Here is a 71636-nt window from a genome sequence, read left to right as displayed (position 1 = left end):
TAAAGCATGGCCTTTTTTTTTTTTCTCCAAGAATTTGAATAAGAATTGGTGAGACGTTACCCAGAAAATTTTAAGAAGATATGTTTGAGGGGCATCTGGGTGACTCAGATGGTTAAGCATCTGCCTTGGGCTCAGCTTATGATCTCTAGGTCCTAAGATCAAGCCCCACATCTGGGGTCCCAGCAGGGAGTTTGCATCTCCCTCTGCCACTCCCCTCTGCTCGTGCTCGCTCTCTCTTTCTTTCTCGCTCTCAAAAGAATAAAAGAAATCTTAAAAAAAAAAAAATGTTTGAGAGGTGTGTGTGCAGACTTCAAGTGCAATACAATATGGTTAGGCTTGTCCAAGTTCCAGTGGTTAGGACTCTCTAAGAAAATGACCATCACTTCTTTCAAGCCCTGACTCAGTACTGACTTAATTTTGGCCATTGTTTCCTGACTAAGCCAATGATCGTTTCCTTGCTTCGCTCCATCTCATGTATAAAAGTCACAGGACTTGGGCATGCCTTTGATCTCCAGTTTTTATTCTTCCCATAGCATCACCCTGTTCCTAATTAAGGATGCTGGACAGACACCTCACAACCAAGAGTTAGGGTCTTCCCTGGGTGTAAAAGCGATGTAGGGAAACCTAAGATTTTCATTGCTCTTAATAAGTGAACATTGCTATGAATGTCTATCAATCAATCAATGACTGAGGAAATTGCTGAGGGCTTGGGACATAGAGCAGTGATCACATTACAGCTCAGTGACTGACAAAGAGAAACTTCTCACCCCAGGACTATGGCACGTCACATGTTTCCTTGACTTTTGAATGCAAACTAAATTCCTGAGGATTTCTATGGATGCAAGAATGAGATAAATAGGAAGATTTATCTATTGCTACATATTATATATGATTTAAAAAATCTATTTTTAACATCTCTCAAGATCCCAGATTTTACCAGGAACTGAACAGTACCAACTAAGAAGCTTTAAAAGAAGTTTTATGAACTCTATGGCACACCCAACAGCCTCCGCACACTCTGGAGATCTTCAGTTCTTGTCAAGACCCTTGTATTGTCTTAACTTCCTCTGAACTTCCTAGATGACAGGAGCTGGGAGAAAGGCACAGCACCTGCAAATCCACGCTGTCACAGCTAGAAAGTCCACTGCAGTCAGCCCCTGGCTCTGGATGCAGAGAATATAGCTGTTCGCAGCCAAAGAAAACACTTCCCCATCTGGGAGGCCCACCGAGTGATGTAGACGTCACTGTCCCCCACCTCCCGAGAGCTATTTGCTTGGAGGCAGGGCTGGGAGAGGGAAGACGTTTGTCTGCTACGATGTCCTGCTATCCTATTTTTGCTTCCTGCAATGCGATCCCCAGGAGTTTGGGTAGAAGAGATTACCCTGGCACTTTAAAAAAGAAGTTGCTTCTGAAACCAGATTCTTCTTGGCAGCGTCCTGACATGATTTTATTAAGGCTGATGAAATAATCTGCTGAGCATTTAGCTCACTTTCACAGACCTTTCTGACCCAAATGGAGAAACCAGACAGAGGTCTGCACTCCACCCCATGGGGCCGTCAGGGACCCTGGGAGAGACTCAAGAAGTTTGTGGATGCTTTTATCCCAGGATAAAGATACATTACTTTGGAAAATTGAATTCCTGTCATAAAAACATAACACTTAGAAGCGGCTCAAAAACAAGGCACCCTTGTGCCATGGCTGAGAAAGTGTGACTTAAAGCTCATCCAAATCTGGGGAAACCCTGTATAATGGGTATATACAGGACCCTGTATAATGCAAATTTTCCCTCAACAACGTTTCTGTAAAGTCACTGACAAACATTTCAGTGATTTGTAAACTTCTGTACACTTAAGGATTTAGGTGGTTCTCAGAAAATTTCATCTGAATTTTTGCCTAAGCATTAAAGAAAAATGTACTTCCTATAGAGGGAATCCCATGTATAGGGACTTGTGGTGTAGGGAGTTCTCAACTGCAAGTCACTTAGTAAATGCGTTTCCTGTAGGCCTAAGATTACAGTGTATTCATCATTCCTTTCAGCACTGAGCCCCACTATCCAGAGTCCCATTAAGAGGTTCAATTGCTGGGATGCCTGGGTGGCTCAGTCGGTTAAGCCACTGCCTTTGGCTCAGGTCAGGATCCCAGGGTCCTGGGATCGAGTCCTGCATCAGGCTCCTTCCTCTGTAGGGAGCCTGCTTCTCTCTCTGCCTCTGCCTGCCACTCTGCCTGCTTGTGCACACACTCTCTCTCTCGTTCTCTGACAAATAAATAAATAAATAAAATCTTAAAAAAAAAAAAAAAAGAGGTTCAATTGCTGGGAACATTGGGACAGCCTCATCATAAACCAGAGATGTCCCACCCAGCTGGTATCATACTAATATTCAGACTTAGCCTTAAGAAAAAAACAAAACAAAACAAAACTCACAGTACAGAGTGTAAAATCAGCAGCTTGGGAAATTTGAAGATTCTTGTTCCTTTTCTGCCCGGTAGCCTCAGTTTGGTACAGAAAATGGAATCTAGTGTCTTACGATGGTCTGGCAAAAAAACAAAACAAAACCAAAAAATGACAAAAAAACAAAAACCAAACAAACAAAACAATTTGTACTACTTCCTTTGTCCAACTGTCCTGCTTGAGGTTGGCCACCAGGCTGACAACCCTGAGGGAGGGAGACCTCTCAGGAAGGTGACCATGGAGTCACAGCTATTTCAATGAAGACATGCTGCCTGGGTGCCCAGAAGCAGGTCCTGGGCAGAGCTCAACTGGGCAATCACCTTGGACATCCTCCGTATGCCCATCTGAGAGGCCCCACGAAGCCTTCGCAAAGCGGGGGCTGGTGGTTTGGCAGAGCCAGTGGCCTGGGGAAGAGCAGATGGTCCAAGAGAGAATGCGCTCCCTCAGAGGGTATGGCACAGGAGGCATCGTCACTCTGGGAGTGCATCTGAGGTAATTCCATGGAAAATTGTTCTAATAAAGCTTGTGTGCATCTGTTACTACCCACCTCATCACCACACATTTCAGAGAGATGACTGGTATTTGCATGACATGCCTAAAATACATAAAATGTTCCTTCGAATTTAACTTTTGAAATTAATAACGGAGGACCATGGAGTCATTATCACAGTGGAAACTGCCCAACAGAGCAGCTTTGGTGTGGAAGACAGAGACTGTGGGGGTCCCAGCACAAAGCAAGTGCACGGGGCAAGTGCACGGGGCAACCGCACAACCATGGGGTGGCTGGGTTGTGGTGGGGAGACACTGGGCTTATAGACAGATGACCTGGTTCCAGTCTGAGTCCTGTCATTCATCAGTCACAAGGACTCTCTGGCAAGTCACTTAGTCTCTCTGAAGCTCGTTGTCATGTTCCGCACTTGGGGATGTTCATGAGCCTAAAGGGGTGGTATAAGGTAAACTGTGGGGAAGTGCTTTCTCAGCCGTAGAGCCCTCTGTGATGTGTGAGGTGCCATCTTTCCAAAGTGGTGGTCATAGTCATCAACTGTAAACCATGCATCACCATAAATGTTATTGACACGGTTATCAAGCACCTAATGTATACAACATAAGGGGCTAAGGAACGGGGAAAGAAAGTGGTTTCAGACAAGGTCACTGCCCTCAAGGGGCTCATAGTCTACTCAGTGAGGAAGAATACTCTGCATTACCATTCTCATTATTACAAGATACATATACAATACCCATCTTCCCAAAAGTGATCAGTAGTGGGTCAAGAGTACTGGGTAGAGAATGACCTAGAAATGAGTGAGTGCGGAGGAGAAAGGGACACTAACTTTCATGGTCAGGGTAAGACTTGAGTTGAACACTGAAGGACAGCCAGAATGTTGACGGGTCCCCAGGGGACACCTGACCTCACGCATGGTAGAGTGATACTTGGCAGAGAATGGAAGGCATACAGCCTAGAGTCTTGTCCTGGGTTTACACTTCATCTATTGATTCATCTTTCCAGACTTCAATATTCTCTCAAAATGTATGTCACCTCTCTGGATTCCTACATATATCAGAGAAATGTTGTGAGAAGTTAAAGTAATATTTCAGATACCAAGGCTTTAAGTCTTTTGGAACAGATAAGTCAGGCAAACAGACTATTAGTATGTCATTGATTGTTTTCTGATATTTTCATTAGATGCCAAACCAAAAACTTCTGTTGAGGCAGTCCAGGGAGTCTATGAAAGAAGGTTTGCCCATTATGTCAAAAGAAAGCCAGAAGAGCAATACTTGTATCAGACAAACCAGATTTTAAACCAAAGACTGTAACAAGAAATGAAGAAGGGTACTCTATCGTTATAAGGGGAACTGTCCAACAAGAAGATCTAACAATCGTCAATATTTATGCCCCCTACTTGGGAGCACCCAAATATATAAAACAATTAATAACAGACATAAAGGAACTAATCAATAGTAATACAATAATAGTAAGGGACTTTAACACCCCACTCATATCCATAGACAAATCATCTAAGCAGAAAATACACAAGGAACCAATGGCTTTGAATGACACACTGGACCAGGACTTAACAGATACATTCAGAACATTCCATCCTAAAGGAGCAGAATACACAATCTTTTCAAGTGCACATGAGACAGTCTCCAGAACAGATCACACACTCTGTCACAAATCAGACCTCAACAAGTACAAAAAGACTGAGATCACACCATGCATCTTTTCTGACCACAATGCTGTGAAACTTAAAGTCAACCACAGGAAAAAATTTGGACAGATCACAAATACATGGAGGTTAAAGGACATCCTGCTAAAGAATGAATGGGTAAACCAGGAAATTAAAGAAGAGATTAAAAAAATACATGGAAGTACATGAAAATGAAAACACAAAGGTCCCAAACCTTTGGGATGCAGCAAAAGTGGTCCTAAGAGGGGAGTATATAGCAACCCAGGCCTACCTCAGGAAGCAAGAAAAATCTCAAATACAAAACTTAACCTTACACCTAAAGGAGTTAAAAAAAGAAAAACAAATAAAGCCTAAAGGCAGCTGAAAAAGGGAAATAATAAAGATTAGAGCAGAAATAAATGATGTAGAAACTGAAAGAACATAAAAACCCAGCAGAACAGATCAATGAAAGCAGAAGCTGGTTCTTTGAAAGAATTGGTGAAATTGCTAAACACTTTGCCAGACTTATCAAAAAGAAAAGAGAAAGAGTCCAAATAAATAAAATCACAAATGAGAGAGGAGAAATAACAACCAACACCATGGAAATACAATTATAAGAGAATATGATTAGAAATCATACGCCAACAAATCTGACAATCTGGAAGAAATGGATAAACTCCTAAAAATGTATAAACTACCAAAACTAAAACAGGAAGAAATAGAAAACTTGAACAGACCAATAACAAGCAAAGAAATTGAATCAGTAATTAAAAATCTCCCCAAACACAAAAGTCCGGGGCAAGATACTTCCCAGGGGAATTCTGCCAACCACTTAAAGAAGTGTTACTACCTATTCTCAAACTATTCCAAAAAATAGAAATGGAAGGTCAGTATCACCCTGATTCCAAAACCAGACAAAGACTTCACTTAAAAAAGAGAACTACAAGCCAATATCCCTGATGAACATGGACGCAAAAATTCTCAACAAGATACTGGCCAACAAATCCAATAACACATTCAAAGAATCATTCACTACAGTCAAGTGGGATTTATTCCTGGGCTGCAAGGGTGCTTTAGTAGTCACAAATCAATCAACATCATACATCACGTTAATAAAAGAAAAGATAAGAACCACATGATCCTCTCAATAGATGCAAAAAAAAGCTTTTGACCAAGTACAACATCCATTCTTGATGAAAACCCTCAACAAAGTAGGGATTGAGGTAACCTACCTGAACATCATAAAGGCTTTATATGAAAGACCACAGCTAATAAGATCCCCCATGGGGAAAAACAGAGCTTTCCTCTACAGTCAGGAACAAAATAGGAATATTACTCTCACCGCTATTCTTTAACACAGTACTAGAAGTCCTAGCCAGAGCAACCAGACAACAGAATGAAATAAAAGTCATCCAAATTGTCAAGAAGGAAGTCAAACTTCCACTCTTTGCAGACGACATGATAATCTATATAGAAAACGCAACAGACTCCACCACAAAATTACTGGAACTCATACATTAATTCAGTAAAGTCACAGGATACAAAATCAACATACAGAAATCTGTTGCACTTCTATATATCCATAATAAAGCAGCAGAAAGAGAAAATAGACCCCATTTACAACTGCACCAAAACCCGTAAGATACCTAGGAATAAACCTAACCAAAAATGCAAAAAATCTGTACTCTGAAAACTATAAAACACTGATGAAAGAAATTGAAGATGACACAAAGAAATGGAAGAACATTCCATGGTCATGGATTGGAAGAACAAATATTGTTAAGATGTCTGTACTACCCAAAGCAATCTATACATTTAAGGCAATCCCTATCAAAATACCACCAGCATATTTTACAGAGCTAGAACAAGCAATCTTAAAATTTGTTTGGAACCACAAAAGACCCCAAGTAGCCAGAGCAATCTTGAAAAAGCAAAGCAAAGCTGGAGGCATCACAAGTCCACACTTCAAGCTCTATTACAAAGCTGCAACAATCAAAACAGTATGGTACAGACGCAAAACCAGACAAATAGATTGAGGGGAACAGAATGGAAAACCTAGAAATGAACCCACAACCATATGGTCAACTAATCTTCAAGAAAGCTAGAAAAAATATCCAATGGAAAAAAATATCCAGTGGTGTTGGGAAAACTGGACAGGTAGGGAGTCAAAACTAGACAAAGTCCCTGGATTACAGGCCAGTTTTTGTTTGCTAAACAACACGGTGTCCATTTTCAGACACACAACAGAGCCAAGCCACAGGCGTTCCGAGGGCTTGGGGCATGCTCTTAATACCATCATTCCAGGACTATCAAGTGTCTCTCTCCTACCACCTTTCTTTCCCTTCACTGTAACTGTAGAGGTATCACCAAGGAGAAATTCTGGACCTGACAAAGCTTGTCCCGGGAAGGAGATAATCCCAGCCTTCCCGCAACCTGCTCTGGGAGAGCCGCTCCCAGACGCCGGTGTGCGCCCACGTGAAAGTCCTTTTCAGGAACCCTTGTGGGCTGTGTGTTGTTTAGAAATGGTTATCTTACCACAGCTGCAGTCCCCATGTAATAGCGCCCTTGGTTTTCTTCATTCCAGTGCTTTCTCCAGTGGGCCGCTGCCTTTTCAGAGTTGAAACAAAGGGGGCTGTCCAGTGAGGAGCCAGGGAGCAGCGGCTGGCGCACGCCGAGCCTGTATGCAGCATGAGGGCTGCACGGGGCTGGAGGAGGCTGCTGATCCCAGCTGCAGGGGTGCAGTGGGCCCTTGCCAAGGAGGGCGCTCTCTAGGCTGCACCCTTCCTCGCCCAGAGCGCGGCTCACAGGCCCCACGCCCCTCCCCCAACCCTTGCCATCACAAGAAACCTTTCCACGGGACAAAACACCCCGCAAGTTCCTTCATTCTACCCCTCTTTCATCAGGTCCTTAAAGCAGCACATGACTCAGGTCGGACTCTGCCAAGACCAACAGCATCAGGCTTCTTTTGTGTACGAGTTAACCCCAAGTTCCAGAACCGATTTCCATGAGTGGAGTCCTTGTTGTTTACATTGCAAGGCTCTGAAGTCAGGGAAAGAGAGGACCACACTGGGACCCCGGAAAAGCCAAGCCTCGGGGAGTCCCATCATCTGTTTCTACTTTGCAGACTTTCTGGGAGATTATCCCGGAGGTATTTTCCTTGAAGACCTGGCCATCGTCTCTGGGTTGGGTTTGGCCTAAGGGATCAACGCAGAATTTATCAAAGAAGCATTAGGTTCCAAGGGCAAGGACTAGCAGAGTCACTCCAGAGAGGAGTAAGAACGTGAGATGAATTTCATCATTGACCTCAGGGGTCTGTGGCTGCTGCTGACTGCAGTTTGGGACAAGTCTCAGGGTTTCCATCTGGGAGGAAAAGCAGTCCATACCTCCCAAAGACAATAAAATGGGTTGTTCTGAGAACCAAGGGGTAATACCAGTAAGGGATCATTAAAACGTTGGTGAATTCATGCTCCCCAAGCAGCGCAAATGTTGATTTTACCACCTTGGTGGGTGATGAAACTATGTTAATTCTCTGAGTTAAGCAAGAGATCAAGTGACCTCCTGGCTTTAAAGTTCTTGTTGAGGGGTGCCTGGGTGGCTCAGTGGGTAAAGTGGCCACCTCCTGATTTCGGCTCAGGTCATGATCTCAGAGTCCCAGAATCGAGCCCTGTGTTGGGCTCCACACTCAGTGGGGAGTCTGCTCGAGGATTCTCGGTATCTCTCTCCAGCTCCCTCTGCCTCCACCCCTACCCTCTAAAATAAATTAATAAATCTTTTTTTTTTTTAAAGATTGTATTTATTTATTTGACAGACAGAGATCACAAGTAGGCAGAGAGGCAGGCAGAGAGAGAGTGGGGGAAGCAGGCTCCCCGGTGAGCAGAAAGCCCGATGCGGGGCTCGATCCCAGGACCCTGAGATCATGACCTGCGCTGAAGGCAGAGGCTTAACCCACTGAGCTACCTAGGCACCCCATAAATTAATAAATCTTAAAAAAAGAAGTTTTAGTTGAGACACTGCTAAGAGAGAAAAGCAAAGTGCCCTTCTCTCTGGCATGCTAACATTTATGTAAGAAAGAAGAAATCGTCTTCTATCTACTCATTTGTGCAAAAGAAACACAAGAAAGGTAAAGAAGAAATGAGTGACTTTGGTAACTACTGTTGATAGGTGGAAGCCAGGGAAAAGGATGGAAGAAGGGCACAGGGTTTGGGGGAGAGATACTCCTCTGAGTATAACTTTTTGAGTAGTTTTGGCTTTTAGTGACATGTGATGTTTTTTATATACTCAAAAGATATGAAACAAGTAAAACTGAGGGGGTAGGGGAGAGGAAGTCTCTGTTATTTCTTTGGGAAAATAGAAAATTGTCCCCATCATCATGGTGATGGGAATGGTAAAGAAAGGACATAAATAAAAGGCAAATTCTTAAAGCCTTTCTGACTTTCTAAGGAATCTGTCACAAAGTGAAATTGAACTCTATACCACCTTGAGTTCCGGAGAGCCTCCACATCCCCGGCGATCTTTGAGAATAGAATAGGCATACACATGTCCAGATGATTCCAGGAAAGGGCTGATAAGAGTGCTACCCTAGACTGAATGTTCATTCCCCCAAAATTCATACATTGAAATCTAATTCTCAAGGGGATGGATTAGGTGGTGGGGCTTTTTGGGGGGTGCTTAGGTCATGAGGGTGAAAATCTCATCAGTGGGATTAGAGCCCTTAAAAAAGAGACCCCTGAGAGCTCCTTTGCTCTTTCCACCAAACCAGGACACAACAAGAATATGGCCACCTATGACTGGGAAGTGGATCCTCACCAGACCCAGATCTACTAGCATCTTGATCCTGGTCTTCCCAGCTTCCAGAAGCATGACAAATAAATTTCTGTTGTTTAAAAACACCCAGTCTATGCTTTTTTTTGTTGTTTGTTCTTTGTTTTTTGTAGCAGTTTGAACAGACTAAGACTCATGAATCCCTTCCTGGGGTTGTGGGAAGTTATCCGGGCTGGTTCCAGGCAAGTACTAAAGCAGGTGGTTTGTCTCTGAATCTTGCTTTCTCATTTCCTGTCTTCTCTTCCCTCCTTACACCTCCATGCTGCGTTCCGTCCATCTGTCTCCATGCCCGATTATCCCTGATAAGACAGTTAGTCAGAAGTCCAAAGAATAACTTTCAAGAAGTCCTAATACGGAACATCTAAGTTTTCATGGTCTAAGCGCAGCCAGGTTCAGGACAGTGGTTTTTGCTGTTGCTTTTTGTGTTTTGTTTGTTTTTGAAATAGCTGTACTCATTTCTAGGAAAGGATCTACAAATATGTGAACCCAGCATTTTATAACGTGTGCTAACACTGTATGTTCAACCACTGGTATAATTCAATACCGAGCTGGTTTGTGGGCCTGCAGAAAGCTTCCGAGTAAACTCGACTTTGCCTTCCCTACTCCACAGAGCTGGAACAGGTGTCATCGAGCTCTGGGAGGAAAAGATGTGGATCAGAGAAGACTGAGCAACCAGTTCTCAGGAAGGTTCCAAATGGATCATGGACGTTCTGGCCAGATCCCAGTTCTCCCTAAATAAATGATATCATTTTTAGGTTAATTTGGACTCCTTTCCTGAGGCCCCAGAACCCATCTGGCTACCTTCTAAATAACCTTCCAGAGCGCGAGTCCTTCCAGAACATCTTTAGTCTGCAGTGGGTCTCCTTGGCTGTCCCTTAACCCGCATCAGTCAGCACTGGAGAAGAGAAGAGTCATTGTTCTTAACAAATATTCGCCCCATGGAACTTTCCCCAGTCATTTTATTCTTGTCTTCTATTTTTAGCAATGACATCAGCCGGGTTAAATTTTGGTTTCTAATGAATCAATTCTATTCACATCGCCCTCTATTAAGTATGCCAAGCAGGTTTTATATGACAAATCTACTACTTTTAATGAGATTAATAAGCTTATCCTGAGATCTTCAAAGATTTATAGATAGTCAGCAGAGTGGGAAAGGCCTGTCTCATTTATTAGCTGTATATTTAAAGAAGGGATTTCAGAGAAGTCATCAAAGTAACATATGTCTTCCCTCTTTGAGATCATTTTAATTGTTTGTGTGCAAGTGCATATTACAAAAGAGATCTCTCCAGCCCCGAGCTCTTGAAAACCGGGAAGTATTACACAGACTGGTAACTGCAGCTCCCCAGAGCCCTGCCTTATTAGATCTGAGCCACGTGTTATGATAAATAAGTAATCACCTGAACTGCGTATCTTGCTTCTGGCAAAGATAGAATAATTCAGATGTACGGCTTCATAACGCCTACGGGAAAGAACGGAGGAGAAGAAAAAAGATTCCACATCTTGGCATGAAAATGGGAAAGGCCCCATTAACAACCAAGATTACAAATGAGAACAGGATATGGGGGCGACCTGACTCAGAGCTGGAGAGAAAAAACAAAAATCTGGAGATTTAAATACCAGTAGCTGGGTCTCAAGCCAAGCAAAAAGGAGGCGATGAGTGTACAGATGCCAGGAGCATGGAGGAGCCAAGGGTTAGGAGCCCGGCCTCATACCAAAGTCCCTGTTTGTTTCTGAACCTCAGCCCTAGGGAACAAAATATTGTTTCTGGAATTCATCTACTTAGCGCTCGAGCTTTCTGGGAGATAAAGTTGTGCATTGCAGGTGTATTTTGAGGCAAAAAAGAAAAAGAAAAAGCAAAACTCCAAACCCCAATTATGTTGAGCCCTGAATTTAGAGTGGCTAACGCTATTTGCCCAACTGAAAATATGCAGTCTTTATGGAAAAGGCCAACAACCCATGGAGATGAAGGGTGGCAAGTATCCTGTATAGTCCCCCCGATGGAAATAGGGGGGGGACTATGTTACCCACTTGGATTTTGCCAATAGTGAATATAAGAAATTGCCCTGTCTAAGAAAATGTCTTTTAAAAAAACCAAAACCAAAAAACAAATCCTGCTATCGGGGACATTATCCAATGTCTTTAAACAAGGAAATCCTTGACAAATTCCCTTCGGAACCACACACTGGGAAAAGGCCTGTTCCTCAAGACGAACTAAACTGCCCCCTACCATCCCACGAAGAATTCTGCAAGCAGGTGTTTTCTGCTTTTTCTGGGTTGGCTGACAGCTCAGAAGTAGGTTTGATCTGTTACCACTCTTCTCAATTGGACTTCATCGCGATAATTACTTCTCACCTTTACTTTTGGATTCATTTTGGTTTTAAAACCTTTTCCACAATGTCAAATTTTATTCCTGAAGTGGGTGGCATATCCAAAAGGTGTCATTCATTCAGAGATTCAAAATGTGCCTCCTGAGACATGCGTTTCCAAGAGGCACTGCATTCCCTTGGCAGAATGTTTGCCTCTTCCCTCGCCATTGTTTATTTCCTTGAAGTGAGAAAAGACGAGAAAGCAAAGACAGCAAATCAAGGGCGGAGGGTGTGCTTGGAAAATTCCCAGGAATAAACCACTGACAAAATATTGCCCCCGAAACAGATAAGTCCTGTGAAGAATAATGATTTCCACATCCGAAGGCTCTTTTCTCTTGTCTAAATACAGTTGGAAGCTGGCCTATTCAGTTCCTTCCTCAATGCTCAGGCGACAATCGACAAGTGTGCCCCACACAGGCGCTGTCTTCACGGCTGTCACAGGGAAATGGGGGCATATTTACCTGTAGTCCAAAAGGAGTGAAATTAACATGCAGAAGAGGACCTGTGAGATGTCCCCGTCCTGGTTGCTAACCACATTCCCAGATTTCTAGGACATCCATTAAGATCTTTGCATTTGTTTTACAATTGTCCATAGTTATTAACAAGGTTTTAAGAAATTAATTAGCTCACAAGGTGGAAGATTACCCTTTAGGTAGAAATCCGAGGGTCTTGGGGCTTTCTCCCTTCAAATAAGTAATTAGTAACATTTTGTGTGTCTAGTTTGTGGAGGAAAGATTCAGAGCTTCCTAATTTTCTCCATGTACTTTAAAGGCACAGTGACAAATATTGACCGCAGTAGGGAGTAGGGGCCAGTAAGCGTGTTGAATACAGGTGTTTTATAGATGGAAACTGAATGGAGCTTAGAATAGCGGGAGGTTACTGGTCTGGGAGCAGGGATACCTCTGTTCTCTATCAAGTTGAGGGAAGAGGCAGCATGCTGCCTGCCCTGTCTCCCCCAGCCCATCCTTCCCTGTTCCTTTCCTGGCGGAGGCCATTCCCACCAACTCCATCCCTGAGCCCCCCTTGGGCTTGACCTGGGGATGACAGGTCGGAAAGGGAGGGTGACTAGCTAGTTCTCCCACCTCAGCCCCTGCTTCTGCCTCCTCTTCTCCTTTTTGCTCTTAACCCTGCCCATGCCTCTCTAAGTGGTCCTGTTAGAGTTTCTTCACTTGAACCATCTGGGATGGATTCCAGTTGAGCCAGGACTCTGACCGATACAAAGGGCAACCCCTTTAGCACACTGGAAACGGATCTGGAGCAGTGGGGTTATGTTCTGGACCTCTGCTGGGCTCACAGTTGAGTCTGGATTCTTTCCAAGAGACTGCTGGGTGAGGAGGGGAGCAGGGAAGGTTAAGTGGTGCCCACACGCCTGGGGGTAGTGGCCTGCCACAGCGGAGTGGCCTGCCTCTGGATCTCGGAAGTGTGAGATACGGACACCTCAGGTGGTCTTGAAGCCACTGCTCAGAGGCTTAGATGCAATGTAACCCACCAAGATATTAACGCACCGGTGTCCTTGGCAATAAAAGAGCTTTGCTAATGACTCCATCCCCCATTTTTTTCAAAATGTTTTTTGTTATTTTTTTTAAATAGCCATTTGATCAGAGAGTGAAGCGATCCCATGATGAGGCAGCCGAGCCAGAGTACAGGCTCTGCTCTGTTGGCAGAACTGTCTCCAGGCCCTGGTGCTGAGCCAGAAGTGGACATAATTGTAGGAGGAAACTGGGGGGAAACGGAGGAGAGGCCAGAGTGGGCAATGAAGGACAGCCGCCGCCTTTCGGATTTAGATATTTTATATATATATTACATCCAAGTCTGACAGTCGTCTGTACCATTTCCCAGGGGGCAGGCAGGTGTGTCCAAGGCAAGGTGGGGCGTTGGGGGGTGGAGGTCTGGGGTCAGGCAGGGAAGCGGGCAGCCCAAGGGCGGGGCCGGGGGCTGCGCTCACAGAAGCTGCAGGAGCTTCAGCGACTGTAGGAGGGCCCCTGGCTCCGCGGACGCCAGGTACTGGCAGCACAGCCAGTCCTCCAGCTCCACGCCGCGCCTGCGGTCCACCGCCCTCTCGGCAAACTTCATCATCATCAGCGCGCGCTTCATGTCGATCCAGTTGTGCAGCGTGGCGCACAGCAGCTCCTCCGACGCGCCCGGCGGCTCCACCAGCTCCCGCCGTGGCCCCCACAGCAGGCACTGCAGCACCCGCTTGGCCTCGCCGATGCGGATGCGCTTGATGGGGTCGGCCTCCAGCAGCAGGTGCGCGAGCTGCTGCAGGCCTGGCGAATAGAGGGACAGGGCGGGCAGCGGGGGCAGGTCTTCCTGCCGGTAGTCCTGCTCCCGCAGCTGCGCACGCACCTCGAAGGGGTTGGGCTGGTGCAGCAGCTCGTAAATGAGGATGCCGGTCTGGAACTCATCAAACTTGCGGTACTGGGAGGCGGACACGATCTCGGGCGCCAGCCGGGCCTGGCTCTTTTTCTGCTGCGGGTTGGCGCCGCCACCTGGCTTCTGCTTGGCCTTCAGGAAGTTGCTGATGATGAGCCGGGGCAGGTACTTCTCACGGGGCCCGTCCTGGCAGGCGGGGGCCGCTGAGAGGCTGGGAGCGCCACCCACCGGGGGAGCAGCAGCCGGGCAAGGAGAGGGAGCGGCAGCAGGGGAAGGGGTGGCGGCAGAGGCGGGGGCACTGGAGGTGGCCGCGGAGACAGGGGGTGGGGGGGTGGCCGCGGCGGGGCCAGGGGAGGCCTGGGGGGAGCAATGCACCAGCAGCAGGTTCTCCAGGCACAGGTCCCGGTGGATGATGCCGTGCTCCTTCAGATGCTCCAGCCCGTTGCAGAGCTGCAGAAGCAGGAAGCACACGCGACGCTCGTAAGCCTCGGGTTCCGACTGATGGCTGGTGGCCGAGTCCCGCACAAAGTCAGAGGCGGTCTGGTGGGGCACCTCTGGGGTGATGACCACCACGCAGTCCTGCTCCTGGGCAGGGGGGTGTGAGGGCGGTGCAGGCAGAGGGTCCTTGAGGGCATCCGGACCGGTGAGCATGCTGGAGGGCACTGAGGCGACAAAGTGGCCACAGTCCTGCTGGATGTTGAAATGCACGGGCACAGAAGGGCTGCAGTAGGAGGTTGTCTTGGGCTCAGGGGTTTTGCAGATCTGCAGGGAAAAGGCAAAGTCAGGTCAGGAGGGGACTCCGTCATCCTGTTCAACAAGCGCTGTTGGGACATTTGGGGATCCATTTGCAAAAAGGTGAACTGTACATGCAACGGATCACGATGACTTAGGCGTATGAGCTCAAAATGCGCATTTTCAAAGAAAACACAGGGATCTTTGAGACTCTGGGCTGGGCAAAGAGTTGTCAGATACCACACCAAAAGCATGGTCCACAGAAGAAAAAAAGTAGATAATGATCAAAATTCTTCTTTTGTGCTTCTAGAGATACCATTAAGGAAAGGAAAAGATAAGTCATAGGCTGGAGAAAACACTTACAAAATATATAGCTGATAAATGATTTCCTTGGTAAAACTGAACAAAAAACTCTGACAACTCAACAATTAGTTGATAAGCTACCCAATCAAAAGGGAGCAAAAGATATTAATAGGCATTTTACCAAAGACATATATAAATGGCCACAGGCATTTAGAAGATGCTCAGTATCAGTACTCATTAGGGAGATGCAAATCAAAACCACAGTGAGCTTCTAGTTAACGCCCGCTAGAATGTCCATAATAAGAATGACAGACAGTAACAAGTGTCTGTAAGGACGCAGAGAAAAGGGAGCCCTTGTGCATTGCTGATGGAGTGGAAAATGGTGCCATCACTTTGGAACACAGTTTGGCAATCTCTTTAGAAGTTAAACATAGGGGTGCCTGGGTGGCTCAATCTGCTAAGTGGGTGATTCTTAATTTCAGCTCAGGATGTGATGTCAAGGTCCTAGGATCTAGCCCCAAGTCGGGCTCCGTGCTCAGCAGGGAGTCTGCTTGCAATGCCTTCTCTGTCCTCTGCCCACTGTCCCCCGCACCCACCTCTTCCCCTGCTTGCTCATCCTCTCTCTAAACTAAATAAATCTTCTTTTGAAAAAAAAGTTAAACATGAAATTACTACACAACCCAGCAGGAGTGGGGCTCCTCAGTAGGAAGACATCTGTCTGCTCACGGTGTGGCCTGGACAAGTTCTCAGGAAGCCAGACAGGACCATGCGAGGCCGTCAGCCTGACTCCCCATCCCTCGCACCCGATGGCAGCTACCTGACAGCAGGAATGTCTGACCACTGCGGTGCTCCCTTCTTAGGGAATCTCAGAGACAGAAGCAGGCCCCCCGAGGATGTGGCCCAGGTCCCTCGGGCTGCCCTGGTTTCTCTAGCCAGGTAAATATGCCAGGCCTGAGAGCTGCCACCACCTGCGGGGCCAGCAGACTTTAATGGCACTGCTATACGGAAGCCGCACGCTATAGCCTCTGAGGCTGAGTCCCAGAGCCCAAAGAAAACAGAAAGCTCTCCAGGGTTAGGGATGCCAAAGTGCCCAAGGCACCCTCGAAACTGGAGGTAGGAATAAACCAGCACAGGTGATCTCGAGCTCCCCTGGGGAACCCCAAGAGTGCCTCTCCCCTGCCTCTCAAACATCATCCAATACTAATGACAGCGGCAGCCACCCGAGCATCTCGAGCAACGCTCATTCTCCTCCAGCTGCCACAACTGGAGGGTCTCAAGCCAGACATCATGGCCCTCGGTCAGGCCTCAATGTCCCTGTAATGACATGAAAGGGGCAGAAGATGGTCTGCGGTCCCCTCTCTCCAAAGGATATGCTGCAGCCTCAGCCACGCTTTATGGCAAGGCGAGGATCGGTGTGCAGGCTTGCAGAGAGAGGCCCCTCGCCTCTACCTGTAACTTATCGTCCCGCAGATGACCCAGGATAACCCCTTGGGCTGCTGTGTTGCCGCACACGAGGGATCACAGGAGCGTCTGTGAAGCGCCACCTGCTAAACGGGGAGATCTTTAGGAGTCCTGCTGCAAGCATCTTCTCCCAGAGACTTACTTGGATTGCGGCTGTACAAACCTTCTCAGTGTAACAGAGCCCAGCCTCTGAGGAAACTTTTAAAAACGGTAACGGGGAGGGGGGAAGATGGGAGGGGACACCCTCGTGTTGTCATCTCTCTCTTACAGAAGTAAAACGGAAATCAAATGGCAGCACGTTCTTCCCCCAGACACTGCTTTCTGTTACACGAACAGAAATGATTCTGGAACACATATCCGAGGGGCACTGTTGCAGACTCTTTATTCTAGCCCACCCAACTGCATTTGGTTTTTAAGTGGAAGTCTTCTGAAACATTATTAAGGGAAGGGAGGGGGCACCTGGGTGGTTCAGTTGGTGGAACATCTGCCATCGGCTCAGGTCATGGTGCCAGGGTCCCGGGATCGAGCCCCTTGTCCCTCTCCCCCTGCCCCTCCCCACTGCTTGTTCTCTCTCTCTCTCTCTTCCTCTCAAATAAATTTTTAAAACTCTTCCAAAAAAAAAAATAGAAAGGGAATTTACAGTCCTAGAAAAGTGGTCTCACATCTCGATCCCAACTACGGTACACGGATCTGTCGAGGTCACTCTCCTGTGAGAGCTCCTCGGCCACCAGACAGCAGCCTCGTGCTCGCACGTGTGAGGCCCTGTGCCCACCAAGCGTTTTTCACACAGTGTCTCATTACATCTCAGACAACCCGAAGAGGAAAGAGGAGGCAGACGCTGCTTCGGAAGAGGAAAACAGAGGCTCCGAGGGGTTAAATGATTTGCCCAAGACTGTACAAGTGAGATGTGTTCCGGGGGCGGGAGTGAAAAAGACCCGGGCTCACCGCCGAGCTCTGCAAACACTGGCAGTGATTTAAGTAGCCACAAACACCGTACGAGTGAACACCGACCCAGTACTCTGAAGCGAAACAGAAGGCAAAGTTCTAATAAGCGTCCGGTCACAGGATTTTTGCCAACTCGCCAGTACGGAACCTCATTTTGTGGCTGTTTCTGTTTAAAGACTCTTTAGCAGCTGGTAGTGCTGATTCGCTAACCAAGAACTCAGGGCAGACAGCACCTAACTCAGGCCCAAACGAAGCTTATCTAACACTCTCCCAGGGCCACACCCCAGCCCTCTGGCACCCAGGAACCCCAGACAGGACTGCAGCGCCTAGCTTGGTCATTTTCAACAGGGAAATCATCAACCCAAAACACAAACATGGGAGGAACGAGGCCATGGAGAGACCACAGCAAGGACCCTAGTTAACAGGTGAGCACTGAGACAGGAAGCCAGGGCCTTGCCTTGTCGAATTCCCGGGCTGGGAATTCGTCCATCGGGTGACTCAAATCTCCCCCTCCTCTGTGCTTGCAGCGACCACAGAAAAGGGTTTGGGGTTCCAAATAAATTATAGAGAGTGGATTCAAAAATACAGAATCCACAGGTAATGAGGACTGACCTGATGTGTCTCAGTCCGGTTTCTCCTCTGCAGTCAGGATGATGATAGGTCCCTTCTCCCTGGGGCCACCGTGAGCGGTCCATGACACAAGGCAGGTATGGCTCCTAGCACAGTGCCTGGCCCACAGGGAGTACGCACTGGAAAATGTTGCCGTGGTGATTGCTCTGCAGGTCTGGCTGGAGCCACGTGGTGAGGCAACCCAGAGCTGGCTGGGGGGTTACTGTACAAACCTGGAGGGTGCAGCTGGCCAGGGCCTGGGAACTGTTTCCAAGGAGCCCTTTTCTCAAGGCTATCAAAGGCCGGGGCCCAGTAAACACGCGGACAGCTTGCACAGACATGTAAATGAAGGAGCAGAGTAAATGGCAACGGGGCTGGATGCATTTCAAAATCAGCGAGCTAGTCCTCTGCTAGGACCCTCGGCTTCCTCGCTGCCCGCATCGGCGAGTCAGCACAGTGCAAAGGTGGCGGGCCTGGGCGGGCACCCCCTGGGATGGTTTTCACAGCACTGCATGGTGGGGGTGGGTAGAGGAAGGGTTGCGGGGGGCAGGGAGGCTTTCTCTGAACGCTCCACCCCCTCCACCTCATCTTTAGGGAGTTTGCACTTGGGTTTTGGTGCAAGACCACACAAACCTTTGGTTCAGCTCCAATTTCAAAGGTTCTGCTGAGCCAAGTCTCACTTTTAACTTCGGAGCCACAGCCTCATTCGCAGTTAAAAATCTGGGCGAAGTCACGTTTGTTAAATAAAGAAGGCCCAGCTGGCTTAACACAGGTCCCTAATTACTGAACCGGAGTTGGAGCTGACTGAGGAATAAAGCAGCTCCAGAAACTCGCACACAGCTGATGATTTTTTTTTTCTTTTTCCCCTACCGCATACTCCCGGAGCAGGGCTCCGAGAGCTGGCTTTAATCTCCTGGCTGCTGCAGGGCGCTGAGCCTATAAACAGGGGGCCCGGCGTCTCGTGGGAGCAGGTGCGAGCCTGCTTTTGCTCTCGGGAACTGGGCACCAGGTTTCTGCTTCCCAGCCACAGACAAAGTGAGCTACGGACGGGGAGGCAGCGGCACGGGAGGGGGCCCGCTCCGGCCCGCGGCGTCCAGATGACTGCGTTCCGTCTAGACTGCGGCGTTAATGAAGTGGAACAGCTGCACGTGGGAAAGGATGTTCCAAAAGCCCCCACTCCCCAATTACCCAGCCCGGCGCGCTTGCAAACTGATGCCGTTGTTCCCTAGACTCTGAATATTTGAAGCTGTTCTCCGAATTTCCTTCTCATACATGACCGAGATAGTCCTTGAGCTGCCAAGTCTCTGGCAAAGTCAGATCGGACACCCGGGGACTGTCTTCCTTAAAGGGCGGGGGCCTATCCTCTGTCTCCTTATGGTTTACATTTCTAATGAAATAAGGAGGAAGGCTTGTTTTTCACCTCCTCTGGGAAAGCTGGATGTTCTGCATTGTCCTTCAGAGAATGGGGCTAACTGCATTACTATAGGAGGGCCTAGATATCCGAGCGCACATGACAAGCTCTCAGAAATATAAAAACCATGGGGCCACTGGGTGGCTCAGTGGGTTAAGCCTCTGCCTTCAGCTCAGGTCATGATCCCAGGGTCCTGGGATCGAGTCCCGCATCGGGCTCTCTCCTCGGCAGGGAGTCTGCTTCCCTCTCTCTCTGCCTGCCTCTCTGCCTACATGTGATCTCTGTCAAATAAATAAATAAAATCTTAAAAAAAAAAAAAAGAAAGAAATATAAAAACCATGGGGCGCCTGGGTGGCTCAGTCAGTGAAGCATCTGCCTTCGGCTCGGGTTAAACCCAGGGTCCTGGGATCAAGTCCTGCATTGGGCTCTCTGCTCAGCGGGGAGCCTGCTCCTCCCTCTCCCTTTCCTTGCTGCTCCCCCTGCTTGTGCTCTCTTTCTCCTTCGCAATAGCCCTGATCTGGTGGCAAAGATTTAAGATTTAAGAGCTGTGTTACCTTGGGCTAGTCTCTTAACTAGTCTCTTAACTTCTCGGAACTGACAGGATGGTAGCAGAGGTGTTGCAGGCAAAACAAAGTACCGTTCGCAGCCATCTCAGCTGCTGGCTAGCTGTGGGCAGACGACTTAATCATGTTGTGCCTCCCATCCCCCATCTGTAAAGCCTATTTGCATGGTGACACTGTGCGGTCATGGAGTGAATACACCCGAGAGGCTTGTTGCTGAGTGAATGCTTAATCGATACAATTACTCTTATTGCTCAAGATGATGCTAGGCCTGGCTCTCTCCAGCTCTAACACGTGCAGAACAGTATCTTCAGTAGCTGTCTCCCTTCCTAGATTACAAGCTCCAGAGGAACCTTATGTTCACCTCTGTCTACTCAGACCTTTACAAAACACCTGGCACACGACTGGCACTCCGTAAAAATCTGATGAATAAGTGAATGCAGTGAACTCTCTGCTGCCTTAAAAAGACAACTTGTCTCCCTAATCCAACTAGACCACACAGGCTCACTCCCAAACCCAGAGGAGGAATGTCATGTTCACACTACAAATCTTCCCACACGGTGTCCCGGGCCGGGCTGAGCGAGAAATCGGTGAGCACTAAGTGTTAGCAAGAACTCTGGCTTTGAGTCCGCTCTGGCAGCCTGGACTGTGAGAGGACTCGGCCGAGCTGCAGCTCTGTCGCAGCCGGGGCCAGATGGCTGTGCAGAATGGAAGGAGGGGGGTGGGGTGGTACCTACTTTCACAGCGTAGGTGCTGCCGGGGTCCTCAGAGCAGGTGGCACAGTAGTAGATGGCATCCCCCGAGTCACAACAGGGCTTGTTACAGGTCAGTTTGAAGAGCGACCAGTTATTCTCGTTGAAGTGCAGCTCCTTTTTCTGGCCGCCCATGAAGAGGTCCTCACACTTGGCCGCGAGGCGGACCAGAGACTGGGCGTAGAGCCCCCCGAGCTTGGCATAGGTGCCCTCCTTGCTGCTGATGCTGCTCAGCAGGCTGTGGAACTGCAGCTGGGTGCTGCTGGCAGACGCCTGGCTGGACACGCTCAGCTGGGAGGATGAGGCCGAGGGAGCCCCTCTGCCCCGGAGGCTGGGGCTCCCGCAGCTGCTCTGGCTACCCGCCAGCCCTGGCGCTGGCACCCGGTGGCCGTTGCTTCTGAATGTTTTCTCCAGGGGCTCAGAAGAGGAGAAGATTGGACGATGGCGGCTCCCAGGGCTTGAGGAGTAGCTGAAGTGGGGATCTTCGTGGGCACAGACATTGGTCTCTGAGTGGCTGAGGTTCAGCTTGGGACTTGCCGTTCTTGGCTTGGGGGACCCCTGGGTCCAGAAGAAGCCATCAGGGGAAGAGGCTGCCCGGCTCACTAACTTCTTCTGGGGGAGAGGCGGGGGCTGAAGGGGGCCGCTGGGGGACACATCCTCAGTGGAGCCTGAAGGGAAGGGAACAGGAGCAAAGAGCTTCTTCCCACTGCTGGTGGGTGAGTGCGCTGGCTCAGACGAAGGGCCTGAAACAGAGAAACAGCAACAATCAGGCTACAGGCCAATGACACTCAGTTAAGAGGCCCTGCAGTCAAAGCAATTTGTTTTATTTGTATCTATTTCTTAGAGACAACAGATGCACAATGAACAAAATTCACAAGGCAAGAAAGGTATACAGTGCCAGTGAAGTCGTCCTCCTCACCCATCCCTTAGCACCCAGGCTCCCTCATCAGAGGAAACTACTGCTGGCAATTTCCAGGAATCCTTCCGGAGATTTGCCAAATGACCCAAACAAATGCACAACACACATTTACTCAAAGAAGGTATTTCACACCAGATGTACAGATCTATCCTAATTCTTTTTAACAGTGATCCCGTAACATATCATCCTATGCAAGTATCATAATTTAGCTAACTGATCCCCTCATGATGGACACTTAGATTGTTTCCAACGTTTTGCAAGCAATGCCAATAATGACAACAGCAAACCTTAATGCTTGCTTTGAATGGATTTTTTAAAGAAGTCAGGTTAATAGAGGGTAAACTCACCTACAGCAAAATTCTCCCTTTTTGGTGTGTACTTCTACGAGTTTTGACAAACACCCTGGTGCCTTGGGGGGCAGGGTGGACCCAGAAATATCTTAGAAGGTGGAGGTATGTGACTTTTATAAATGAAGAAACAAATCTCAAGGGAAAGCGAGTCTTTCCTAGACTCCCGGTTCCCAGAGTGGGGCACACAGGATGCCGACCCTGATGGGGGGCAGGGTGGGGGACTCCATCACGGCCTCAGCCCCCTCTCCCACCCCCAGAGCATGGGGATGTTCGGAAACATCACAGACGGGGAGCTGGAGGGCCAGTCTAGACAGGACGAAAACTGGACTTCACTCTTCATGTCAGCGTAGACAATGGAGTTTTCCCAATGAAACAAGAGTTCAGGTAAAAATAGGCAAGAAAAAAGGCACCGCTACTGGGCACAGAAAGGGGCAACCTGAAATAGTCCTCATTTCCTTCACTCTCAGAACCGACTGGTGGATGTCCCCACTCTTTCGATAGCAGCTTTGAGGGCAATAACAGAAGCACTCACTGTATTTATAGGTTGTAAAATGCCTCTCAGTATCCCGAAGGTTAAAAGGTGGGAGTAATACAGGTCTTCCATTCAAGGCCAGAGCACAGGGACATGCGCCCCTTCTGGAGTTCCCCAAGCCGTGTCATCCTCAGGGCAGGGCACGTGGTGTCCCTCTGCACCTCGCCCTACCTCAGCAGCATGACCAGATCGCAAGAGCTCCAGCAAACACGCGGGCCCCGGGCGCACAGGGAAAGGCCCCAAGGAGGCAAACTAGCTCTGCGTGGACGCGCACAATCTTTCTAGGGCTGCCCCCGCAGCGTCAACAACTTTCTCTGCCCACGCTGAGTCCCCCTCTGCTTTCTCCAACCGAAGTGGGGACATAAGGGGCCCCCGAGGGACAAGCATGGGCGCCAGGCCCCTCCAATCAACACCGGGTCTCCTTACTGGGGACACTCCATTGAGAGGAGGGTCCCCCTCGGGAGCAAGGGGCACGTGCACGTCCTCAGGGCTCCCCTGGCCCTGGGCAGCGCAGGCGTTGACATCGATGTCACAGCTTCACCAATGACAGCACAGTCAGGGAGCCAGCAGTGGGGGCCTCCTGTCCGGGACAAGCCCAGATGCAAAGCTCACTGCAGGGTAAGGTAGATGCAGGCAGCTTGATGAACACAGGAGCGGGGAATCAACAGGCTCGTGCGGAGACAAGCCCACACAGCACAGAGAGGCCATCGGGCTCCACATCAGCACCTTCCCTGGCTCTGCTGTCTCTCCTCCCAGACCCCAGGGAAAGCACAGTACTTCTCACGCTCCCGTGTCTGCACTAGGCAAGCACTCGTGCTGCCCAGTAGCTTATCGAGATCACAGTCAGTTTTCCTTCCCACCTCACCCTGCGTTGCTAATGACAGGTGGGGCCCTCAGCCAGCAAGGCTGCGTGACTGATTTACACCCTTGCAGGAGGCCAGGTTGGTGATAAACCAAGCAGCAGTGGCACACGGTCAGGCCAGTCAATTCTACACACCCATGTACCTCCCCCCACAGTCAGAAGCGGGGCAAGCGAGAGCCAGGCAGCCAGAGGCCCGGAGACCCTGAGCGCAGTTGATCTCAGCATGTTCTGAATCCCTGGGTTCTGTGTGTCCCCTACCCCACACTCTCCAGGAAGGAACATTTCTCCTCTCAAAGGTGCAGCCAGCAGTGGGGGCAGCAGAAGGCCAGGGCGATCCACTCACTTCCTCCCTCTAGCAGAGGCTGAGAGAGCCGGGGGAGGATCCCTCGCTAGCTCCTGGGCTGAAAAATGGAAAAGCAAGACCCCTTACATATGTGGCTCTCAAAGGACACTAAGCCTTAGCCATCAGGTTCCCAGGTGACGAGCAGGAGGGCAGCCAGGAGGAAAACAGTTCCATCTTCTGGCCTTTCTGCTTTCTGGACAGCAGAATGGGTCTAAGTGTCAGAGTCTCCGTTTGTTATCAACAGACGCGGGGGTAGGGGGATGTGGGAAGGCAGGGAGCATGTGATCAGAGTCTCTGGTCAATGCTTTAATCAGTGTCTCCAGGGACAGGGACAGCCTGCCTATGGAGAGGACTCCTTCTGGTCCCCAGTCCTGCTGGCCGGGATGTGTCTGACAAATCAATTTCTGGGCTCGCTGCCGCTTTAAGCCCTGTGCTATTTCCCCATCCTGGCCTCCCTGTGTAGCTCTCCGTGACGCCCCCTTCACCGCCTTTTCTGCCTCGACTGTGGTCTGAGGGCGGACAGCAGGACCAGCCCCGGACTCGCCATTGCCCTCACCCGACTGAGTTCCCTCATTTAAAAACTGGCCGAATGGCATCACGGTGGAGGTCCCTTCCAGCAGGGAACAGTCTATAATTTTGGCCACTTGCTCCATTTTCAACCCCTCCCAACAAGCGTTTTGTCTCAAAGCTGCCCTGGAAATAAAATACCGCTAGACAGAGGGCTCGCCCCCTCCCACGGTTTCGCTATCTCTAGCTCCCTCAACTGCCCCTGGGGTCAACTTTTCAATCTGTGGGGATAGCAGGAATCTTAATAAAATAAAATAAAATAAAATAAAATCTGTAACCCTTCTTATTCCCTAGATTACCAAAGAGAATCGAGAGGTTCTGCTTCCACACCAAAAATAACTTGTGTGTTCAGGCAGTGGGAAGGAAGTGATTTTCTCCCTTACCCCCCGGGTGTTCCCTTGCTTTCCTGTGTGGCTTTGATCAGATCTGTAGGTAAATCTGGAAGGAGGACCGGGTATTAGGTGGAGAACGGTTCATTTTTCTTTGTTTCTTAGATGCTACATGTCTGTCACCCAACAAAGCGTGTACTAGCGGATGGCACTGACTGCGAGTGACCCCCGACCACACACGTCCCCAGCAGGGCAGGGCTGCCGTCACCCAAACCTCATCCAGGGAAGTGAGGCTTACCCGAAACGTGCACCTCACCCATATAATTGGGGATTATGTACACATATGGTGATTTTGAGGTTAAAAAAAAATTGCCTAATTCTGTAACAGGCACAACCACCTTCCAACATAAGGCATCCTTCTTAAGGTCTTTTCTTTTTTCTTTTCTTTTCTTTTCTTTTCTTTCTCTCTCTTTCTTCTTTCTTTTCTTTTCCTCCCCCCTCTTTTTCTTTCCCTCCCTCCCTTCCTTCCTTATGGTTTCTTGAAGTTTTCCTCCAGATTTGGAACCACAACTAGTGATAAGTCCATCATTCACTCTGAGAGCCCCAGGCACCCAGGGAGGTCCGCATAACAGCTCAGCTGGTGGTATCCCGGGGCTACTCCAAAAGAGATGTCAACGTGCGGCCCTTCTCGATGAAACTGCGATTCCTCCACCATGAAACAAGCAGAACCTGTTTGCTACGGGACCAGAGGGCACCCCTAAAGACCCACTCTGATTCCACCAGTTTCTTCAGTCTCTCACGGGGGACCCTCCTCATGAACGTGGCTGTAGGAAACACAGCAGCTAGATTCTCACTGCAGCTGACCCTTGAGCAACATGGGGTCAGAATGAATGGGTCCACTTATGCGGGTTTTCTTTTTTTTAATAAATACAGTACTGCACCGTACATGTATTTTCTTTTCCTTATGATTTTCCTTTCTCCAGCTTCCTGTACTGTAAGAATGCAGTATATAATACCTACAACATGCAACATACGTGTGAGTTGACTCTTCACGTTATCAGGCTTCTGGTCAACAGTAGGCTATTAGTAGTTGACATTTTTGGGGAGGCAGAAGTTATATGTGGATTTTGGACTGTGCGGGTGTTGGTGTTATAACCCCTATGTTTAGCCAGGATCCATCCACTGTATTTGCAACAGCTGCCACACTCTGTATTCAGGAGAGCCAGAAAAAAGAGGGGACAGATATGCCTTGACACCTAAAATAGCTACAGAAATCACAGGCAAAACATTGGTTCAGGAAAATGTGACTAAAAAAAAAAACAAAAAAAAAAAACCCAACCCTAAACTCCTGAAAAAACTTTGGCCAAAGCCCATATTCTCAGGACTCAGCTTCAACAGCAATGAGAAGAATTCAAATATATCCTGGTTTTACGCTGGTGCTAGATCACCCCGTTTCCAAATTCTGGCTTACAGAGAAGAGTGTAAAAAAAGGTGAAAATGGAAAATACTTTTCTGGGAAGTTTGCCTTCATCATAGTTACATCACCGGTAGGTTTTGAAATGACTTTTCATACTAATTGGGCCAGAGAGCTCCAAAAGTTCTTCTTCCCATTTCCAACTCTGCGTATAAAGCCAGTAGCCAACTATCGAGTAGAACACGTCTGTATCTCTATGGGGTGCGCATTTCAGGGAAGAAAAAAGTGTTTCTGGTGGAAAAGCTCCATATCACATATGGGACAGCGGGTGGGATCCTAAAAAGACCAAGGGGAAGGAATACGAGTTTGGTGCCATGGTATTTAGAAAGCAGAGAAGAAATCAAGATTTTAGTGGTTGGGATAAACAGCTTAAAGCCAAGGCAGAAAGGCAGGCCAGAAGTTCAAACGTAGTACTGGGATGTTTTCTTTTATTATAGAGTCCTCTCTTCTTGCTGGGTTTTAATAGGTACCTTCATTGTTCTCTTCAGCCAAAATGAGAGGCAGGCTTAAGGAGGAAGTGGTCAGTCCAGTTTTGAGCTGTGTGAATGAGCCCGTCTGTCTCCCTTGGTGCACAGCTCTGCCTTCTGACAGCAGCTGCCCAGGACAAATGTGGAGGCCGAGGGCAGAGTCCGGGCCAGGAGCACCCAAGCTCCAAATTCTTAGCTTTTGGGTCTGGCTATTCTCCAGCTGCAAGTAAGGTAAAGCAAACGGAATTTTCTTTTATTTGAAAAAGTTGGGAGTGTTCCATGGATCTTTTTTTTTTTTTTTTTTTTTAAATGAGGATATGGACTGTTCAGCTGGAAATGGTTGTAAAGATTTACCTGTTAATTCAATGTTTCCTGAGCACCTACTAAATGCAAGGCACAGGGCAAAAAGCAGATGGATCAAACCCCTCCTACGGCCTGTGGCCTCATTCAGAGAAAGCCATCTATGCGGGCCCCTTGCCCATGGCACACAGAAATGGCACTCTTGATGGTTTCTACTAAACCCTCTCTTCCCAGCCCTTGATACATGAAGTGGGTGGCAGAGGGAACGGTCTAGCCTCATATGTAGCTTTTCCTCCAGGGAAAAATTGTGCAAACTCTTCAGTCACACAATCAAAAAGGCTCAACTCTAAATGTTTAAAAAAAAAAAAAAAAAAAAAAAAGGCAGTCAAGTATCCCTTCAAAAAGAACGCTTGCTTTCTCAAGAAGGTAAACGTGGTCTGAAAATGGAAGCATGTTATTAACATTTTACAACTGGCAGGGAGATGTGCCGTTTGTGAGGAGTCTCTCCAGAACACTTAATCATCCCAAGAAACAATAATCAAGACGTGAATGCAATTTACATGCAAAAGAGGAGGTCTCAGTTTGGAAACTGGCTCTTGGCAAACATTCCATGCCCACCACCCCCGTGCAGCCCTGGACTCCTGCGCTCCCCATCTCCTGTGAGAACACAGTATCATTTAGGGGGCTTCTTCCAAATTAACAGTAAAATTAACAATTAGTTCGAAGCACTTTCCCATGCTGTTGATGGAAGTATAAATTGACATTTTACAGGGAAATCTGGGAACGTCTATTGAAAATGCGTCTGTTTTGACATATCGATTCCACTTCTTCTAAGAATTTATCTTACAGATAGGCTCACCAAATTATCTTAAGGTGTGTCACAGGATCTTACCTGAGACTGGTAATGAAGATCACCTAACCATGCATTGTTTAAGAGAGGGGTTTAACCACTTTGCATAATGACAAAATATGCAGCATTAACAAAAATGAGATTCTGATTCGAATGAGATTCAAATCAGAGGTTCTGATTTGAAAGACTTTGAGATATACTAAGTATAAAAATGTGTCCCATTGGGGTTTACGACATTTTAAATACGGATAAAAGGGGAGACTGCATGGCTCAGTCAGTTAAGCATCTGCTTTCGGCTCAGGTCATGATCCCAGGGTCCTGGGATGGAGCCCCATATTCGGCTCTCTGCTCGCCAGGCAGCCTGCTTCTCCCTCTGCCTCTGCCTGCCACTCCCCCTGTGCTCTCTCTCTGTGAATAAACAAAATCTTTTTAAAAATTAAAAAAAAATATATGGATAAAAATTTCTGAGACGATATAGAAAAATATCCTCAAAATTTCAAAGGTGGGAGCTCATTTAGAGGGTATCTGATGACACTGACTTTTCCTGTCAGATCTTTCCCCATCAAGTGAATTGTTATTCAGAGACACGTACTGACTTTACTGAAGTGATAATATATATTTTAAAATTCAGTTTAAAGGGAATAGTTTAAGCGAAGGTAAAGCTTCACTTTGGTGATATTGTAAGGGCTCAGGCCACAGACATTCTTAAAAATGACTATCTTTTCCTTTGGGATAGCTTCTTCCTCCTTCACTAATCAATCTCCCAGAACAGATCCCATGACTCAGTGTGTCTCCACAGGGGTGGGGGGTGAGGCGGGCCTCACCGTGTTAGAGCAAAACACCAAATGGAATCTATTAGACCAAACCCGCCAATTTAGGATCAAGCGCTCTGAGAGCCTGTTTGACAGTCAGAACACACTATTTTCAGCTAGGGAGTTTTAGAGGCCTTTTTCGGGGCCGCCTTTTCTTCTTACGGAGTCTCAGGTAACAGCCCGAGTAGAGGAGCAAATGCTCAGTGAAGGTCAGGCTGTCACTCCCGACTGATGTCTGATCTGTGTGGACTGACTGTCTCTCCTCTTGACAGATCTGCCCACCCCTTCCCGCCCACTTCCTGGCTTGATTCTCCCCCATAGCATTCACTGCCGTCTGATACGTGGGCTATTTTACTTTAGCCCTTTATCTTTCTCCTTGTCCCTCTCTCCCCACTGGAATCGGAGAGAAGGAACTGGGCCTTTTTTGTCACTGCTCTATGTTCAACATCTAAAATCGTACCCAGCACGAGGTCTGGATTCGACAAGTATCTATCAAGTCAATGACTGAACTAATGCATATATTTAAAAAATCCTCTTGGGCGGAGGGTGTCTGGGTGGCTCAGTGGGTTCAACGGCTGCCTTCAGCTCAGCCTGGGGAACTGGGATTGAGCCCTGCGTTGGGCTCCCTGCTCAGCGGGGAGCGGGCTTGTCCCTTTCCCTCTGCCACTCCACCCTGCTCGTGTGCACTCTCTCTTTTAAATAAATAAATAAAATCTTAAAAAAAAAAAAAATCCTTGGCATAATTACTGAGGAAAAGTAGCTGACTACCATGAGGATATTTCATTAACCTGGCTATATTTCTGGTCTGCTAGCTATAAAAACACGAACACTGACCTTCATGTGAATCCACACCTAAATTCACTGTGTGGCCAGACCTCTTACCCATTGCTGGTGCCAACAGCTTCGGTTCGACAGAGCACTTTCTAATCTCCCAGACTGTGGGAACGTGGCGTCGGGGATGTGCGTTAAACTGTGGCACTGAATTTTAACATTACCCTAAATTGAAGAGGAAAATGATCGCCATGGGACATTAGGTTCCCCTATTTAAAAGGAACCATTTACAGCATGAGAGTCTTCTTTTTTTTTTAAGAAACAATTTTTTTTAAAGATTTTTATTATTTATTCACTTGATAGACAGAGACCATGAGTAGGCAGGAGAGAGAGGAGGAAGCAGGCTCCCCGCAGAGCAGAGAGCCCGATGCGGGGCTCGATCCCAGGACCCCGAGATCACGACCTGAGCCGAAGGCAGAGGCTTAACCCACTGAGCCACCCAGGCGCCCCCAGCATGAGAGTCTTCTGATGACCATTTGTGGCGATCGTTTAGCCGACCCTCGTGCCTCCTGGCTATTCCCCACAGGTCACCTCTTGGCGGTGTGCATGGATCTGTCCTGACACGTGTGGTCTGTCCCTCCAAGCCAAGCAACAACCAAACAACTGCTTTCATGGATTTTTTTCCTTCCACTGAGTAGACTCACTGTTCAGCTGAATTGCCCGCATGGACAGATGGGATAACAGATGTGCTCTGAGGGATGTGACATGGGGTACAAGCCTGAAGAGGTGAAGTGAACGCTGACATAAAGATGACACTTTGTAAACCTAAAATTTAGACACACCAGTTTTTAAAATTCAACAAAGTAATATATTTCTATTATGTTTGTTTTTCTTATAAAATTTTAGAAAGATTTATTTATTTGAGAAAGAGGGAGAGCGTGCGCTCATGCATGTGAGAAGTGGGGGAGGGGCAGAGGGAAGGGGAAAGAGAGAACCTCAAGCAGACTCCCCGCTGAGCACAGAGCCCAACGCGGGGCTCTGTCTCATGGCCCTGAGGTCAGGACCTGAGCCGAAACCAAGAGTTGGACACTTAACTGACTGCGCCACTCAGGTGCCCACCCCCCATTTTAAATAAAATTTAAAACTTTTTTTTGCCACAAAACCCAAATAGTAGAAAACTAACTTTAACCACTAACCCTGACAAGCTTCCAAGAAATTTACACAAACTATTATGATACACTCTGGAGTGACTTTGTTCTCAACTCACTGAGGTCCATCTTTACTGCAGATACAAAAAGTCTGGAAAATGCATCTTTTTTCACTAGTGAATTCTTATTGACCAAACAAATAGTCTAATGATATCTTTTAATTTAATATTAAAGAAGACACTACATTCTGGTCTCTAGGAACTTTAGATTGAACTAACTCTACCTCCCTTCAGATCCACTCTCTCAGCTTCAGGGCTAGGTATAGTCACAAAAGGTGTGATGGATAAATGCTTCAATATTCTTTCTATGAGGTAAAAGCAAGTAAGAATTCATGGGATTGAAAGATAACTGTTTAGGAATAGACTGGAAGCAGGCCACCTTGCTTAACGATGAGAAGCAGACTAAAGGGTTCTTCACATTTCATGACCAGTGTGGTTCTAGGTGGTCTCTAAACTGCTGTTTAATAGCTATGACAAAGGGAGGGTGCGGAAAGGAAGCATGGTCTGGGGAATAGAGCCATAAGCAGGAGCCATAAGCAGGAGAAAGCATAAGCATTCATAAGCAGAATAAAATCGTTCATTCTAAGGACCCAAAGTCTAGTAACAAGGCATACACTTTTTGTTGATCTAGGAATCCCAATTTTGAAATGCATTCCCACTCAATAACTGGCACATGATAAAGACAGAACCATGAAAAGGGGGAAAATCTGCAGAGAAAGAAAGCCCTCTTTCGCTGCATCCCACCCCAATCAAAACTAAGAGACTTCCTGTTTTAAAGTCTGAGCTATTAGAAGTTTCCCATAAGAACACACCACAGACTGACACAACATATGCTCTAGACTTTGCAGTACTCATCTTTCCAACAGAAATATGTTGGTGACTGTGACTTGACGATGGAAGTCTCCACTCCAAAATTGCCTACTGGGAAGAAATATTTCCACTGGAGTGAGAGAGGTCGTCATGTTAGCACATGTCGAAAACTAACGTGCTAAAGCGAGTTTAAGAGAAAAGCAGAAGAAACACACACACACACACACACACACACACAAAGAATGTTGAAATGGTGAGAGGTTTTAACACTACCTATTACGACTACAGAAACACAAGAGTTCCTTCTCAGGAATGTGCCCAGTCAGGACATACCCACATAGTACACCTTAGAGCTTTCTCCACGGAGTGGGATGGATGGTAGTCTCATGAAGCCTCCATGCTTTAATTCAACAAACATATATGTAACTGCCTGCTGTTTCCAAGTGAGTGTGTGCATGTGTGCACAGGGGTGTGCCCTCATGCACATGAAGGAATGAACAAGATGGCGGAGAGGGAGAGAGAGAAACGTGGAGGGTAAAAACTTGTGGTTGGTGGTACTAATCCCCCGAGAACACATCCCAAGGACAGAAATGGAAGACAGACCTATACATAGATGGCTCATCACCCCAGGAGCCAGTGGACACACTGTGTGTCGGTGGAAAAGGCAGGGTGGCATGAGGTGCCTCATCATGTATCCAACCGGGAATTAATGGCAACTGCCCCTCGGTGGAGGCTACCTCAGGGGCAAAGCAGAACCAAGACGGTAGGTCTAGCTCAGCCATTCCAAATCCTAGCAGTGAGCCCAAGGCCAGCCTTCCAGACTCGGGAGAATCTAAGCCTCCCCGTCAAGGTCAAGTCTGTTACCTCCATCGCTACAGGTCCTGGAGTCCGAGGCCAAGCTGTCCGTGGAGCCTGTATTGAAGCTGACGTGGACGCCCCTGCAGGGAGGACTGAGGCTCTCTGCAGAGCCCTGGCTCACTTTTTCCAAATCAGAGCTGCTTTTGTTCATTTTTAAAAGGTGCCTGGAAAATGCAAGAACAAACAAGTAAAGTGATTAATTTGGGTTCAGTTCAAAAGCCAGGCAATGGGTCACGAACCTACTATGCTCTGGAAACCTGAAGCACCAGCAAGTTATGAAAAAAAAAAAAAATGATCCTGGGAAGAGAGAACGGGCACACTTTTGAAACTTATGCATGTGAATGGTAGATTTGTCAAGTATGGTTAGGACGGGTGACTCTATTAAATTTAGACAAATCCAAAATCATGATTTGGGAGGAACCGCCTTCATATTCTAACCCTGTTGGCCAAAACATTTATGGCCCCTATTGTAGGCTGTATAACATCTCTATGAAGAAAAACACAAACGTTATCATACGAGTCAATTACAGAGATATACGGAGATTGGGTAGCTTCTGCAAGATCACAGGGCAAATGAATTACAAATTAGGACTAAAAAGGTGGGATTTCTTTTTGTCTGGTCTCTCTTAACAGAGCTTCAAAGGGTCTAGGTTATTCCTTGGAATTAACGAAAACTTTCTATCAATTTAACCAGACTTCTAGTACAATGCTCAGAAACACCTTAACATAACCCTTCTTCCTGAAGCTCAGAATCTGCCCTTAGGCTTTCTATGAAATCTTTTGTTGCATCTCTAAGACACCATTACTAACATATCATGGACAGGAATACCAAGTTCAAGAGAAAAATAACTTGCCTTGGAGAAAACACGGCCTGTTATCAGGTAAAGCAGTTAGCTTATTGATTTCTCCTTCCCTTTTTCCAAGGACTACATGAATATTCACTCTGACCTGACATTTTTGCCACCAAGTGAGGCAGACCACAATCAATCTAGCTCTCTCCCTGTTGGTGGTAACCCAGATTTGTCTGAACTGATATTTCCTGATGACAGTCCTGTTCCCACTACAGCAGATCTATATCTCAATATCGGCTGTAGGAAATATACAATGCAATATTGATCTGGCATCAGAGCTGCCTTATTTAATGCACATGACCTTACAGTCAAGAATGTATCGACTGTTCCTTGTGTTCAACATTGCCAGACCCTCCATTGGTCTTTGCAGTCCCGGGGATGCTGTACTGATCACCAGAAAAGTTTAGAGAAAGTTTGTTAGCTCCCATGAAAATACTCTTCAGGGACACGTCCTTCTCCTCACCCCCAATTATTAGAACCCACATTGAGAAATAGCTTACAGCTGTCAAGTGTAAGTTGTGACAGTGATGGCCAGGTCACGACCAATACTATGCCTTACGTTTTAATGTCGCTGTAGGGCTCTGGGAAATATCAGATCCTCAGGAAGTGCTCTGGCAGTAGATTATCTTTATTTTACCCTCTGGCAAAATAAAATCATGGAAAGTTTCGTAAAATATTTTTATTCTCATCTGATCTATCAATCATGGCTTTTGCAGATAAAGCCTAGATATGCACCTGTGAGTAATGACAACTCCTGGGTCTAGGAGAGAAGCCAGCTCTGTGGCAATGCGACTACCCAGCCCCCTCCGAAGTGGCCTTTGGAGTCTCTTGCTCCTCAGGTCCAGAAAATTGCCAAGGGAGAAATTTCGGCGCCAGAGCTGCTGAGCTGGCAAAGCTCCCCATTCCACAAACCTAGAAAAACACTGAAATGTATACAAACAGATAAAACTAAAAAAATAGGTAAATGTGTGTGTGTGCATGTGTGTGGACACACACATGCACACACACACACCCCTTGGATAGATGGCCTTGAGAAATGTTATTCAAATCACTAGTAGTGAACATGCGGCCCAGTCAATTTAGTGAGTCATGGCAATTTACCAGCAGTTTAGCAAAATATGCTGCTATGGGACCAGAAAACACAAAAATATTTTAGTAAGGATTTTTGAAACATTGTTTTGTGAAACTTCTGTTTCAGGTGTGTGCCTACTGGGTCATGATAGTCAATAAATTTCTTATTGTGGGTCATTGTTAAAAAATGGCTAAAAATCACTGCTCTAGAATAGGGGTCAACAAGTATTTCCTTAAAAGGCCAGATGGGTGATATTTTAGGATTAATGATCATATGGCCTCTGTTACAACTATTCAACTCTGCTATGGCAACAGGAAAGCAGTCATCAACTCTATGTAAATGAATGGACATGTTTTCCAATAAAACTTTATTTACAAACACAGATTACCACACTGTAGATGGTATTTACTGGCCCCTGATCTAGACCAGCCTTGTCCAACAAAATTACAGTGCAAGTCATATATATATAATCTTAAACTTTTTAGTAGCCAAATTATAGGTGAAATTATTTTAATGATATCTTTTATTTAAACAAAATGTGTAAAAATACTGTCAACTTAATAGGCAATGAGTATAAAAATCATTAATGAGATATTTTACTTTCTTTTTCATTCTAAGTCTTCAAAGTCTGGTGTGTATTTTATACATACAGCACAATGCAATTTAGAGTAGCTGCATTTTAAGCTACTGACTATTGTACCAATCAGTGCAGATCTAAAGAAAATCTCACACATGGACAAGGTTCTTCATGGTGTTACTAACAGCAAAAACAATCATAAACAGTCCAGTGTCCATCAATAAAATAATGGATATATTGCGGTATAATCTTATAATGGAATATGACATATAACTAAAAAATAAATGAACTTGACTTAATGTACTAATACTGAAATGATTCTTAAATGCTGAATGTTAAAAGCAGCTTGGGGAAAATCAAAACTGCAATGAGATAATGACCTCACACCAGTCTGAATAGCTACTATGAAAAACATAAGAAATAACAAATGTTGGTGAGCATGTGGAGAAAAGGGAACCTCGTGCATTGTTGGTGGGAATGCCAACTGGTACAGCCTCTATGGAAAACAGTGTGGAGGTTCCTCAAAAAATTAAAAATAGAAATACCATATGATCCAATAATTTTACATCTGGGTATTTACCTGAAAAAAAAAACGAAAACTCACTAATTTGAAAAGATCGATGCACCCCTATGTTTACTGCAGTGTAATTTACAACGACCAAGATATGGAAGCAACCAAAGTGTCCACTGATGGATGACCAGATAAAGAAGAAGTCGTAGGTATATACAATGGAATACCACTCAGTCATAAAAAAGAACGCTCGCCATTTCTAACAACATGGATGCATCTAGAAGGCATTAGGCTAAGTGAAATCAGTCAGAGAAAGACAAAAATACCCTATAAGCCCACATACATGTGGGATCTAAAAAACAAAATGAGCAAATGAACAAAAAAAACAGAAAAAGAGGGGTGCCTGGGTGGCTCAGTGGGTTAAAGCCTCTGCCTTTGGCTCAGGTCATGGTCCCAGGGTCCTGGGATCGAGCTCCGCATCGGGCTCTCTGCTGAGCAGGGGAGCCTGCTTCCTCCTCTCTCTCTGCCTGCCTCTCTGCCTACTTGTGATCTCTGTCTGTCAAATAAATAAATAAAATCTTTAAAAAAAAAAAAACAAAAAAACAACAACAGAAAAAGAGACTCATAAAAACAAAGAACATACTAGCGGTGGCCAGAGGGGAAGAAAGTGGGGGAATGGTTGAAACAGGGGAACAGGATTAAGAGGTACAAACTTCCAGTTATAAAATAAGTGTGAGTCACAAGGATGAAAAGTACAATGGGGCACCTGGGTGGCTCAGTGGGTTAAAGCCTCTGCCTTCGGCTCAGGTCATGATCTCAGGTCAGATCTCAGGCTCTCTGCTCAGCGGGGAGCCTGCTTCCTCCTCTCTCTCTCTGCCTGCCTCTCTGCCTACTAGTGATCTCTGTCTGTCAAATAAATAAATAAAATATTTTTTAAAAAAAGTACAGCACGGGGATTATAGTCAATCTTATTATAATAACTTCATGGGGTAAACAGATGGTAACTAGGCATCATGGTGAGCATTTCACAACGTATGGAATTGTCGCATCACTATGTATACCCAAAACTAATATGATATTGTATGCCAACCATATAGTTCAATTAAATAAAAAGGTAACTTGCAAAAGGTCTCAAGTACAATGTGATGCCATTTAAATATATTTTAAAAATACATAATGATGCTGCGATTTTTTTGTTTATCATATATATGCAGTCAAATGGAACTAATATTCATCACCTTCAAGATAGTGAACACTCTGGGTAACAGTGGGAAATGGAAACAGAAACTGGATACGAAGTCCTTTTCCCCTGAACCTGTAACGTTTTAGTTTTCAAAATCTAAAATGGCTAAGGGTTAATAACACTGGAAAAATCTTTGGAGGACACATGACAGCTAAATTATTCTTTGAACTTCCCTGTATGCTTGACATATTTGATAAATGGAAAATGAACATTTCTAGGAGGACAGAAAGTCAGTAGGGCCTGCATGAACCTAGGGGTGGCCGTTCTCGTTGCCCTGCTGCTGAGCCTCGGAAAGGCGAGGGACAGAAAGGAGGACCCAACAGGGTTTCCACCAGGCCCCACGGTGGGACAGGCAGATTCAGTGAAGGTGAGTAATACCACAGAAGAGCGTTATAGATGGAAAAAGTTATTTTTTGGACCTAAGCACTCTTCTGAGACTTCATAAATCAGTTCTTCTGCGTCTAGTCACTAGAAGGGAGAAGTCACGGTTTTGAACTCCCCAAGTGAATGCAGACCAAGTTATTCTCAGGGTTGCAGGATAAATCTTCGGCAGCATGTGTGTATGTGTAGGGACATGGGGAACCTCAAAAGTAGACTTGGTAAATCTCAGTATCTAAGTACAGGGGGAGTTCTCATAGCTTCTGGGAAGACTACCATCTCTCTACTAAAAAGGCTTGAGAAGCCCAGGCTCCCACCAGGTAACGAAAGCCCAGCAGGCATTTGGAATGCTCCGGTGTAAATGGGGGAAGCAAGGGGCAACCCTTTCTCATAACAGCGAGATCTTGGGAGTGATGGCTCTTTTATATGAATTGCCTCAAAAATCTTTCTTGAAAGCCTGTGGAATCTGTGCTCTTAACGCATTGCCATTTTAAGTAGGGAGTGAGCCAAACCAGCTCAGATTTCAGAGCGAAAGGGGAAGCTGACGGTCAGAGCACACACCTACAATCAAGTTGCTTTTGTGCGCTCCGTAGGTGTAAGCAAGAGACTGCTTAAGAATCCCCGGGAAAGGCTCACTATTCCAAAGGTGACTTCTCTGAGCCCTGTTGGGTTGTTCTGTCAGACCTAAGGCCAGATGACGGTCTCAGGGCACACAACGAGGCACAGCGAAGACTCTACCAATTGTTTCTTTTTTTTTTTTTTTAAAGATTTTATTTATTTACCTGACAGAGAGAGATCACAAGTAGGCAGAGAGAGAGGAAGAGGAAGCAGGCTCCCTGCTGAACAGAGAGCCCGATGGGGGGTTCGATCCCAGGACCCTGGCATCGTGACCTGAGCCGAAGGCAGAGGCTTTAACCCACTGAGCCACCCAGGCGCCCCTACCAATTGTTTCTAAAGGCGCTTTCCCCTCATTAACAATAATTTGATCTGCTCTTCATAAAACTGGTGCCAACCATGTAGAAATTGCAATCTGATGTCATGTCATTTAAGGAAGTGGCTTCAACTGGCCGAAACCACAGACTCCGGTCTTTCCTCTCTGGGTGGTGAATAACATTCTTATCAGCGGCAGGGAGAGCACGGCCTGCACAGATGTCTTTGCTCGGGCAGGGTGATAAACGACTTGTTCTTACTCAGACTTCCTTCCCTGCCTCCCTTCGATGAGCTAGAGTCACAGGAGAGGAGGATGAAACACACGGCCTGCAGCCCGGTGTCCTTAGAGACTGAGCCCTGCAGCTGCCGCCTGGTGTTTTCAGAACGGCTTTTCCCCCCATTGTCCTTCAAGAAAGAAGCCCTGCCAGTGTTTTCTGCGAACTGTATTGGTAGAAAGCTGGGGGGAAAAAAAAAAACAAAACAATCCAGGCACAAGAGCCATCTGCCGGACTTCCTCATTCATAGGAACAAGACTCATCTAAAAATACCCACCGAGCTTCCAGAATGTCCAAAATTCTTAGCGGACGCCCAGCCCCAGCTTGCCGCGGAGACCGCGGCTCAAGCTTCGCACGGCCACCAGGCTCTCATCGGACAGCACGGTTTGTAAAGTGTGACGGAGGCCAAGTTTCCTTCTCACTGTCCTGAACTGTGTTCAGTTCACACACATTCGGTTGAGAACTTTTTGCCTCCGGAGCAGAAGCTTATGAAACCCCAAAGGACGCTAGCGCGTGATTTCAGACCCGGGACTCCAGACCCGGGTGCACCTGCACGCCAAGCCTTTGGGCTGGTCAAATTCAGGGCTAAGTTTGGTGATGACTCGGAGAAACCCTCTGAACTAGATCTGAAAGCACACAGGGGTTAGAAGACGCCACACCCATTTTTTTTTAATTGCCCAGAAGAAGTGAAAATAGGCTAGTTTCAGATGCAAATAAGTCATGCCTAAATCAAAGGAGGAGAACCTCTTACCATCCTAAACTCTGGCGCGTCGTGCCATCCTCATCGGCAAGGCCCCCCAGAGCCCAGGGACGGGCTGGGCCAGGGGCTGCAGGGTCCCATGGAGCAGCCCCAAAGAGGAGGGCCAGCTTCGGTGGCAGTGCCGGGAGTGCCTGGTCAGCTGGCTGGGAACTCACCGCTCAGAGCTCTCCTTTTCCCCCAGTTCCTCTCTGACTTTTCTATAAAATGCACTTCCTGCAAAAGCACAGGAAAACAGGGACGGCTCTGCCTCTGACCTGCGGCTCTCAATCTCCAATTGTCTTGTTGGGCTCCAATGTTAGCGGCAATTCAAATACGCTCTGAAAGACAGTCAGCCTCACCCCACTCACTCTCTACTATGTAGCCACATCCTAAGGTCAAGATCATTAAATGATTCAAGCTGAGCTTGCTCGGTGAATAAAAGCACCTCGTTTTTTTTACTTATCTTATGCTTCTATTACCTGCAGCATGTCCCCTGTCCTGTCTGTCCTGAAAAGCATTCCCAGGTCTTTCAAGAAATAAATTTTGACTGTCTACTCTGCACTGAGCACTGTGTTAAGTACTGGGGACACAACAGTGAGTAGAGACGATACCATCCTTGCTTCAACAGACCTACGACCTGGGAGATAAATACTTATCCAGCTCCCCTAAAAAAGTATAAAGAGGGTTCAGTCTATACCTTCAGAATACATTTGCAGTCTTGGGAGTTGAGCATCCTGACTCCAAATCTTTCTAAAACACTGCTCTCATAATGACAGCTAATGCTGATGAGCCCTATACAGAGCTCTTGCTAAGTATGCTTAACCCCGGCCATTGTACTGGATCTTGGTGCTCCGTGGTGACTGAAATACATACCCCAGATAGTCTTCACTAATCTCAATTTAAAACATTTCCCCCCACTGTTTATATATTGAACATATAGCTAGACTTCTTGTTTGGGAAAAAAAAATTATTACTATCTTGTTTATATACTACTACTACTCCTCCTTAATCCTTTGCTCCAACTGGGCTAATCTCTCATTGTCCCCAAAGCACTCTGCATTACTGTCCTCTGCCTATCCTAGCTCTGAAGAAACAACTCTCTCTCCCTTTCAAAGCTCTATACCCTCAAACCCAGGGTCAACATCACTTACCTACAAATCCCTCCCAAACCATTGTAGTCTTTTCTGACCGGCCCATCTCCTCTGGAAGGCACACTGAGCTGAGTCTGATTCACATCACTGGGCATTAGGTTATAATTCTGGTTAGATTATTCTAATTGTTTCATGTGAAATAGGCTTGTTACCACGCCCAAATTGTTCGAGGAGCTGTGTCATACTCAGAATATACTGGAACACACAGTAATTACTAAATACTTCTTGACTAAGTTTATCTGCCTCTGTTTCAATAACTCAGTGGCATCTAGGAGCATAAATGTTTCCTTTTGGTAAAGAATTACACTTGCCCAGCAAAACTTGCAAAAGGCAGGAACATGGAGCAAACACCTCCAGTAAGGCTGGATTCAATAGCTGGACCTTTCTCATATTTACAAAATACAACAGTCCCAAAATATCCTGAACTTCTACAAATCTTCTAGTTAAAAAAAAATTTTTTTTTCAAAAAAACAATTTTTTTTTCAGGAGATGGGTTGAAAAAGGCAGATAACTACGCTGAAAGGTTTTTATTGTTTTTATTTTTGGCTCTCTTTGATGAAAATGCTAGGGGAGTTATTTTCCAAGTATCTTAGTGTCACAGGAAAGGGCTAATAAAGTCCAGTCTACTTTGGGGGCATGCTTCCCCCCGGATTTATTAGCATGTATAAAGATAGGAAATCAGTTTTATTTTCGGTCAGATGACCTCAATGTTCCCCACAGTGCAAATTAATAAATTTGCATTTGCAGTTAATGCACTAGTGACTTCCATAGCTCTACAAGCTGAAAAACCCTTTGGTTCAACCTGATGATGAACGCAGTTTGCATTCAATGCAAACCACTTAAAAACAGGAATAAACCCATACTTATTTTTAAAGATAAGGAAGCGCACATGCACACATTTAGGTCAGTCATTAGTTTTAGGGAAGGATAAAAATGCTTGAATTGGTCAAATGGAAATTTGAAGGCATTTGCCCTGATGATATACAGATCTACTTTGGCACTGAGAGATATGTATGTTTTTAAAAAATCACCTTTCAGGTCCCCCCAAATTAAAATTCCTTAATCCGTGGCCCCAGGTGGCGATGTTCTTTTGTGTACTTTCCTCGAGAGGGTCCGGGCTGCCTGATGCTGAAGGAAGGCAGGCAGAGGTTTGGTGTTACCTGGCCCGGGGAGCTTTGAGCTGAGGCTGAGGACAGGCCAGGAGCTGTCAGGGAGCAGGTACAGAGACCCCATCCCCAGTGCACCACCCTTTATCTCCAATAGAGGTAAAGAGGCCCCGAGTCCTGGCCTGGAAAGTCAAGGAGGATGCTCTTACAGGTGTTCACACGCGGGCAGAGAGTTAGAGAAGATGAAAAGGAGACGAGGAACAAATGGACGACCAGCAGCTGCAATCCAGAGGGTTACCCAGACTGCTGGGCCGCCTATGGGCCAGCATGGTGTGGGAGCACCTGCAGGAGCCTTTGGGAGGAACAGCCGTGCAAGCATTTGTGGAACTTTCCAGAAGGATTTCAGAGTCATCTAGGAAGGCTTCTTATGGGGAGGTTATGTGAACCCGGGGCTCTGCTGCCTGGCTTGGATCCTGGCTCCGCTGCTTACTGGCTGGGCACCTAAGAAAAGGCACGTCAGCTCGCTGTGCTTCAGCTGCCTGTCCAGCACATTTCTCCTAATGGGGTAACAATCATACTTATCTCACCGGACTGTTAGACAAGAGGTCATGAGTTAATATTTGCTACATGCCAAAAACAGTACCAGGTGCACAGAAAGATGGATGGATGGATGGAGAGACAGACAGAGACAGAGGGAGGACTTTAGCAGCCTCCAGTAAATTGAGTAATTCTCCTACCTGGATGCAAGCAGAAAAGAGCACATGAGTCACAGATTTCACTCTGACATCTCTACTTTTATTATGGTCCTTAAAGAGACTCAAAGGGGGCACCTGGATGGTTCAGTCGGTTGGGTGTCTGACTTCAGCTCAAGTCATGATACTGGGGTCCTGGGAGGGAGCCCCAGGCCCTGGGCTTTGGCTCAGCGGGGAGTCTGCTTCTCCCTCCCCCTCTCCTTATGCCCCTCCCCCCACTTGTGTGCTCTCCCATGTACACACACACACACTCTCTCTCTCTAATTAATCAAATCTTTAAAAAGAGAGAGAGAGAGAGAGATCAAAGAAGAAAATTCATCAGGATGATGCTTTGAAGATAGGCATTATTCTAAAGTAACTAGGAAGAACCAATCCGTCCATCAACCAGACCTCAGTATGAATCTATGATTCGAGACGTTGCTAAATGGTAGTACGGCCCCAGGCTCAGGGCTAAGGTACTACACAGATGACCAGGTTGCTTAGCTCCATTACACACAAATTAAGAAACAGAAGAACCTCTTTTCTTGGATTAGCCTGTCTCTCCTCTGCAAAAAAGAACCTCGCATGATTCCTTCCCTGTTCACACCACCTCTCCACCCTCTCACCAGGACTCTGGTGATTGAGTAAACCAAAGCAGCAGCAAATTCTTACTCATCAACTTGGGAATTACTGCTCTTCCACTCCTGACCTATCCCTCTTGGAACCCATCCACCAATACAATCTGTGGCTGACCAGAATCTTTCTGTTTCTAGACTACTGGTTTTGGCAACGACGCTTTCAGAATGATCTTTCCCTCTTTCTCTTGATTCAGCAAATGCTCCAAGTCCACTCTGTTGACCCAATTTCTGATCCCAACTATTGGCTTAAGAAATCCATGGGTATTTACGTTAGACTTTGTTCCTATCCTCCTGGCTTGGGAGAGTGAGGCTATTTGTAACAAAGCCACTAGATGATCTTTTCCACTCCCTACTCTGGCCCAGTCTGTTGCCCAAAAAGGATGAGGTTTCTTTCCCACTCCTGGGTCACCTCTTCAGCCCTCTGTTAGCGGCTCTCTCCCATCTCCCATCTCCCATCTCCCGCAGCCCTGGCTGAAACCTCCCCCAACCCAGGTAAGGGTTCTGGTCACCCAGTTCCAACATGGCGGTGGTGGGAGCGGGGGTTCCCTACACCGCAAATTCTCACCAGCTGGGTGTCCTACCACTGAACTCAGTTCTGACACTAAGCACCCGGAGACAGCATCAGATTCTACAGGCTAAGGGCTCCGTCCCCACTAAACTGCCCTCTGTGGCAGATGACAATCCCAGGTCCACGTCATCACCTGTGCTCTGACCGACCAGCTACAGATCGGAGGTTCCAGTGACCTCTTCCCTGGGTCCGATTCATTTGCTCGAGCAGCTCACGGAACTCACAGAAGCACTTCACTAGCAGAATACAACCCAGGAGCAGCCAGATGGAAGCGACGCACAGGGCAAGGTGTGGGGAAAGGGCTCGGAACCACCCATGACCTCGGCAGGTCCACAACACTCCACGCGCATCTCCGAGGGTTCACCAACCTCGTAGCTCTCCAAACGCCATCCTTTGGGTGGTTTTACGGACGCTTCGTTCCAGAGGCACAGCTGATTAAAGCATTGGCCACAGAAGCAGGATTTAACCTCCAGCCCCTGACTGCTCCCCAGAGGCCGGGGGGTGGGGCTGACAGTGCCAACCCTCTAATCACAGGGCTGATTTCCTGGCAACCAGCCCCCATACTTAGGCGGGTTCAAAAGTCACCTCATTAACATAATAAAACACACCTTTATGGCTCCTAGGAAATTCATCACCTAGCAAACTTCAGGGGTTTTAGGAGCTCTGTGCCAGAAACAGGGATGGAGACCAAACGTTTATTTCTTACAAATCACAATATTGCACCAGGTAAGTTCAAACGCTTTCCATCTTCACTCCTGCACCAGGCAGCCCACTGCTGCTCTAGGAAAGTGCATAACCAAGCAGCTGGGGACCTCAATTAATACATGCTTCCTGCCTTCATCCAGCTCTTGGGGCTCCCTGGCAATCCTTGCACTTGACCTCCCACACAACAAAGCAGCTATTTCAAACATTCAACAGTTTTCTTGATAATCTTAGTTGCCACCCTTATTTCTTGCAAGTAAGTCCTCGTTCTCCATGGTTCAGTCTTTCTTTATGTTCTTATTCACTTCCAGGGCAGAGAGGTGAGATCTGGATTATGCCATACACCTTCACGCTGACCCGCCTTGTTTTAGCTTTTCCCTTCCTCCCCATCTCTACACCAACCCTCCACTGTCCCGATTTCCCTCTTGCCCCAACTCACAGTGTTTCCTTGGATGTATACCCTTGGACTGATCTTTTAAAAAGACACGTTGTTACTTTATGTGTTTTCAGTTTATAGAATTACATTGTGTTACAGATCCTGTTCTGTTTCTTAGTTACTTCTCTCAAGGCTAGTTTAAGTTTCTTCCATGTTTCTGCATCTATATCCAGCCCATAATGTCTAACTGCCATTAAGTATTTCATTTCATACTCATGATGTTTTACTTTTCTGTTTTCCTAGATAGGAATACCTGGGCTTGCCCCACCTACCCTCTCCTGGGAACAATGTTGCGATGATCTCCGTCATATGTGTTCCTCTACAGACCCAAATGTTTCTCTGAGGCATACAGGCAAGAAGGGAGAGTGCAGGTTGTAATGTATTCTTGTACTGAATTTTACTCAGTAACTCTTATTAGCTCTACCTACTCTGAGTCCTCAATATGTTGTGACTGATCAACTGTTAAAACCAAGAAAACTTCAGACTCTGAACTGTAAGAAGAGCCTCTTTCATTATGGTTCTCTGCTTTTATAAGAGGCACGGGCAAGCATCGGAAGTAGGATCAAGGGTCTGGATTTAGGATTCACTGGTAGAGACAATTTCTGTTTCAAGTTTTGGAGAGGACATGAATATAGAGGAGGCATTTTGAGAGACTGGAAGGGAGGTCACGAAGCAAATGTAACAGATGAGTGAATATTCTTGTCCTGGCTTTCTTGTACTCGCTCCTCGGGAGACATGCTCCGTCCCCGAGTTGAACATCTCTGAAACAGACAACCTAGCTCATCACCAGCCCGGAAGATGCAGAAAAATTATATCTACTATGCATTATGAAAACATATATTATATATATACATATATATGTATGTATACATATATATACACATATATTATAATATATTTATGTTGCATTTATATGGTAAATCTATAATATTTACATTTATATTATGGAATTTTCATTTTCAAACTATCTGGACTTTGAGGTTATAATCAAAGGGAGAACCATAGTCCGCCAAAGTCTGCTTAGGACGGCCTGAGCTGGACAGAACACAGATCCTCTCCCAGGTGTAAAACCCTTGAATTAGTGTAGGGAATAGTCACTAGACCTAAATTAACAAATACCTGGCACACATGTCTACACCCTGTGCTGGCATAACGTGCTGACAGTACTGATTGACCATGGTGAACCTTCCTGCAGGGAGGGCCCAGGGTCTCACTGTTTTCCACATGGGGCTCAGGCTGTCACTCCCGTTGATGGGAACTTGTGTGGAGAGTGCAACCGCACTGCCCTCTCGGTTCAAGAATATGCCATCACAGAATGTTTTTTTTGAGCTACACATATTAATAAGCTTTAAGTGACATCCCCACTGTGACCAGTTCTAAAATTCCAAAGACTGCCTCCCTTTTTCCCTGATCTTCAAGGTCTTATTACTTACTAATATGTCAAGTTATCCCAACTATTCTTGGGTTTATCCAATGTCATTGTATTTTTTCATCCATTTTGACTACCACCCAGAGCTCCCCAAAGAGCGGAAGCCATTCTGAAGGGCATTCTACAACCCAGGAACATACATGGTAACACTGCCCATTATTTGCCTAGGTTTCCAACTTCAGATAAGTTTTTATCGCACAAGCATACATGAGCACGAAGTGGCCAAAAACCGAACTACCGGGAAGTCAGGGGATCATCTGACAGTGATAGGTACTGGACAGTAAGATGAGTAAAAAGGGAAGGATTTCTTACAGCCGTCTTCAGTCTGGAAGTTCCCCTTTCCCCCCCAGCAAAGAACAGTTGTTTCTGGGAGTCAGCCCGTTAGAGAAGCACAGAGAGTCAAGCCATCCAAGCCATCAGACAAAAGCTCATCGAAGCGGGGAGTTTTACCAACTTGTATGGAAAGAGCATGAACACCCTTAATGACCGACAGCTTTAGGGATGTGACCAAGAGTCAATATAAAAAAAACTGAGCAATTTTAGCGCCGGGGATGAAGACTGATCTTAAACCCTGAAGGTTATCAGCTGCAGAAAGGGCCACTGAGTATTCTCTGCAGTTTGTCTATCAACGTTGATGAGAGGAAATCCTTTCCTGGGCACACCCACGATCCTAACACAGTGTAACAAACGACTCGCACCACAAATAGATAATTTCTCACCAACTGGTGAGTCCTACACCCCAAAAGTAGGCTGGCTATTTTAGGAAAAACTCCGTCGGATCACTTAATGGACGAAGGGGGCTCGAGCATATGGCCCACCCCTGTGTTATCCAACCCACCTCAGGAAGGCATGAAGAATCTCTTCCCAAGAGCAGTGAAACCACACCCAGACTTCCTTGCGACTCACTGGTGGGGAGAAAGGTCCTTAGCTGAGGACTACCTGAAAGGAACATTCTTATGGCAAGAGAGAGGGCTGGAGCCACACACCTGCTCAGCTTGGGAAAAAAGAAAAAAAAAAAAAGAGCAGAGAGTATGAGCCCAGTTGCAAAACCGAAATGTATAAGCGTTGGAGAGAAATTAATCCATGAAAGGATGCATTGTGCCTATAGGGCGTTTGCCCACCTTGAAACATTAATAATTATTAACTTTGGCTTCTTTCACTCAAGGTGACAATGTTCTGTTGAGCAAGGCTAGGCACAGAATTATAAGAGGATATCTAGTGAAAAATCGGGCCAAGTTCTGTAGTTCTCTCTGGCCTTTTGTCCCCCACCCCCCAATTCAATAATCCTTTACTGAATACCTACTATGTCCCAGGTACTATGCTGAGGCACCTTATGGGAAAGTCAAAGGAAAACATACAGAACATGGTTCCTGCACTTCCAGGAATTTACAATTTCTTGACAAGATACAAATAGAGATCCAATTGAACATGGTGTAAGACATACTGTGTTAACTGCCTAAACAGAGTACTGGGGCAATCCAGAAACCTGGGTTTCAGAAAAATACTTGGATATAAGAATTTAAGGCTACTTCTTCCTTTCTCAGCATTTCCTGATGTCAAAGCATAGTGCTTTTGCAGAAAGTCAGATAAGCAGAGCATGTTTCTTGGCCTACAATTCAACAAGTATTTCTTGAGCATCTATTATGTACCAGGCACCAAACAGGTTACTATGTTTTTACAGATGGCTAAGCATGCACTTGACCTTCAAGGAGCATCTGTCTCCCCACCCCATCTTGCCTTTTAAAAAATAAATGTTTATCTATAAACCTGTACTAACCTTGATCTTGAATGGGGTCAAAAGGCTCTGGAAGGAAGGACTATTCTTTCGCTCCTCTGGGACACTGAGCTGCACTTACCTCTGTGTTACCCAACAGAACGAGGAAAACATAACAGGAAGTAGACACCTGATGAATTACAGAAAGAATCTAATCCCTACCTAGCCTTAGCCGTGGATGTATGCTCCATAATGGAGAGAAGTTCCAAAATTCTTGATACAGACTACTGTTAAACCCGGTGATTTTTCTAAATTTCAGAATAGAAATAAAGGAATCAATTTTAATCCTCCCTGGTCCAGACAGCATCATTAGATGTCCAGTGTTTTCAGTTTCGATCCATAAACTCCGGGGAAGAAGCCAACTATTAATTTGCCCCTGGTAGGGAGCAGAATATAAACGTGCCTTGCTGGTGTGCTTTGTTCTGTTTGCCAAACTCCGAGTGTATATGTGGGAGCAGTCTCTCTCCCTGAACTATCCCCAGCACTCATTCTTCCCTGAATCGATTCGACCTCCAGCCAACTTATTTCAGCTTTGTCAAAAAGGCTAAACACAGTCAGAGAAGATTCTCAGAGCACACACAGTGCTTTCTAATACAAACTGTGATTCTTAAAATGCCACACAGAAAAGCCCATTACACATCAAGAATATGGGATTTCCTAGTAAATTGTTGCCATTCTACGGTAATCCACTGTAGCAGAAAATGCCTCAGGAATAAAGCATCTGGAGCTTAACTCAGATTGGATATGGAGTCTGGAGATAAATACCGATCTCCATCATTCCATTTCCATCCTTGGGGCTCATGCTGAGAAACCATGTTACTAAGAGACCACACAATGAAGTCATTTTGATTTTTATTCCGATGGCCCAGTGGCCACTTCTGGGGACAGAAAAGTGCTCCATCTGTGACACTGTCACCACCTGTCTGCTGAGCAGTGACAGGGGAGGGAGAGCAGGGATTCAAGAATGGGCAGAAGCCCAAAGATAGACTCGGTCTCTGCTCCCCAGAATCCCCACAGAGGGGGGAAGGATGTAGTTAAGCAGTAGGTTAAAATGACAAAGAGCATGAGTGATGACATCAAAAGTAAGCGTCTGTCACTTTCTTGGGGGAAACTCTTTTCTTTTGATTAGTCTTATCTGGGGCCAGACCTTTGGCCACTAAAACCATATAAACCTGTCTTCGTTCTTATTCACCTGCCATGCTCTCACTCCTCCTCGGAGTTCAGGCCTCTCATCCTAATTTGGGGTTTCTCTATGAAATTTCTGTCTGTGCTAGTCAGAGGATTCTCCCTCAACTGCCCTTGTCACTCAAAAGCCATAAGTCTTTTGAAACCGGTTTGCATCTGCGAAGAAATAAAAGGCAGAAATAAATTTGATTCTTCTGCATCTTAATTATTTCCCCAGGCGCTGCCGCTCTCATGAAACTGCCTTAAGTCTTGAACGTGACATTGAAACTATGAAGTCCGTGCTTGTTTCCCTCAGTGAGGTCCATTGGTCTAAGTCAGTGAGCCAGAACGTGTAGGCGGCCGCCTTGGTAGACCCAGACCATGCCTCATCTGCTGGGAGGAACACTGGGTGCACTTAAAGACCTCTAAAGGGTATGAAATGGGCATTGAGAGCCTCTAGCCTACACGGCATTATGGCAAGAGTCTTCTCCAGAATCCTAACGGGAGCTTACAGAGGACAACATCTCAGACAAACAGAAAAGCCAAACATCTAAAACAAGATCCCAGGAAAGCCAAGTCAACCCCCCCTCCCTTTTTTTTTTGAACTCCAAGCCATAAAATGATGCTTCGTTCTTCCATAATAGTCCAAGAAAGCAGAAGGATCTAAGTGAAGGTAAGTGAAAAGTAACACTGTCTTACATGAAACAACCCCTTTCTCGAGAGTGTTGAGTCATATGAGATTGGCTATTTTTGTTCACGGGTGAGGCTGATTCTTAGAAATAGGACCCATTAACAGATGGGCCATGCAAAGAAACTGAGTTAACCTTCAATGTCATTCACAGACCTTCCAACATTTTCCATCTTGGAAAATTGACATCAGTCTGCCGTAGTTACCAGTGTGGTACTGGTATCGGTCCTGGATTCACAGTGGGCTCTATTCTCATAGAATAGGGTGATCTGCCTTCACCCTGACCTGCTAGATTCAAAGACAGTGGGTTTCTGGCACCTTTCTCAGAGGGATTCAGTAAGCATTGAGTTCCAGAATTAAAAGTCAACTGATGGTCCCAAGCCCCACCCTCTTATCTCCTCACGAGGGAGATGTGATGATTCAAGAGACGTCAGTAATGCTTAAAACATCTTCCCCAAATGAAAAAAATATATGTATATGAGTTTGTTTTAAATAGTACCAGGCGCTCTTTGCTCTTTTCTAGGTTCCCTTAAGCTATTTTTTTTATTCCCTTAAGCTATTTTTATTTCCTAGAATTTTTTCCCCCAAAAGTCGGGAAAATAAGAACTTTTTTGGTTTGCTTGCTTTTTGTTTGTCTGTTTGTTCTTGTTTTTAAGAGCTGGAACCCAGAACCTCTGGTCTGAGCTGTATATAACCCAATGGTTTTATCGTAACAAACTGGGCCAAAAAACTCTCATCTCAACCCAGACGCTAACACAAACCCTACCTGAGTCACGTTGCTGTGGCAACTGGGTTTCGCCAAGTCCTTAATTCTTCCATGAGGAAGGTTTAGTTTCTTCTCCAAGGAACCAGGTGGCGTTCAGGCGATATGCCTAGGAGTGGGTCAGGAGGTTCCCATAGGGTACGGGTGTCTCTGCACTGCCGGTAGCCCTACGTGGCTCTTGCCTATGTAATAACTAACCTCTCGGGACACCTGGGTGGCTCAGTTGGTTAAGTGTCTGCCTTTGGATCAGACCAGAATCCCAGGGTCCTGAGATCGAGTCCCATATGGGGCTCCTTGCTCAGCAGGGAGCCTGCTTCTCCCTCTGCCTCCTGCTCCCCCTGCTTGTGCTCTCTCTCTCTGACAAATGAATAAATAAATCTTTAAAAAAGTAATAATAATAGTAACTAACATCTCTACTGGAGTCTGTTCATCACACTTGAGTCTTTCAACAACAGGGTGTTATAAAAGCATTGTTATTCCCATCCAATTTTAGGGAGGCTCAGTCACCTCCAAGTGGCTTGCTCAAGATCACTCAGCCCATAGATAAGACAGATGCCGTCTAAACTTGATTTTCTGATCAAGTTCAAAGCGCGTGCATCCCACTAACCTAACAAGGCCTGAGGCAGACAGATCCAATGCCCATGTTTTACTCTCATGCCCTGTTCGCTTCCTACACCTGCTGAAGTGCCCTATGTGTTAGGAGCAGAGCTGGCCAGGGACAGCTGTGTAACCTCGGCAGGTGACTTCAGCTCCTTTTATCTCTGCCTTCTCGTCTATAAATTGGGGGTGGTAATTCCTACCTCCTGGGGCTGTTCTGAGGATCAGATGAGTTAATAGGTCTAATTCCCTTAGCTCTACGCCGGGTCCATAGTGAGCACCATATAAACGGGAGCTATTCTTAGCTGCCGGCTCCCTCATTCACTCAGGAAGTTAAAACTGTGGCCAAAAGGAGTCTGCAACCACCTAAGGACCTGGAGGACGTCTACACCGCATGGCAGGTGGCCAGCGCAATACCAGAACAAAGCAGTGGTCACGGAAAAAGCCCGTGTTAGAGAGCATCACGGCCTGAGACGCTTTGATGTTCAAAGTGTCACAGCTGCTTCTCTCTGTGGACAGCTCCCTGCTTCCGACAGCAGCCCAGAGGCACATGAGCTGCAACAGAATCACTGGAAATGACACAACTAGAAAAGGTCTGTTTGGAAAGGCCGTCATTTTAAAAACAAAACAATAACAACGACGACAACAACGAGAAAACACAGCAAGGTTTCTCCTTTCCCTGGTAGAAATCCATTTTGCCGGAATAAGAGGGAAATTATGTTTTCCCAGAATTTATATTCCATGCACAACTCAGTATCTTTAAAAAGGCACTTATTTTTTCTTAGGCCTTTGAAAGGTCCTTTAAACTGGCAGGAGACTGCAGAGAAGCGGTAGAAAAGCTGTAAGTTTCAGCGTGCTCAAATGAACTCCTTTTTTTTTCCTCCCCGTAAAAACCCACATCTGAAGGTTACTAACCACGTGCAGAGCCTCCTAGTACTCTGCTCTTGGCTCCAAGGCCTAACTGTTTCTGGAACACATTTGGGAGCGCCCATGGGCCTCCCCATCTCTTTGCCTCTCCAAACGCTGCCTTGTAGTCTCCCCTGGCCTTCTTTCGCATGTCTAAAGAAATGGGGAAATCTGGGCGTTTCCCCAGAAAAGCCCGCTAGAGAGACTTCAGAGAGATGGGGAGGAAACGGGCACCAGCTTCCACAGTTCTGAGCACCGGGAGAGAGGAGGACCTGCTTGGCACTGCTTCTTGGAAAGAGTCGTTTCAAAAAGACCGGGCAGGGCCCTCTGGTAGGCTTGTCTGCTGAGCACAAACATGAACAACTCAGAAGCTTATATAAAGGCACAAGGGCCCTTGGGCTGACGCTGGTGCCCAGAGCGCCGGACTCAGAGCTTGGGCCTGAGGGCTTCCGGTCTAGGACAAGAACAAAGGTTTCTGGAAGGGCCCCGAGGGACACACAGACCATCGTACTCACCTGGACTTCGGAGGCGGTGGCGGAGGTGAGAATACCTCAATCCCACTTCTGTCCTTGGGGAACTCAAAGGCAAAAGAGGCCGATTTGCTCATCCCAGTCCCAGCAACTTTGTTGCTCTGCGCAGAGGAGCTGTCCGTGGGGCGGAGGCGGTGCCAGGTGGAGGAGCTCGAGGGCTCCGCCGTGCCATTTTCCATCTCTCTGCCCCAGCTTTGACTCAACAGCTCGTGCTCTACCTCTTCCTCTTCCTCTATCCGGCACTGGCGGCTCCAGGCTCCCGTCTGGTACCGGGGCCTCCTCTGGTCCAAGGTGGAGGCGGCGGTGGCGGCAGGCGGGTGGCACCGGGCAGAGTCACCGGTGGCGGCGACGCTGTTGGCCCGGCAGGAAGCAGCAGAGTCTGTGGGGGCCCTGGAGGAAGTCTGGGGCCCGGGACCACCTGCGGAGCTCCCCTCGCTGAGGTCCGAGAATGGGGAGGTAGACGGTGACACCGGGGACCCTCCAGGGCTACTCTTGGACAGCTTGGGGGGAATGGCAGGCTTCCCCTTGGGTGTGTTCTCACCGGCGTCGGGACGGGCACCTTCCCGGGAGCTCATCCCCTGTCCAGCTGAAGTCTCCTCTTCCCCTGCCTCAGAGTCCTGGCTCATGGGCCCGCGCGGCCACTGTACCCCCACGGCGGAGTCAGGGCTGCTCAGGTAGATTGTCCGGTGGTCCTCTTCCGGGTGGGCTGCCATGACTGTGATGGTGGCTGCCACCTGGGGAGCCATGTCTGGGCCTTCCCGGTCCCGGCCCCAGCCAGATGCTGCTTTTTGAGCCCAGGCGTTAGCTGTCCGTACCTGGCCCTGGCCCTGGCCTCGAGCAGCTGCTGCCTGTTCCGCCGCGGCCTGTGGCTTGGAAGGTGCTGGAACCACCTTCTTCCTTTTGGTGCTCTCGGCATAGATGGGTTCAGGCTGTGCCACCTCTCGGGGGTGGGCTGGAGGCTGGGGATCCCCCGTTAGTCCAAGGCCTCTGTTAGAGGTTGCCAAGTGGCAGCCTGAGTCCTGCGGCTTCCCTGGCACGGGCTCCTTCGTGAGGGAGCAGTAGTCACTGTCCAGATGAGGCGCAAAGGGGCTGCTGGCCCCGCTGCTGGCGCTCCCACAGGAGAGGCCGTCAGAAGAGCTGGCAGCCTCGGAGGTCAGGGACAGCTTCTTGGGGGCCAGGCGGGGCGGGTTCTCTGTGGGGCCCTGGCTGCCGCACTCCCTCCGGAAGCCCAGACCCCGCTTCTCCTCCTCGGGGGGCCCCGCACACACTCCCTGCTCCCAGCACGGCGGGGAGCGGTCCCCTCTGCCAGGTCTGCACCGAGAACTCTCGGTCTGTGACGTGTCCGTGGCAATGGGGCTCCCAGGGCAACAGTCCAGGATGGAGCAATACTCGCCCCCTTCACTGTCCCCCGAAGGTGAGCACCTCTGATCGCTGTCATCCTCCAAGGGCAGGGACTCCTGCAGGGGCTGCGGGGAGGGGCAGGGCCCAGGGCCCTTGTGACAGCCGGACGTCATCCCAGCAAAGGCAGCCACCTTCTGGCGGAAGCTCTCCTGAGCGGAGGTCAGCTCTTGGTAGGGAAACATGGGTTTCTCTTCTCTCCCCACCTTCTCAGGGGAGAAACTCACGGGGTGGAAAGCGGTGGGTCGCTCCCCGCGGGCCTCTAGGCTGTGCAGCCCCACCATGGCATAGGCGGGGGGGCAGCGAGCATGCCCATCCGTGGAGGCAGAGGGCCCAGCGGCCTTCTGGACGCCTCGGAAGCTGCCCAGGTAAACTATCGGCACGTCGTCCTGCTGCGGGAGGGGGAGCTTGCCGGGGGCTCGTCTCCAGATGACCTACACAGCCCCAAGGTTAAAAGACTTACATTAGACCTTGTCAGAGAAAAAAGGAAGAGAGAAAAAGTGAGAGGGAAGTGCCATGACATTGTGAATGGTCTTCCGTGCTGCAGAGCTCCCTCCCTGCCCAGCACGCCTACCTTCTGATCTCCCCACAGACTCTCTTCATGGCTGGGGCCCCCCCTGGGGCCAGTGGTCTTCCCAGACACTGAGCTGTGCTTCCCACCCGGGGTCTGTAATTCTTTTGGCTTAAGTCTGTGAGGTAGGGGGATAAAAAAAATCTAAAAAAGGACATTCTGCCTTCTCCCTCAAAATGGCCTGATGAGAGAAATTCTCCTAAGAGCTTTGAAAACAGAATTTTGAGTTTGGTTGCATTTTTATTTTATGTCTGTTAGTTTTTTGATAACCGTGTCACAGCACAATCCTGAAGAAACCAAAGTCATAGGGCTTTTTGAAACAGCTTGGGTGGGTGGTGGGGCAGGAGAGTGAGGGCTGGTTGCTGAACTGGGTCCCCAGCTCCCTTACTGCTCTCTGGGCCATGCCGAAGAGCGACTCCCCCTCCAAGTTACAGGCAGTGACTCAGCCCGGGGTTGCACAAGGGGCTGGACTAGTTGAGCTCTCAGACAAAGATGTGGTTTGACCATGGGACACCTGGGTGGCTCAGTTGGTTAAGCGTCCAACTCTTGATTTCAGCTCAGGTCATGATCTTGGGGTCATGAGATCAAGCCTCATGTGGGGCTCCATGCTAAGTATGGAATCCATGGGCTAAGTATGGGCTCCATGCTAAGTATGGAATCTACTTGAGATTCTCTCTCTTCCACTGTCCCTCCCCCAACTCATGTACACACACACATACTCTCTCTCTAAAAAAAAAAAAAAAGATGTAGATTGGTCATTCCCATCATTGAAGTCACGGTCTCCTTGCCCTCCCCTTCTAAAGTCTCCCCATACCCCAAAACTTTTAGAAGCAGCCTCAAAGTTGGGCCACCATTTGCCTCCTTTCCAAGATGATTCTGAACTGAAGGAGTCCCTGGCTTATGTCTGTGAAGACCAAAGGTCCTGAGTGCAGCCTTGTGAATGGGTGTAACCAGCTTCCGACTGATGGAGTGGTTCTGGAAGGACATGGAACTAAGTGTAACCACAGGAAATGCCGCTCCTCAATTAAGCCTCCTCCAATTTAAAACTGACCTCTGATTTCACATGGCTCAAACACCCTTCCTGATCCACTCAGCACGATGGTTTAGGAAAAGCAGAATTGGCGAAAAGGTCAAGCAAAAGGTCATGCCCTCTAAATAATTATACTTCTGTAAGGGGGAACCTGTGGGATGAGCAGCCCAGTCTAATCTTTGGGGATATAACGGTCTCTAGTGGTCCCAGGTCAAAACTGCTGAAATCCAGGCTTCACAACGGGAAACATGAACACCGGCTGGGAAGTAGATATGAAGGGATTACTGCTCACGCGTCAAGTGTGATCATGGCCTTGTGGTTCTCTTTTTTCGGAAGACTTCATTTTTTAAAGACATGGGCAGAAATGGTGCAATGTCTGGGGTGTGCTTTAAAATCCCAAGGAGGAGAGGGTGGGGCTGGGGGCCGAGAGGAAGCAAGACGGGGTCATGAGTTCATCTGCAAACACTCGTGGCCGTGGACGCGGGACATTCCTTATGCCATCACTGCTACTCGTGTATGCATTGTAAAATTTCAAAAACTTTTTTTTTTAAAGCTGCATTTTTGTGTGCCTCCAATTACACAATTAAGACACTCTCCAATGCCACTTGCAGGACCGGACTGATGGTTCTCAGCCTGAAGGGACAGATGGAGGGGAGCGCAGTTGGGAAAGGAGGGCAGGAGTTGGGGAGCAGCAGTCGTGGGGTGGGCTGACCGGAGGCCACCCCGCAGGAGTCATGCTCTAACAGCCCTCCCTGGCTGCTGGCCAGCCATCCCGTTACAGCAAGAGCAGCCCCTGTAAAAATACCACGGGCGTTAGTCAGCCTCACCTGCGAGACGTCGGCGCTCAGGTTTGCCTCTGTCCACACATCGGAGGCGTCGGCGCTCATCATGGTGGGCTTCACGGCGATGGTGGGCTTGGAGTAGGGCGAGCCGTTCACAGCTTCATCTTCCAGGCGGCAGGTGTCAGGCCTGGGGGGCAGGCGAGGTGGAGGGGGCAGGTGGCCGGCTCTCGGCTGGGGCTGGCCGGGCGCCAGCTGGTGGTCGCTCCTCAGGCAGAAGCAGTTCTTGCAGGACCCAGGCTTCCAGATGTGCTCCACAAAGTCACTGCACGCAGACATCTTCGGGCTCTCGGCGTTCAGGCAGACGGTCTGGTGCATCTTGAGCCCGCGGCGCGCTGGTTCATCTTGCGCTCGGCTCTCCGGCGTGGGCTTCTGGGGGACAGAGGTGGGTCGCAGGGCGGCCTCCTGGAACAGTAGCAGAACACTGGGCCGATCAGAGAGCTGCCCGGCCCGAGGACAGCCGCATTACCAGCCGGAGTCTGATTATTTCGAGGGGAGTAGAAGGGGGAGGAAGGTGGAAAGGAGGAGAAAAAAAAAAGGTAAAGATTAGCATTCCGCGTTTTCAGAGGCCCTCACCTATTTGTCATAAGGCTCTTAGTCACTCTCCGGTGGGGCGGCCTTATCAGAAGCTGTAAAAACCAAACACAGCTCTGGGACGGGAGTACAGAGCCCAGTGGGGATTTCAGTCCCCAGGGCTGAAGGAGTCTAGCGCTGGGGACAAGAACTACAAAGTTGTACAGCAAATAAAGATGGTGGCTTCCAGAGGACAAGCCACGACTTCACACCAAGGACTGTGTGAGTGGGCAGGAAGGCCTGAGCCCTGAGCCTAACTTGGGAAGCCATACCTCTGGCCCCGCGGACACTGGATGGATGAGAAAGGGGAGAGGTGTGGGGCCAGCCTGCCCCTCAGGGGAACTGCGTTAGGAGGTCCAGCATCTTGGGAACTGGCCCTCCCCCTCTTACTTCAACCCAGTGCTCAGAGAGGTCAGCAGAGCTGGGGCTGCAGGCCAAGGAGGGAAACAGAAAGAGAAATGCCCGATTATCACAGCCCTCTGGTCTAAGGGTGGCCAGGTAAAATATAACAGAGGGAAGAGCTTATCACACAATTATTTTTCCCTACGATAGCCCTGGGGGTAAGGCAGCCTGCTTGTTGCAAGAGTTATCTCTGACAGCGAAACAGGGAGCAGAGGGTTCTCCCAGAGAACCTAGTAAATTCACCTGTTGAAGATGAGCTCAAAGGGGTTGCAGATATTAGCCAATTAGCCTGAATAACAGCTCCCTGCCGGGCTGTTATTCCCGGCAGGGAGCTGTTATCCCCATTTTACAGATGGGGAAACAACGGCAGTGACATAAACAAAGACTTGTCCAAAAGACGCAGGGAGTCTGGTGGTTCTAGAAGCCAAAAGGCCAACTGTGCTAGAAGCCCTTCAACTTTCATCACGACATCCATGACACACAGTGGCTGCCCATCTCCTGTTTGCTGCTCCTCGCTCTTCTTCCCTCATTTAAACAAACTGGCGTCCTCAGAAGGAAAACCTTCATGAGAAAATCATCTCTATAAACCTCGGGCGATCAGATTCTCATCAAAAAGGGAGTTCTGCCCTGGGGTTTGCTCTCCACTCTCCTCCAGTGAGAACTTGCTTTGGGGCTGATGCCGGACAAATTATCAACAGGACTAACCGGGTGGAATGAGCCAGGAGCCCATTCCAACATCACCAAGGACCAGAGCTAAATTTGCCTCCTTTCCCTCCAAGGATCACCGTGAAGCCACTGCCTCGTGAAGCTAAACGAACACTCTGAAATAAAGGCAAGTGTTTGTCTTTCAGCAACTGCTGGTGGGGGCTCAGGCATCCCTCTCTTTAAGACGATTGTGGGTTAGGTTCTTCTCCTCCCCTAAATACACCCGAGTAGCAGGTTCACGCCTCACCAAGTTCCCCAGAAGAGGTCACTAAGCTTCAACAAGCAGAGGAGGAGAGCAAGGATTTTTCTTTCCTCCCATAATCTTGAGCCACAGAGAGCTTTAGGCTCTGCTGCTGAATTGGGGGGAAGTAGAGGAAGCACCCTGGTATTCAGAGAGCAAGTGTCCATATCCCTGCCCCTCGAGAGCGGTTGGCTTCCTGACCACAGGGAAAGAGAGGCTCCCCTTTAGTGCAGGCAAAGGCTCCCGAGCCCCCTTGGTGGGATGGGGAAAGAACACTTAGAAGCCCGTTCTGTGGGAGCCTTTCACGTTCCTGCAGCTCCTTATAAGGCTGAGCTATCTGTGGAGGTGGGCGTCCAACCACTTCCTCAGGGCTACCACAGACTCACAGAGAGGCAGTCTGGGGTGGCCGCCCCTCATTTCCTCCCCCGGCAGGCAACCCAGAGCACAAACTTGTCGCATCTGCTTGGTGCCAGAGAGCCGAATTCTCTGTCCCCGATGGCCCACAACAGCCCTGGGACTTTGGATCAGCTCTGGATGACTGAGGTACAGGCAGCTTCCTTCAGAACGTTCGCTGGCTGACGCACACTGTCTGGGCTCCCATGCCCAGCTCTGAGATTCTCTGACATGGGCACAGCTCTCCACACCACTGCTTGGAGATGCAAAGGTTTTTAGGGGAAGTCTTTGACTACGAGAACAGAATGAAGCAATAGACTTCCACCATCACAGACTCACTGCATCCTGTTAAAACTGGTTTCACAGTCACAGCAAACAGAATTTACCATCACGTCAAGCCAGAAAAGATCCTTTTCCAGTTCTGTCTAGAGAGCTCTTTGCCTGGAATTATCACCTAGTTGTTTTCAGCGAAAGATGGTGAAAAACTCAAGTGGCGCTCTCAGAGTGGTAACAGTGCTGGGCCTCCCAGTGCCGACTCTCCACAGCCTGGGAATGGCACCTTCCTGCCCACATTCCTTACCTCAGAGGGGAGGCAGCCCCCAGAATTATGCAAATTCCCCCATTTCAGTGGGAGGCAGCAGTGTAAGATTAGAAAAAGATCCCAGCATTCTTTCTGATCCAAGTCATGATAAAATAGCTTTGCCTCTGCAAACTTCAGCACGGGATTTGTGGCTACAGTTTGCAAGACTGAAGTTGTCAGGCACACTCCCATCCCATTTCGAAAGAATCTGAAGAATGGTGGCCAGATCCATAAAATTAAATCTTGTGGCTCAAAATGCCCCTCAGACTTGCATCAAAGGCTGTTAATGCCTTACCCTGAACTGACAGAATTCCAGAAAATATTCATCTAATAAATAAATATATATGTATCATATCTGTATCTATACTCATATATCTATATCTATATCTATCTCTCTATATATGAAGATTAAATTAATGCAACACTGAAAAAGAAAAGTACATGTGGAAGGTGTCTGGATCTCAATACTCCACTGGCAGGGGTTGCCCAGGCAGAAAGAACAAAATGACAACCTTAACACACCTCCCTAACACCCACCCAACACACACACACACACACACACACACACACACACACAGGGTGTCACGATATTTGCCCAACTTTTAATTTTATTTTTTCCTTCTCCAATGCTATGTAATCTAATCTCAGTGGTAGGAATGTGATTTTCATGGGTTACACTACAGCCTAAACCAGTAAGGAGGATAGCCGAATTCCACAGGATCCCCTGATAACAAAGTAGCTGCAGAATTCCCCAGGGCTCCCTGTCAAATTTCCCTCTCAAAAAGGGAAAAGGCTGCCACCATAGCTCAGGCCAGTGCGATCAATAAGGTCCACGGAACCTGCTCTGTCCCGATCTCATTGCAAAACTCCTGGCCGGTAGACCTTTGGGCTTTCCAGCTCTGCAAAGCCATGCCCTCACCGGCTGAGCTCTACCTGAGAAAAATAAACACATTTAGCGGGCCCTGCCTCCATTCCCTTTTACAGGACCTGAAAGCGAAGAGGTGGAGAGGTTCTGTTTTCTCAGTGTGTGTGTGTGTGTGTGTGTGTGTGTGTGTCCGGCTGGGGACACAAGCAGCAGGAGCAAAGGTTAGGAACGTGCCCACAGGAAGCCTTTCAGGGGGCTCAGCCAGCGCTCGGGAGAAAGGCATCATCTCGTTCCCTCCGGGGGCTCGGAGGGTGACATCTAAGCCGGGGCAGCGCACGAGGCGGCTACCCTGGGGCCCCAAACCATCTCGCCCCCGGGGTCCCCGTCCTAGCAGCCCCGGCGGCCCTCCCTCTCCGCTCCTTGGACAATACTCCTGCCGCAGAAATGAAGTCTTCCCCATTAGCAACTCGCAAAGCGCTTCGGTCTCTTGCCCCAGACAGAACAGCAAGCCCAACAAGACCGGCTGAACAGGCGGCTTCCCCTCCCCGAACTAGAAGGAAAGTTTCCCCGTTTTAAAAAAGCGCGATTCTCAAATGAATCGAAAACACCCTCTGGCTCCCGTGTGCTCCCGGCTCAGCGCCTCCAACCTCGAGCACAACCCCCGGGCGCACGCGGTCCGGACGCTCCACCCTCCGCCAGCGGCCGCCTGTCACCCCGGGGGAAGCCGACAGGGGAGTCGCCCTCTCGGGCTCCAAGGCGCTCCCCGCCGCCCCGGAGCTCCCCTCTGCGGCCGCGTTCGCCAGACAAAAAGAGACGGGATTTGGAGAAAGCGTCGCGGGCTCACCTCGGGGCCGCGCTCCCCCGGCCTCGCCGCCGGTCGCCCAGCCGCCAGCCGCCCCGCCGGGCGCCTCGGAGCATTGTTTGGAGAGTGAGTGCGCGCGGTGCGTGCCCGGCCGCGGGCGGGTGTCCTCTGCCTGGGCCCGGAGGCCGGGTGGCAGCTGCGAGCGCGGCTCCGCCCCCTCCGCCTCCGGTTCCGCCGCGCGCCGGGGCTCCCGCCGCACCTCCGCAGTCCCCGCCGCCGCCCCGCGCGCCCCCCGCCCCCGGCAGGCCCGCGCGCCTTCGGCTCCCTGCGGCCGGGCTGCGGCTCCCCGGCCCCGAGCGCTCCCAACTCTCCCCGCCCCGCCCCTCCCTTCCTCCCGCGCCCACCCGCCCGCCCGGGAGGCCCCGCCCCTGGCCCGGCGCTGGGTGCCTTCCGACCCGCGAGCCGAGCCCCCACCTGCCCCCGCCCCAGAGGCGGCGGTGCGCGCCTCCGCCGCGGCGGCGATCCGGGCTTGCCGCCTCGCTTTGAGCACAATGTGTGTGTAGGTGTCAGAGGGGTCCGGCATCTCTTCATCCGGGCCGGCTCTGCGAGACCCCGGGGCGGTAAAGCCCGACCGCTGGGCGGGGGGACGAGAAAGCGAGGGGTCGGGAGTGGAACTGCGAGGTCGGGAGCCCAGCCGGGCCGCGAAAGCCGCGTGGGCACCGATGTTGGCCGTTACTGTGGCGGGGGAGGAGGCGGGTGGGCGGACGCGAGGGAGCCCGGCTGGGACTCCCGACCGCGGATTCCTGGTCCCGCTCGGTCCCGGGACTGAGCGTCGGGCACGTTGCTTCACCCGCAGGAACTTCGGTTTTCTGGACAGAGAAGGAAGGCTTGGGCTGGGGAGAGCTGCTCTAACACCTCGCTTGGACCGACAGCCAGGGCTTCCGCGGGCCCGTATTACACCTGTGTTTAGTTTTCCCCGAGTGACTCACTCACTGAGATAGACTGAGTTCGAGAGAGTCCCCGGGCTAAAAACTCTGGTAACAGAGTATGACCGACCGCCTACCACCCAGTCAGTCTCCTCCCTTCCTCCAGCGGCCTGTGACGGGCCCGGAACCTTGACCTGGGTGTTTCCTCAGGGAATTAGCGAGCGCCAGGGTCACCACCTTAAGCCTGCCTGGGTGAGGGCAATGTGGTGGAATGGAATAGAAAGAAGCCCCTGGGAAAACACCTGTGGCCTCCCCTCTGGCCCTCCTGCTCCCCAGAGAGGTAATGTATGGCAACTCCAGTTAGGTCCCCTGCCTTTCAGTCCACAGGCATGAGCCCGTGAGCCTCCAGCCAGCTGAGAGGCGCAAGACTGGTTTCCCTTAAGATTCCTGGGCTTTCCGTGAGATCTGGCCGTGACAGCAGGACTGAGGGTGAGGAGGTAGGTGGGGGGGAGACCTGTTCTTGAGGTTTGGCTTGGGTGTGCAAAAAGGGGAACGGTAGAGGGATATAAGGAATACTTCCTCACGCTCCAACGTCTGGATTTCTCCTTAGTGTGAATAGAACTGGGGGGGAGGGGAGATGGCGTAGAGGGATGGAAGGGGAACTAACATTGTGCAAGTACCTACCCTGTGCCAAGCCACCCTACGAGAGGGACGCCATCCCCATGTTACAGGGAAGAAACCTGACGCGCAGAGGACCACAGAATTTGCCAGGGCCTGTCACCTGAACAGTGGTAATACTGGGATCGGAAGCAACAGCCATCTGGTTCCACTGGTGGACAATTCCGGTCTTGCCGTGCTGCCCTTTCCAAGTCCTGGCAGTCCAGCCCGATTTTTCCTTCTTCTCAAAGTGAGAGGAAACCATGTGAACAAACAGGGAAGGAAACTCTGGCTAGCCTCGGTCAGCATCCAACAAAACGGAAGGGGTCAGGCCTCTCTTTACCAAGACCTGTGGGTGGAGGGAGGGCACCGGGGGAGGGGTAGTTGATAAGCAGGTAGGTACAAAGTGGTCTGTACCAGAGAAATAAAAAAAATGGCATAAGGACATGCACGCGATTCAGTTACAGTGGGAGATGGCGCACCCCTGGGATTAGAGAAGTTCCTTGTTCCCGTGATTCAGGCTAGATGCGCCTCTAGTTCTCCCTCTGTAAGGCCTGGCTGGGGACACCCTCACAGGATTGAGCATAGAGAAGGCATTCCCATTCCCCCTTGATCTTCCTCTCTTTACTTAACGTATCCCTAACACACAAACAGGCGGAAGAACGTAAGGATCAGAAGCAAAGGCAACGGTGTGACGAGATTGGCAGTTCTGTGGCGTGGCATGGCAATGGAAGGGTTAATTCAGTCTTTCTGCCAAATAAACCGTGTCCCCAAGTGTTTTGCTGCGCTCACACAAAATAAATGCATTATTCTGTAGTTGCTGACATATCGCGTGAATCTTTTCATGCCAGCGACATGGCCTTCAAGATGGCTTCATCTTGCCTAATGAAAAGAATCAAAAAATACTTCAAAAGACCCACTTAGAGCCACATAAAGTACCCGTTCTCTCATGCAGGGTTCCACCAGTGACTGTTAAGTATGTTATCTCCTCAGTAAAGCTGCGGTAAGCTCATGCATTTTAATAAACAATTCTTGCTCGAACTTCCAAAACGCATCCGGCAATGCAATGCCATTGGTGTGTACTCAGCATTCTGCTTCTAGTTACTTATCGGTCCATTTCATGACACTTCTAACTGCAGGGCTCGGGTTCCCAGATACAGATCAGACCTTGAAGAAGAGCGATTCCCTTTAGGGTTCTAGTCCCTGAGCACCAGTCTGTATAAGACAGCCGTGAAATGGGGGGAAATTAGGACAAAGGCTGGGACAGGTAGTGCTTTGGTGGTTGGTAAGCTAGAGTCGTTTGAAATTAGAACAGCAAAAAGGCAGAATGAGGAAGTGTACACATGAAAATATACTGAGAAGAGGCTAGCTGGGATACTGGAGGGGTTGGACCATGGGAAGTTTGAACCAAAGTAATCCCATGCCTGATTTCTCCCCAGCCGGAAAGTAGAGCTCCAAACAGCTCTACTTTCTCCCCTTAAAGGGAGAAAGGGGTTCAGTGTTAGTAAACAAACACTTATTGAGCACTTCTACTTACAAAGAGCAGGATGAGGTCCTACAGGGAAAACAGGTCTGTGAGCTGGAGGTAATGCAGGGACAGTGGGGGCTCAAAGAAGGAAAAGACAGAAACCCAAAAAGTGGTTTCACAGAGGCAGGGGGCTTAGGAGGATGAGAAGGATTTCAATTAGTAGACAATGGGAAATTTCCAGACTGAGAGAATGGTATCCACAAAAGAGTGGTTGGAGGAGAGGCAAGAGACTTTGCAGAGATTCCCCATGCGGTATGGCTGGAGCGTGGTTATAGGAGATGAGGCTGAAACCACAACATGGGACTGGCAGGAAGGAGGGAACTTACCAATGGGGGAGCACTGACTTTTCTGAGCAACCGAATGATGTCATCCAAGCTAGGTTTTCATTGGCTCTACCTGGAACTTCTATCCCAGATAGATTAGGAAGTAGGAGAGGAGGTGAGAGACAAGGAGACTGGCTTGGAGTTTCTATCTTTGGTCCAGATAGGAGGTAAGGGGCAGTGGGAATGGAAAGCAGGGATGTGGGTTGGATGGTTTGGAAAGATGTAAAGAGGGAGATCTGGGGACTGAGTGCTTAGTAATTCACTGAGGGCAATAAGATATTTACAAATAACAGCTTGCATGGCGGAGCATTCGCTCTGTGTCAGGCCCTGTGTGCTAACGGATTTGTATGCTTTTCTCATAGGAAGCTCACAGAAAATCCCAGGCTGGTGCTGCTCTGGGGGAGAGGAAGGAATCCAAGATAATGAGCAGAATTTTAACCTCCAGAGACTGGTAGACTTAATGGTTGTGCTAGTACAAGTAGGAAGTCAAGGTACTTACGCTGTGAGCTCTCGTGTCTGGTGTGTACGGCAGCCAACCGGGGAAGGACGGTATCCCGCCAGCTGCGGCATTTGGAACCGTAGAAAAAAATGAAGGACATTGGAGAAGAGATGATATGAAGTGGCAAAGCGTTGCAAACACGTAATCTAGAAGATGCCATGGAGAAAAGGAGCATGGGCCCTCTCTCTGAGACCTTCTGACACCCAGAGCTGTGTGCAGAGGGAGACTCGCCAGGAAGGAGGTGACATGAAGGGAATTCAGGTCGCAATGAATCGTTTCAGATGGAGAGTGTCTGAGACCAGCTTAAACTCTTAGTTACTCTGCTTATAACGGCAGGAAGTTCCAGTGGACCCCATAGAAGAAGGAAATCAGGGCCGGAGGAACATGGGATGGAAAAGGTGGGCTCCTCCGGTGGGCTGCCGGTCCAGAGAAGGGTGTTTGATGGGGAGGAGGACGGGCCACCAGTGAGATAGGATGGCATCTCTGAAAGCCATCGGCAGGTGCCCAAAGCCACCCCAGAGGGGACTGGGCAGGGAAGAAGCGAAGGAAAAAGTTCTTCTGAAAATTGCTGGGAGGGACTCATCTGAGCTGGAGGCTGGTCGTCTCAGGGAGCCAGCCAAAGCTTGGTCCAGCAAGTGCGCACAGCCCCGCTCCCCTCCTTCTTTCTCCCCAAGTGATAATCAGCTCTTTTGGTTGCCAACCCGACTTATCTTTTTCTTCTCTGAGCTGTGGAAATTCCAGGAATCTTATCAGCCAACCCCTGTCCTGTGATTATGGCATTACATCCTTGTGTCCCAGCATTTCAAAAAACCTTTTCCAATATCCCATTCTCCCTTCACCCCCAACTCTAGTCCTAGGCAGTTCTCCACGGGATAAAATATTCTAAATAATTTACAGTATCATATTCCAAGCACTGAATAGATTTTTTCCACCAAAACTGAAAGCTATTATTTAAATAACTGCTGGATGTCAGAATCTCAAACCACATGGGACTGAGAGCCAAGGGTTCAAGATTGTTATGATCTTCCTTTGTGCCCAAGTGCCACAGAGCTCAGACGTCAAGGGCTAAAGAAGGAAAACAAGTTCTTTTTTTCCTTTTATAGCATAAACACGGTTAGATGTGTATTTGGTGACAGATACCTTATAGCAAACCTCGTTTTTTTCAAAAATGTTACTGTTACAGGTTGAATTGTGTTCTCCTACTCCCCCCCAAAAGATAAATTGACATTCTAACCCCAGTTTCTCAGAATGTGACCTTATTTGGAAGTAGGGTCTATAAAGAGGTAACCAAGTTAAAACAAGGTCATCAGGTTGGTCCCTAACCCAATGTGACTAGTGTCCTCATAAAAAGGAGGGAAGAGACAGACACCCAAAAAAGGAAGACTGTGTGAGAACACAATGGAAGAAGAGGCCGTGTGACTAAACTGATGCTTCTAGAAGCCCCAGAAGGCCAAGAGTTGCCTGCGTACGCCAGAAGCTAGAAGAGACAAGAGAAGGTTTTTACCCCAGAGCTCTCAGGGAGAGCCTGCCTCCTGCCTCCACCTTGATCTCAGACTTGTAGCTTCCAGAACCTCGAGGCAATACCTTTCTGCTGTTTTAAGCTGCCTGGTTCTTGGTACTTTGTTAGAGCCGCCCTAGGAAAATAATACAGTTACTACGATGAAAATGTGCCAATGAGTGATATACACTCCTGCTTCTAGACAGAAGATAAAGATTTTTCAAAAATCAGCTCCGAAGTGCATGACACACGGGAGACGGGTTAATTAATGTCCCCTAAGGATATAGGGCCAAACAGCTTTCTGTAATAAAGTCAGCATGTCCCTTTGTTCAGGAAGAGAAGAGAATGGCCATTCTTTCACTGATTTCAGGGCTCCTTCTCGGGTTTCAGGGCCCATGGTTAGGAGAAAGTCCTGGTTCCATACCTGTGTTGGCATTTCCATGGTTGAGAAACTCTTTATCTCCACACCCAGGCAGTATGAACCAAGATGAACCTCAAAGCCCATCAAAGGATTGTTCTGGGTCCACATACATTCCAGAGATATCATTAACGGACAGGAGAGATCATCCAGGTCTAATCCTTCAGGGACAAATGGAGACGTTGAGGTCGTCAATGACTGACATGACTTGCCCAAGGTCTCCTGAGACATTTCATAACCCTGTTCTTCTGAGATGTCAAGGTTGTTTGGTATTCATGTGGACTCACTGTGAGTTAAGGGTGTGAAAATGAGAACTATTTGAGGAATTAATTCATGACTCCTGCTGCTTGGCTTTCTGACTGAGCTAGAGCCAGGGTTGGAAAGAAGCAGAATATTTGATGTTAGGAAGAGTTACAAAGAAAAAACAAGCCCATTTGAAAGATCTGCTTCATTACTCTAAGAAAACCTCCTAATGCTACAGCCACTTCGGGAAATATAGTTTAACGGTTTCCTAAAAAGTCAACTATAACTTTGTCTTCTGGCCTAGCAATTCCACTCCTAGACATCTACCCAAGAGAAATGAAACGAAGGACACACAAAAACGCCCACGCAAATGTTCACACAGCATTATTTGTCAGAGCTAAAGAGTACAAAAGACCAAACGTCCATCAGCTGGTGAATGAATAAGTACATGGTCTGTCGATACAGGAAATACTGTTCAGTAATAAAATGATAAATCCCTGATACCTGTGACAACACGGATGTATTTCCAGAAGGTTACGCTACCTGAAAGAAGACAGGCACAAAAGGTTACTTAACGTGCGATTCCATTTATAGGAAATATCGAGGAGAAATAACTTGACAGAGACAGAAAGTAGAAGAACGGCTGCCTTGGGCTGGGAGTGGGAATGGGGTCTGGAAGCGGAAACTATCAGTGGGCCCGGAGGTTCTCACTCCAATGACGAAGTGTTCTACCAATGGACTGTGAATCATGATCACACAACTTGAAAAATTGACTAAAAATTGTTGAATCGTACACTTAAAAAGAGTCGAACTTCATAGGATGTGAACTATATCTTAATGAAGTTGTTTATGAAAGGAAGAAGAATGGAATATGATTCAGCCTTAAAACGAGGGAAACAGACACCTGTTACACCACGATGAAACTTGAGAACGTGATGCCAAGTGGGATAAGCCAGTCGCAAAAGGAAAATTGCTGTATGATCCCACTTTATGTGAGATCCCTAGAGTAGTCAAGTTCACAGAGAGAGCAAGCAGAATGGTGGTTGCTGGGGAGGGGGGCAGCGTGAGTGGGGAATTATTACTTAATGGGTGTAGTTTCCGTATAGGAAGATGAAAAGTTCCCGAGACGGGTGATGAGAGTTGGGCAACAATGTCAATGTGCCTAGTGCCATAGAGCTGTACATTTTAAAAAGTTGAAGTGGTGTATTTTATGCTACATATACTTCATAGAATTGAGAGAGAGACTGAGAGAAACACTTATGTTTCTGGAAGTGAACTACCTATTGCTGAATGAAACAGGTCTGGGAACGCTCTTTTTATTTTATTTTAATTTTAATTTTAATTCTTTTTATTTTAATTTAATTTTATTTTTTAAGTAGGCTCCACACCCAGCATGGAGCCCAGCATGGGGCTCGAACTCACAACCCCAAGATCAAGACCTGAATTAAGATCAATAGTCGGATGCCCAACTGACTGAATCATCCAGGTACCCCAAATGTCATGTTACCTTTAAGTCAGTGAGCCTTAGTCGTTCAAAAGACCATCAGTTTTTAAGCTCCTGTAGGAAACAGATCGATCCACAATTCTATAAAGTCACAGAAACTCCAGGCCTATTTGTCGCCTGATAAATCATGGATGAGAAAACATTACACGCTTTACCGTTCAACCATCCCACCGCTGAACATCCTTCTCCTCTTGTCTCCCCCAAGGCAGCTTTGGTTTTGCATTTTACTAGATCAGTAGGCTTCTGAGTGTCCTGACCCCTGCGTTGTTTTTGTTGAGTTCCGCGACCTAGTCATCATTCGCCAAAACCCAGCCGTGAGACTGTCATTATATGGACTATATCTAAGGGGTTTTTACTTATAAAGGTAAGCCAGTGCTCTGAATCATGTTTTCCCAAGGAATGTTTAATGATAGGAGAAAAGAAAGTTTTTTTTATTTTATTTCTCCAAAAAGATACATCATTCGCCATCTATTGCAAAGTTTTATAAGCCTGTTGAAAAGCAAACTGTTTCCTTTACTTATTCACTCTTAAAGTGAGGTGGTCTTTTCTCTTTCCCCTCTTTTTTCCTTAGGGTTCTCATAGGAAATCTACTACAAAAGGATTGAAAGACCATCTTTTGGACACTTAGAGCATTTTACTAATAACCAGCATCGGCCCTTTCTAGGAGTAAAATCCCACTTTGGTACAGCACAAGTGACTCTGAGGACATCTTACTTCTCTCTATGGTCCACCACATGAGGAAACCAAAAATACTTTTACCTGCTTCCTCCTTTCATGCTTCTGAGAGCATGAACTGAGTGAAGGGACAGATGGTGCCTGGTTTCTGTGCTGGGTGGAGTAGGGTGACATGGGGGGAAGCAAACAAACCTTCCTCTCTAGGACCTGTAGATACATGCAAGCTTCCTTCAATTTCAGGCCCACACTATGTAATTGACATAGATTATCTAGAACCTTCTATCCAACCCCAGAGCCTTCTCCAAACACTGGCGCTTACCAGTAAATGAATTCTCCCCAAGTCAGAATCTCCTAGAATTAGCATTCTCATATGGGGTGGACTTACATGGTCAGAACAGTCAATAATCAAGTATGGAAGACTGGAGCGGGGGGAGTGGTTTATTTATTTGCTAGAACCCCTGTTTAAACTCCCAGACAGCATTGCCCACAATATTCCCCTTGCTGTACTTTGTGTAGATCAGGCTAATCAGCTTGTGGATTTACAGCCCTAACTGGTTCTGACCTATCAAGAGAGTAGCTGAGAGGCTCCGGGAGGAATGCTTGGTAGAATGTCCAGTGGTCACAGAAGGTAGCAGAGTCACCAAGCTTTGCAAGTGACCAATGAATGGGGGGGAGGGGACCACCATATGTAGAAAGGGGGAGGAGAGCAAAACCTTCAACTAATTTACTGGAAAGCCCCAGGCTTTGTTAAGGAGGCTTTAGGATAATAGCCCTTTTGACCGACTGTTCAGTTTTTTTCCTCCTTTTAGAAGTGGCAGTGGTGGCTGGCAGGGAGAGACATGTAGCGAGCAGGGCAGGAAAGGGGTCAAAAGACACGTGATGGGGCTGATTAACAAGCAGGCTTTTTAAACAGTGGCCAGGGGACACCTGCAGCTCTTCCAGACTTGCTGGCCCTGTAGGGGTTGTTTGAATGAGAAAACAGCTTCCAAAAAGATGTAACACAAGAGCATAAAAGGGAAAAAGAAAAACGTGCATTTGTGAGATGAGGGAATTGTAGAGTTTTACCTCTGATTTTTCTCAAAAGAAACCTTTTATTATCTAATATTCTCATCCGTAGGTCAAGGCTCACAAGATGAGGAGAGAGGACTCATCACCAGGGCACGTTGCTGGTGTTTTGCTCCAAAAGGAATTTGCTTTCAAACAGACATGCATTCACTAATCTCTTTTCTTAAAAAAAAAAAAAAAAAAAAAAGGAAAGAAAGAAAGAAAGAGAAAACCACAAACATAAAATCTCTTCCAACTCAGCTGACTGAGTCCAAGTGGGGATGACAGCACCATTCACTTGCATGATCCCACAGAGCCAGTGTCCAGAATGAAAATAAATGTGACTTTTCAAATCAGGGCATAGTGTTGCTTTGTTTGTAATTCAATTAAAAGACAAGCATCACAATGTTATTGTATGAGAGAGAAGATAATACAGAGGTCCACATCTTTTGGGCTGCAATACACCAAACCTGGGCTTGACAGATTGGCAACAGTATCTTGAGAAAGCCAGAAGGGGACAGTTCCTGATCTCCAAGGGGCTATACTGAGTGTGGTGGCAGGTGGTGGGGGCGAGGGGAGCAAAAGGACAAAACCCCCATACCTTCCATAGTTAACAAGCTTAGCCCGGATCTATACCAGATGGCTATGTCTCATATTTATTAGTATTTCCTATAGTTTATAGAACCTTCCTTGATAAATATCAATTATGTGATCATATACATGAGATACTTATCTGTCTGTCTATCTTTCTCTCCCTATTAAGATGCTAACCTGCCAGAGAACTTCAGCCACTTAAATTTGGTTTGGGCCAGACTTGGAAGGGATTAAATTATCATAAATCTTATCATTGTCACCTTTGGAAAGCTTTTGCCGACTCTGGAAGCAGACTTGGATGTTCCCTCTCGGTGCTTTTCCTGGCCTCAATTTCCTTGTGTGTAAAACACAGGAAGTGATACCTTCCTCAAGAGATTGTTTTGAAAATTAAGCAAGCTTTGCAAAACATCTAGTTCAGAACCTGGTGTCTTAGCACCCTTGAACTATTACAGCAAAGTACCATAAACAACAAACATCTATTTCTCACAGTTCTGGAGGCTGGAAAGTCTAAGATCAAGGCAGCGTCAGTGTCTGGTGAGAGCCCCCTTCCTGGTTCACAGAAGGCTGTCTTTTTGCTGGAGGGGGTGAAGGAACCCCCTGGGGTCTACTTTATAAAGGCACGAATCCCACTCAGGAGTGTTCCCTTCTCATGATCTAATCAGCTCCCAAAGACCTCCACCTCCTAACACCATCCCCTTGTGGGGTAGGTATCAATATATGAATTTTGGGGTGAACCAAACAATTAATCTACAGTTCCCAGAATATACTACACTCCGTGAGTGATGGGTGTTGTTAGAGCAGGCATCATCACTCATGCGGCACATTGTTACTGAGGACACACCCTGTGCCAGGCTCCAGGCAAGGCCCCAATGATACAGTGATGAGCTAAACAGATAAGCTTCTTGACTTTCTGAGCTGGACAGTATAGCAGAGAGTGGGGGAGTCGGGGGATGGGGGATGACACAGCCAAACAGGACCATGCGTTCTTTTTAATTATATTCCTTCTTTAAAATTTTTCTTATTGAGGTGTAATTAACATATAGTATTATGTCAATTTCAGGTGTAGGGATGGTGCATTTTTGATGGCAAATAATGACATCCTTCCATGTTGGAAGGAACAATACTCTAAGGTCGCAGAGCAGGGGAACCCCACTCCCAGGGAGTTAAC

General features: G+C 47.8%; 1 protein-coding gene across 1 annotated transcript; it reads right to left on the bottom strand.

The window, feature by feature from the left end:
• Nucleotides 1-13388: 13388 nt before the first annotated feature.
• On the bottom strand, nucleotides 13389-60734 carry PRAG1 (PEAK1 related, kinase-activating pseudokinase 1). Its single transcript, XM_080797617.1, has 6 exons — nucleotides 60602-60734; nucleotides 55987-56477; nucleotides 52146-53992; nucleotides 32408-32565; nucleotides 20936-21693; nucleotides 13389-14939 (listed from the first exon to the last, which is right to left on the bottom strand). Exons 2-6 carry the CDS (start codon nucleotides 56314-56316, stop codon nucleotides 13746-13748), a joined length of 4287 nt encoding a protein of 1428 aa, XP_080653743.1. The 5' UTR covers nucleotides 56317-56477; nucleotides 60602-60734; the 3' UTR covers nucleotides 13389-13745.
• Between the last annotated feature and the right edge of the window lie 10902 nt (nucleotides 60735-71636).

Source organism: Martes martes (genome assembly GCF_963455335.1).
Source record: "Martes martes genome assembly, chromosome: 2".
In the NCBI taxonomy this organism is placed as follows: domain Eukaryota; kingdom Metazoa; phylum Chordata; class Mammalia; order Carnivora; family Mustelidae; genus Martes; species Martes martes.
Note: the sequence above shows the minus strand (reverse complement) of the source record. Positions and strands in the feature narration are given on the sequence as shown.

What these genes read in the sequence shown, in the direction of transcription:
- PRAG1 (XM_080797617.1), bottom strand. Translation starts at nt 56,316, where the DNA reads ATGCACCAGACCGTCTGCCTGAACGCCGAGAGCCCGAAGATGTCTGCG. An exon ending in TGAGCGCCGACGTCTCGCAG is followed by an intron (nt 53,993 to 55,986) that starts GTGAGGCTGACT and finishes GGGGCTGTGTAG; the next exon opens with GTCATCTGGAGACGAGCCCC. An exon ending in CCACCGCCTCCGAAGTCCAG is followed by an intron (nt 32,566 to 52,145) that starts GTGAGTACGATG and finishes TGCATTTTCCAG; the next exon opens with GCACCTTTTAAAAATGAACA.